At 37.3% G+C, this 72,089-nt stretch overlaps 4 protein-coding genes across 4 annotated transcripts in view; 2 read left to right on the forward strand and 2 right to left on the reverse strand.

Moving 5' to 3' along the window:
* The first annotated feature begins 379 nt into the window (after positions 1 to 379).
* Positions 380 to 22,065, forward strand: kifl (kinesin family-like). The gene is made up of 13 exons (XM_066711751.1): positions 380 to 502; positions 747 to 965; positions 1,194 to 1,357; positions 3,551 to 3,587; positions 3,862 to 3,961; positions 4,063 to 4,255; positions 5,646 to 5,826; positions 6,044 to 6,254; positions 12,426 to 12,586; positions 13,481 to 13,683; positions 13,953 to 14,031; positions 20,767 to 20,954; positions 22,002 to 22,065. Exons 1-13 carry the CDS (start codon positions 380 to 382, stop codon positions 22,063 to 22,065), a joined length of 1,923 nt encoding a protein of 640 aa, XP_066567848.1.
* A 1,466-nt stretch (positions 22,066 to 23,531) lies between these two features.
* Positions 23,532 to 32,646, reverse strand: cyp1d1 (cytochrome P450, family 1, subfamily D, polypeptide 1). Its single transcript, XM_066711157.1, has 7 exons — positions 32,566 to 32,646; positions 31,152 to 32,023; positions 30,327 to 30,450; positions 27,672 to 27,761; positions 27,112 to 27,235; positions 26,906 to 26,992; positions 23,532 to 25,631 (listed from the first exon to the last, which is right to left on the reverse strand). The coding sequence occupies exons 2-7, from the start codon at positions 31,989 to 31,991 to the stop codon at positions 25,349 to 25,351; spliced, it is 1,548 nt and encodes a 515-aa protein (XP_066567254.1). The 5' UTR covers positions 31,992 to 32,023; positions 32,566 to 32,646; the 3' UTR covers positions 23,532 to 25,348.
* Positions 32,647 to 44,179: 11,533 nt separating this feature from the next.
* LOC136754911 (aldehyde dehydrogenase 1A1-like) lies at positions 44,180 to 64,978 on the forward strand. Its single transcript, XM_066711158.1, has 14 exons — positions 44,180 to 44,601; positions 48,646 to 48,770; positions 51,433 to 51,537; positions 55,061 to 55,201; positions 55,649 to 55,778; positions 55,931 to 55,992; positions 57,800 to 57,928; positions 58,291 to 58,404; positions 60,102 to 60,204; positions 61,351 to 61,535; positions 61,895 to 62,059; positions 62,290 to 62,447; positions 63,683 to 63,757; positions 64,249 to 64,978. Exons 1-14 carry the CDS (start codon positions 44,544 to 44,546, stop codon positions 64,319 to 64,321), a joined length of 1,623 nt encoding a protein of 540 aa, XP_066567255.1. The 5' UTR covers positions 44,180 to 44,543; the 3' UTR covers positions 64,322 to 64,978.
* Positions 64,979 to 65,456: 478 nt separating this feature from the next.
* tmc2b (transmembrane channel-like 2b) overlaps positions 65,457 to 72,089 on the reverse strand; it is a 15,616-nt gene continuing 8,983 nt past the window's right edge. Inside the window, exons 16-20 of the mRNA XM_066711727.1 lie at positions 69,990 to 70,229; positions 69,405 to 69,530; positions 68,748 to 68,826; positions 68,346 to 68,468; positions 65,457 to 66,100 (exon numbers count right to left, since the gene is read on the reverse strand). Of these exons, the coding sequence (XP_066567824.1) occupies positions 65,867 to 66,100; positions 68,346 to 68,468; positions 68,748 to 68,826; positions 69,405 to 69,530; positions 69,990 to 70,229 (802 nt within the window). The 3' untranslated portion in view covers positions 65,457 to 65,866. The remainder of the gene's footprint in view (positions 66,101 to 68,345; positions 68,469 to 68,747; positions 68,827 to 69,404; positions 69,531 to 69,989; positions 70,230 to 72,089) is intronic.

The following is a 72,089-nucleotide window of genomic DNA, read 5'->3' on the forward strand; positions in this document are numbered from 1 at the left end:
TTGCATGGTGATTTTACAAGTCATCTTGCCTTTCTACACTTTTCTTTGAATTTACTTTTTACATAAAAAAGAGTATGCATGAATACTAATTTTAAAAGGTATTTTGAAGTAAAAACTGAAACATTTTTCAATTTTTAGTGACAACATTTTGACTATCCACAGAGAGATGTATTATTACCTAAAACATGTTTCTTTGAATGGTGGACAGACAAAGATGAAGTTGCTGATAAAGGAAAATTATTTGGGTCTGTAGGGTGCTCAGTGCAATATGCTCAGAAAACAAAAACAGTACAGCATTTTGAATTGCCATCATTTTAAATATGTTTTAGCTTTACAGGAACTTCAAATTGCTAGACTTGAACTAGGAAAAGTTCAGGAGATGTTAAAGCCCCCTGATATGAAAGGGAGGGAAATCAATGCTTCAGGGATTCTCACTGTGACTGATAACCCTGGCATGGAGACACAGCAGCAAAACCCAAATGTGGAAGACGGGAACAATCAGGTATATTTTCAATTTATTTTAATACTAAATTAATTTACTCCAGTTTGGCCTTTTTATTTTTGTTTTTGTTAATTTCCTTTTGTGCTAGAGTGATTTAGATTTCCCCTCCCAGCTGAACTCCTGTAATTTGCCATTTGTCCTGCTGATGCATTATATTTCTCAGTGTTAAAAGAAGTTAAAGATTTCCTTTGCAGAGATGACAGTGAGTGAACTCTGATGTGGTGCACACTTCCTGTCTGGCCAGCTGGTGGAGTCTGCGCTTGAGGCTCAGAGCTCCAATACCAATGACAGTCAGCTAGAGGGGGCCCAAGCCCGTCTGGAGGTCCTGAAAGAGAGTCTGTACAAGAGGGAGCGAGAGATCACCGAGCTGCTGCAGAGTGAGAAGGAGACGGAGGCAGAGAAGAAGGGAGGAGTCTGTTGGCAGACTTCATGTGCCACAGTACTCAAGGCTGTTATTGAACAGGTCAGAACACTCATGGCATTCTTGTAGTGCAGATTTCCGCAGTTCTGCGCACATCTGCACATTCTGCTCCCATTGGTAGAGTCATGCAGAACTGAAATGTGCCTTTAATCCTGAATCAGGATAATATTAGATTAATAGAAATGTTTGCACCAACTCAATGCATGACAAATTGAATGCCTAGATTAACATACTATAAGTTAAGCTAATACTATGTTTGTGTCACGGCAGGCCCATAGTACCTATTGCGAAGTTCCTGAAGCAAAGAATTTCATTGACAGTAAGGCGGAGGAGAACACCTTGGCTCTGTCCAGTGCCAAGGAAAGTCTGAATCGAGCACAAAGCAGTGTGGTCAATTGCGAAAATGAAAAGGGAACCATCACAGATCCAAAGAGGTGTGAATTCCCTAGATTTTATTCGCAAAGTAGCATGTTGTATTACTAGATAGCTCAATAATCATGTTAAAATACAACTTGACTGGCTTATATCTCATTCTCTGTGAACCATGACCCCTTCATCCTTGTACTATGTGTGTATACTATCATAAATATGAGTAACAGGGTGTCTAAAAGGCCACCAGCAAATTAATATTTTTTAAGCTTTACAGCACAGTAGATTGGAATTGGCCAAATAACTGTTTCCTTACACACATCTCAGACTCTGAAACAACATTTACAATGGTATAAAACACAATAAATCTTTATACTTTCAGGGGTAACCTAGATGATGAAATCGACAGAAAACTACAGATCACACAGGAAATGCTCCAGAAAGCAGAGATTATGCATGTTGCTTTGGGGTGGATAAGAAAAGGGCATACTGTCTCGTCCTATGGTAACTTATTTTATTTTATTGTAGTATTGACATTGACACCTCCAGCTGTATAATTCAATAAATTACTTGAATTACTCCATTACAATGGTCTGACCTTTGGCACAAAACCTGAGTTGAGGTCTTCTGAAAATGTAATTAGAGTGCAATAAATCACATTGGCAGTAATGCACTTAGCTAATTGCACTGAGAGGCATGCAGGTGTCTGTTTGGGTTAAGTACAGTTCCAATTATGTTCTCATATTGTCTTCATAGTTACCAATATATATTTTGGAATTACCCTTTATAAGTAACATTGCAGTGGAGAATATTGTCATTGTAACAAACTACAATGGATATCTGCAAGTCGACACATTTATATCTATTTAATTACATCAAAGCTTTCAAATATATCTCTATTTCAACAATGTATTGTTAAATATTTTCAGTGCTGTCACTGTATTTCACCCCCCAGAAGAAAATCCAAAAATAAATATGACACACCAGCACATCTATATATTACTATTAGATTAATATCACAAGCAGTAATTCGATTTAAAAAATATATATATTTACAAACCTGTTATCTGACATTAGTATTCTGCTTTTGAGCCACAACTGATTATCTAATTGCTAAAGGATACTGAAGGAAATGGCTTAATCCCCAGGAAACCAGTTGTAATCCTCCAGTATTGAACATATCAGATTCCTCAGTTAATTTGTGTGTTTTCCCATATAATTTGTCTCAGGATCAGATAATATGTGCAAAATACACCCGGATCGAGGAGTGCTGGATCCAGAGCTTACTGAAGAAAGCAGCCTGGTACGTAAAAACAACGGAAAAAGCTGCCCATCCAAATAATAAACAAAGAGAGATTTAATTAAAATACTAAAATACTAACAAAGTCAACCTCTATAACAAGGTATTTGCAACACATGGATACCTTTCTGTTAAATGAGGGTAATTGGGATTATAGTCATCCATGAACCTGACTAAGAGTTAGTTTCTTCGATGAAAAGTGGTGCTATCTGCATTTCAGGACCCATACCTTAGTCTTTGTAATGTTTTGATGAGCCTTTTCTCTGATTAATACATTTAGGGTCTTATTGAAAATATGGGAGAGACTGAATGCTTCCCCTTCAACAGAACAAAAAGCACTGGCCAGAAACTTTTGTTGCTACAGACTGAGGTGGGTATTCTTAAAATCTTACGTTACACTTGATGTTCATAGCTCTTTATTTTGATAACCATTTGACATCTAAATATTTGTTTCCACATCAGTTGACTGTATTGTTGAATGTTTCCAATCATTTGCCTTTAAAACGGTCTTCTAGTGCCGATAACAAGTTATGCAGATGTGGGAAAATGTATAAATGTATAAATGTATTAATGTAACTATGAAAATGTTGCAGAATATGGGGTTGAAATAAATTGGATATCTTGGCTTGGAAAGGTACATCTTACCTGATTCCAGATAGGGTACTTCCAAGTGCTGTCAATCAGTGTGGGAGTGTAATGCTTTTCCAGTCTCTCATGTAGACAGTCTAGCATTCTGGATTCATATTTTAAAGTTATTTTAGCGCCTATAACCTTGACAAATTCTGAAAGTTCATGATAACATGCTTTGACCAATCCTTACTGTTCTTCAACTATTGATGTGGAGGTTTGTTTATAAACTTAATGTGGTGACATCTTTCCCAGAGTTTTGAAAAGTGTATACATCCCCTGCATCCAATGAATGCCTATTAGTGTAGCTTGTTTGCACTTTTTGGCTTAGGGGCTTGGAGGTGTGCCTGATTCTCACAGAATCTGAAGTGAGTATTACCAAAAATAATAGCAACATAAATATAAATCTGGGGTGTTAGAAGATTTATGGTCGCCTGAATACTCTTTGTCCCTGAAAGCTTTCATCGACCTAATCATTTAGATTTCGATCCAGCAGTCCTCAGTTCACCTTTTCTGTCAGCTGGTTAGAAGGGATTTTTGTGATTGTTTGCTTATTCGTCTAAATGTAATTTTCTGGGTCCTGCTTCAACTGAAATCTAAGAAGCTTCAAATATATATTTTTTCTGCTCCCCTTTCTTCCAGTTAAAACAGCTTAAGGAGGAAAATAAAAAAATAACAGAAAATTACAACTCTGAACGAATACTGAGGAAGAAATACTACAATATAGTGGAGGATATGAAAGGTAAAACTGTAACCTATTGTAGTGTGACCTTTCTTTGAGTACAGCTCCTATAAAACAGATACAACATAAATGTTTTTGTATTATTCTGGGTGTCTTTATAGGAAAAATCAGGGTCTTCTGTCGTATAAGACCCTTGAGTAAATCTGAAATAGCCAATGGAAGCAGTTTTGTTGTGGACTGTCCAGATGAATATTCTATAGCTGTGCACAGCTCTCGTGGCTTAAAAGAGTTCCAGTTTGACAAGGTTTTCAACAGCACAAGTTCACAGGAGGACATTTTTGAGGACACAAGCAGGTAATGAAATTGGCCTTTAGTGACACTTAGCTATACAATTTTAAACACCTAGGAGTACTGGATTACATTGATTTATCAGCGTGCATTCAAAGTGTCTCTCAATCTAAATTAAAAGAGAGAGGTTGGATTTCCTTACAGTAACATCATCCCATTTAAACTGTGATTCTGAAAGGGGAAGATTTGTACTTGGTATGCATGGCCTCTTTTCCCAAACTCCTATTGAGAGTTAATAGAATAATATTCAGCTGAAATTTTGGGATAGAATAGAGAAATGTAATTAAAGTGTAATTTCCTGAACATCAACCTTCATCCCTCTGAAATTATACAATTTCTATTTGCACACAAAATACATAAATCAGTTGTGTTTTTCTTATCAGACCACACATTTACAGGATTTTTAAAAATGTGTTAGGTAGGGTATGTAAAGTATGTCTTCAACAATCACATAAACTTTGAACCAGGTAAAGATTTATGCCTGAAGCTGCAATACAGAGACTGCTTGTAATGTAATGAAAATAATAATTGACATATGCCTAAAATATCTAGATACTATGGGCAAGAATATGTACAACTGAGAATGGCCTACATGAACACTGATCAGAAATATGATATAGATTTGTTCTCTGTCTATCACAATGTAATTTATTATTAGAAGCCGCTTTTCTACTATATATAAATCAAACTGAGACAGGGTACAATTTTTGTATTGTGTGATCTGCACATGGGTCAATGTGATTCAGTCAAGTATCACAGGTGCAAAGCAGGAGAACTCAGCCAATTGCATTTATTTCACTTCTTCCATCTGCACAGCCAAGCAATCAGCTCACTTTGTCACTTCACCCAGGCGTATGAATCTGCTTATATTTCCATCTTGTTTAGACATGGATAACCTTCTGCACAGGTTAACTGAAACTATCAGTCTTTTAATCACAAAACATCCTATGTTTGTTTTCAGAACTTGTAACCTGTCTGGGCACTTTCAGCAGCACTTTTCCTTTCCACATCAAACACTTCAGCGTTCGCATGCAGAACATAACATTCAAGCAGATCCACTTTTGTTTTACACTGTCACGCAACATACACCTCCACACGCAAAGTAGTAGCATGCCATTCAGGATACAAATTGTTTGGCTTACAGTAAAGCACTATATAATTACATTTTCAGTCCGAGTTTATATGAATCACATAAACAAAACATAAAAGGAATTGAATAGCCTAATGAGAGACTGCAGTTTAGGCCTCAAAGCATGATAAATGCACATGCAGTATTCAATGTATGTTGAAAATAAGCATTTGTTTGCCAATTATGCATCTCTATTCATCATCATTATTGTCGATCTCCTAATTCCTTCACCCCTAATCTCATTTTTTTATTTTATTTTGTCTGTAGGCTAATTCAGTCAGCAGTAGACGGCTACAATGTTTGTATTTTTTCTTATGGACAAACGGGCTCAGGGAAGACATTCACGATGGTAGGTGACAAAGAGTTGAAAACCCCAGGTGTCATGCCAAGAGCTTTCAGCAGAATCTTTAACATCATCGAGGAGAATAGAACAAAGTTTGATTTCAAGGTAAGACTCGACTATCATGCATGATTCCTTACATACTTGCTAAGATGGTTCAGAATTGCCACTAATTTGCTATTGAATTTGCTGGTCAGTCAATGCATATTGCATAGCCTGTTTGGTGGAATTTTTAATTTAGCTTTAGCAAAATGACTTCACGAAAACAGGAATGCTATATCTTCTACAGCTGACTCAAGTCCTTACGTGCCATTCTGTTCTGCAGGTCTCGGCCTACATGCTGGAGCTGTATAATGAACGCCTACTTGATCTCTTTGTAAATCCAAATGAGGCTCTCAACAAAAAGATTGAAATTAAGAAGGACAAAAAGGGACTTGTGTTTGTCCAGGGGGCAGAGACAAAACAAGCAGCTAGTGCTGAAGAGCTTTTTGCACTCTTTGAACAGGGCTGCACAAACCGACATATTGCAGACACAAGTATGTGCTTAATGAAACTTCAGAAGATCCCTGTGAAATTGTTTGGATTAATTGCTTTAGTTACAGTTAGTACTGGTGTAAGTTGGGTACTTCATTACTGCATGTTTGATTAAGGGTTTTAGATAGGTAGGGGAAATCCGGCATTATAGAATATTTAACCCTCTGAATGGGCAGTGTAATGTTCTGGTGGTTTCTGTGAAAGGGGAGCAATATGCAGTTGTACCCACTGATGGATATAAGTATCAAGTAATATGGGGTTGATTTTTAACAACTTAAATGTGATCTCAATCAGGACTGCATGATCCTGAGGGTCTTTGCAAATCAGGCTTGTTTTAGTTTATTCTTAATGACAGCTTTATTATTTACTTATTCCTGCTCACAACAATAGACTTGCATGCAATTTTGGAGGTTTTCCTGTGATTTCCCCATACTTGTACTATCACTTTGTCTTATCATGGTTTTCCTTTTACTCTACCTCTGCATACTTTATCATGATTTCACTTTGCTTCCTTGCACTTATACTACAGTACACTTTAATCAGGACAATGCCTACGTCTAAGAAATAGCCCACCCCCAAACTTTGATCTCCAATTCCAATTTTCTCCTTCATTTCCATCAATTAACAATTAGGATCAAATAATGCCTGAAGGAGAATCTCACAGCTTTTTCAGGATCACATTTATTCCCCAGTGACCATTTACATAGAATGTTTGTCATTGCTTATTTCAAAGAAACCCAACCAATAATGTATTTTTTATATAGTAATTGTAAAAGAAACATTTTTCATTATTAATATGCTGTGCACACATGAATTGCAATGAAAAGAATACATCACATCAGAACAAATGTGTTTGCTAGAAAAGAGAAAGATTGCTAATTTGTTAGACTGTAAGTTAAATATTCACAGTTAATACATTGTTTTTAATATTGTGCCCAAAATAATTATTGATGGAAACACAGTTGTTTTTATCATGTGTATGCCATCTTACTGATCATAGTGATACCAACCGTTGTTTATTTATTTGTTTATATTTCCAATTAAATTATGTTATTGCTTGACTGTGTGAAATTCAGCAGTTATAGAAAGTGTTACAAAATGTACAACACTATTACAGATTATGGGGGAAATTATGAGGGGCTGTTCAATTAAAAAATAACAGAAAAAATAATGAATATACCAAAGTGGATACATCATATAACAAAGTGAATATATCATACAGCAGAAAACAAAAATCATATACCAAAGTAGATATATCATATGGCAGAAAAAAAATCTTATACCAAAGTGGATATATCATATAGCAGAAAAAATATGTCACGTTGCACAAAAAATATATACCAAAGTCCCGTGGTTTAGATGTTGGGTTGGACATGCGCAGTGTGCCCAGTTGGTTAGAAATGAGAGTGGATGCTTCACAGGGTCACAGGCATTAGAGCCGAATGAGGGAGACATCGATGAGAACGTTTACGAGCATGAGATGATCATTATCACTGAGTGTACATATACATTAATATATTACAATTATAACAGTTTTTAAATTATTGGTACTGTATTTATTTATGATTATTTATGAATAGCTCTTAGTTTTTTATGAAATTGTGTCGTGAATTGTTGATGCTGAGGAAAAGCTTGTGATGAAGTTAATAAAGTTTATTACAAATGGAGGCAGCATCACATTGACAGAACATCTCGGCTAATATTCAAAATCAAGGCAAGCCAATACGAATAGTGAAACCAATCTAGTTTCATGACTGTACAGTACTGCTCTTACATAGTTAGTTTGATCAAACTATCAATTAAGTGTCTTCCACACCATTGTGCATATACAGTATGTTTTGTTTTTTAATTATATTAACCATATCACTCAGCACCCAAAGATGTTTCCATTTATTTACTTCAATCTAGACTATAGCTGTGTATAGAGTACATATAGGTACACTGTATAAATATGTACACACATATTTTGTAGCTTTTTTCTAAATTAATACATTAATTGAAGATTCCAATAATGCAGTCATATACAATTAATCAGGACACCTGTAGGCTACTTAAGACATGTTTCAAATTAATCTTCATGTCTATTTGCGTGATGGTTACGCTGTGAGTTCAGTGTTGCAGGTCCGATTCCTGATGTGTGTGTTATTTCTTATGTACAGATTTTTTTAGTTAAATGTTCTGAATTATATATATATACACACATACAGTGGCATATACACTCACCTAAAGGATTATTAGGAACACCTGTTCAATTTCTCATTAATGCAATTATCTAACCAACCAATCACATGGCAGTTGCTTCAATGCATTTAGGGGTGTGGTCCTGGTCAAGACAATCTCCTGAACTCCAAACTGAATGTCTGAATGGGAAAGAAAGGTGATTTAAGCAATTTTGAGCGTGGCATGGTTGTTGGTGCCAGACGGGCCGGTCTGAGTATTTCACAATCTGCTCAGTTACTGGGATTTTCACGCACAACCATTTCTAGGGTTTACAAAGAATGGTGTGAAAAGGGAAAAACATCCAGTATGCGGCAGTCCTGTGGGCGAAAATGCCTTGTTGATGCTAGAGGTCAGAGGAGAATGGGCCGACTGATTCAAGCTGATAGAAGAGCAACTTTGACTGAAATAAGCACTCGTTACAACCGAGGTATGCAGCAAAGCATTTGTGAAGCCACAACACGTACAACCTTGAGGCGGATGGGCTACAACAGCAGAAGACCCCACCGGGTACCACTCATCTCCACTACAAATAGGAAAAAGAGGCTACAATTTGCACAAGCTCACCAAAATTGGACAGTTGAAGACTGGAAAAATGTTGCCTGGTCTGATGAGTCTCGATTTCTGTTGAGACATTCAGATGGTAGAGTCAGAATTTGGCGTAAACAGAATGAGAACATGGATCCATCATGCCTTGTTACCACTGTGCAGGCTGGTGGTGGTGGTGTAATGGTGTGGGGGATGTTTTCTTGGCACACTTTAGGCCCCTTAGTGCCAATTGGGCATCGTTTAAATGCCACGGCCTACCTGAGCATTGTTTCTGACCATGTCCATCCCTTTATGACCACCATGTACCCATCCTCTGATGGCTACTTCCAGCAGGATAATGCACCATGTCACAAAGGTCGAATCATTTCAAATTGGTTTCTTGAACATGACAATGAGTTCACTGTACTACAATGGCCCCCACAGTCACCAGATCTCAACCCAAATTCCTGTTGCATTTCTAAATATTCCCTTTGTTATTTATTGCCTGTTTACGACCTCCACGTGTACCTCAACCACCGATTCCCAGATTCTCCCTACCAGACTGTTCGCCTGATCATTGAACCCCTGCTTGCCTTATCGACCACGACTTCTGGATTTCCCTGGACATTACTGTTTGCCGACATTGACCCCAGCCTGTTCCTGACCACCTCTCACTCCACACCTGGGTTCCCCACCATGGCAGTCCTTTGATACAGAAGACTTAGCCTAACCATGGACCCAGCGGAGATGTCCAGTATCAGAACCTTCATGGCAGCTCGGGACACTCGGTTAGAAGATCATGACGTGAAGCTGCAACAGATTGCTGATGCCCTCAATCAACTGTTGCAGGGAACACCACTGAGCATTGTACCTGCACCTCCAGCAGCGGCTGCAGCTCCCCCTGTAGTGCCTGTAGTGATGTCACGGTCTGTTCACCTCACTATTCCAGAGAAATTTGATGGCACTCCTGACAGATGTGAGGGATTCCTACTGCAATGTTCCCTGTACTTCACCAACCAGCCCTTTGTCTTCCCAGATGACGCCGCAAGAATTGCTTTTGTCATCACCCTTTTGACCAGAAAAGCCTTGCAGTGGGCATCGGCGGTGTGGAAACGGCAAGGGACCATCACACGCTCCTTGGGGATCTTGCTGGCTCATTTCAAAGATATCTTCAACCATCCAGCTGAAGGAAGGGGTGCTGGTGAGCAGCTTCTGACCCTTCGATAGGGCACCGCCTCGGCAGTGGATTGTGCGCTCCAGTTCCAGACTCTGGCTGCAAGCAGTGGTTGGAACGAACTTGCCCTGCTTGTCGTGTTCAGACAGGGACTGCATGTAGATGTGCAATCGGAGCTGGCATGTCGGGATGAGGACCTGGGTTTAGAGGAGATCATCCAGCTGGCTGTTCGCTTAGACGACCTTCTCAGGGCACGAAGACGTCCCACGACAGACTTCCCATGTCAGCCTACCAAATCCTGTCAAACGCCACAATTCAGTCCTGACTGGGAACCAATGCCACTAGGACGCACGCGACTAACAACCGGAGAGAGATGGAGGAGAATACAACAGCACCTCTGTCTTTACTGTGGCCAAGAGGGGGACTTCCGTGATGTTTGTCCTGTTTACCCAGGCTCACCACCTACTTCCTCCTTGAGTACAGGACGTTGTCCTTTGTTTTCCCAGGCACAGAGTATCATTCGTGTTAAGCTCACATGAGGACCTGACCGTTTCCTGAACTGACAGTGATATCCTCACTTGGGGCTCACAATGCTTCTCCCGATGCCTGTCGCTGCCTATTAGAGCCACCCACATCGAAAGCCCTCTTCTGTCTACGCCTCCCACCTTTCCATCTGACTACCACGACCTGGTAGCGGTGTTCACCAAAGCCGAAGCATCCTGTCTGCCTCCACACCGGCCTGGAGACTGTGCTATTGAGCTGTTACCTGGAACGGCTCCTCCCAGAGGACGCATCTACCCTCTCTCTGTCCCTGAATCCCAGGCAATGGACAGCTATATACAGGAGGTCTTGGAACTGGGGATCATTCGGCCGTCTACGTCACCTGCTGCTGCCAGTTTCTTCTTTGTGTCAAAAAAAGATGGAGGATTGCATCCATGCATTGACTATCGAGGTTTGATTGACATCACTGTCAAATACAGATATTTGCTCTGGAACAGGTCCGTGGAGCTCGCTTTTTTAAGAAATTGAACCTGTGAAGTGCTTACAATTTGATCAGAGTACGGATGAGTGGAAGACTGCTTTCCTGACCAGCAGTGGACGTTACGAATATCTTGTCATGCCTTTCGGTTTGGCCAATGCCCCGTCAGTTTTCCAAGCATTTGTCAATGACGTCCTGCGAAAGTACCTGAACCTCTTTGTGATTTTGTACATTGATGATATTCTTATCTTCTCCCCTACCCTGTTCTCTCATGTCTCTCATGTTCACTAGGTTCTGCTCAGCCTCCTTGAAAACGGACTGTACATGAAGGCTGAAAAATGTGAGTTCCACCATGAGTGGATTGGCTTCTTGGGATATGTCATCGATGCCGAGGGAGTTCATATGGATCTCCACAAGGTGAAAGCGGTTATGGAGTGGCCTCAGCCCCGAACTGTTAAAGAGCTGCAAAGATTCCTGGGATTTGCCAACTTCTATCGTCGTTTCATAAGGAACTTCAGTCTGTTGCTGCTCCATTAACCTCTCTTCTCAAGGGTTCCGTCCACAGTCTCGCCTGGACCGCCGCTGTTTCTACTGCTTTTGCACAGCTCAAGACATTCCTGTTGCATTTCTAAGTATTCCCTGTGTTATTTATTGCCTCTTCATGACCTCCACGTGTATCTCGACCACCAATTCCTGGATTCTCCCTACCAGACTGTTCACCTGATTATTAACCCCCTGCTTGCCTTATCGACCATGACTTCTTGATTTCCCTGGACATCACTGTTTGACCCCAGCCTGTTCCTGACCACCTCTCACTCCACACCTGGGTTCCCCACCATGGCAGTCCTTCGATACACGTATGATATATACAATTTGGTATATGATTTTTTGTTTTTATGCTATATGATATATTAACTTTGCTATATGATATATCCACTTTGGTATGTTCATATTTTTTTCTGCTGTATGAGATATCCACTTTGGTGTATGATATATCCACTTTGGTATATGATTTATTTTTTCTGTTTTTTAATTGAATGGCCCTATTGTCATAGAAAATGCCTTAAATATGAAGCAAATTTACTTTTGCTGATAATAGTAAGGCTTTATTTTATTATCAGCTTGAAATTATACTAATGCTGTATAATTTTCCATCTGTGCTTATAACTCAAAACTCTCACATTAGTCAGATGCTGATACAATCTAGGCTTATCTTGACACCATCATTTTTTTTTGCCCTCTGTAATTTGACTATTACTCATCTGGTTTTGACAGAAATGAATTCTGAAAGTTCACGATCTCACCTGATGATTGGAGTGATCATTGAAAGCACAAATGTTACTAATGGGAGTGTCACTTATGGAAAACTCAGCCTGGTTGACTTGGCAGGAAGCGAAAGGGCTGCAAAGACTGGAGCCAAAGATGAGCAGCTCAAGGTGAATATATTTCTTTGCAGTCTATAAAGTGATAATTATTAATGTTGTGTCCTTATTAGCATATTCTGTCCATGGTTTCATGGGTTCTAGCTTTAAACACTCAATAGATTAATTGACCACATAACAAGGAAAAGCTACTTCAGTCATGAAAGTAGCAACTAGTGTGCTGAATGGACAATAAAATATTCTGTATGTGATCTCCATGTTCTAAATTAAAGTTTAGAGACAGTTTCTAAACTGCTAAATAGTTTTATTCCTTGAAAGGATTACTTGTAAATGTTGCATTATGTTAATATTGTATAGACTGGTACATTGCAATACATGCTTATAGTATAGCCACTTTATATATAGCCAGGAATCTGATAAAAGGATCTAGATTGATAGTACCTGTCCAATTTCATGGCACTTTTCATATAATCCGTTTCTGTTTTTTTGTAACATTATATCAATGCACTAACAGAAAGCTTTCCAAAAACAATAGTTAAAACAATGTGACTATACCATGTAGCCTTAAAGCTGTTTACATCAAACATATAGAATAAATGAAACCAGCGAAAAATAAAATACTGAAGAATTATGTGCCTCTCATATCTCATAAAAGGATATTATCATTTTTAGCCTGCAATAATCCCTAAACTGACATGATTCACATAGATTCTATTTTAGAAAAAGGAACCACAGGAAATGAGTCTAATCCGCTGCAGTAGCTGACTGATATAGAAACAATTAATGAGAAATCTTCTAAGTTTGCCTCTATGAGGGAATGTAATCCAAGCATTAAATCTAATGAGAAATTATTAATATAGCACTTACAACACTGATGGAGCAAAAGCCTCCCACTGTGCAGAATGGATGACCTTTTTTGTATTTCTGTTTTTTTCATGAGAATTATAGGAGGCCAATTCCATCAATAAGTCTTTGAGTGCCCTAAGTGATGTTATATTCGCCCTGTCAACTGAGCAAACCTACATCCCATACCGCAATAACAAGCTGACTCAGCTCATGCAAGATTCTCTGGGAGGCAATGCCAAAACACTTATGTTTGTGAATATCTCTCCCTCTGACTACAATGTTGAAGAAACCCTAATGTCATTGATGTAGGTATTCTAAGTGATACATTTACATTACCTTGATTAGTGTTTCAGAATATATTGTCGAGTAGCTTTTTATTTTTGTGTATAAGGAACAGGTTTTGCCAGGCACTCTCAATGAAACATTTAAGAATGAGCATTTATTAAAATAGAAAAATAATTCATTTACAGAATTGTGTATATTACATTTAAGATCTTTAAATTTATTTTCCATTCAGTTTAACCTTTAAAAATATCCAGTGCTGTTAGTGTAATATATTTTATGTTTGTTTCAGCTATGCCATGCGAGTGAAAGCAATTACGAATAATGCACAGAAAAATGTAGAATGCAAAGAGATTGCTCATCTTAAAGAGGTATGGTCCTGATTCAATTAAAAAAAAAAAAAGTTAAATCAGTTAATTTACTCTGAGTGAATGATGTGTTACTAATACTATGTAATTTTCTAGAGGATGCAGTTAGATGTCAGTAACAATCATTAATGATTCAGTTTTGAGGGATGTTCAAGGCTTTACAGAAAGAGAACTGCCAAACCAGAGAAACAAGTTTCATTGCTGGAAGGAAAACCTGCTCAGTAAAGATAGATTTGAACTGCCATTAAAAAAAAAGAAAAAAAAAGAATAGATAATAGTACAGATATTCCATGTTGCATACAGTTTAATACAGCTGTGTACATTTTGAAAACTGCTTCTTTCTGCAAGGTGAGAATATTTGGGAAGGCAACTAAATAATAATAAGTGGACTGTTGTGTTTGTGCCATAGATCATACTGAAGTTGAAATCCGGACAGCCAGTAGAAGAAGGAGTTTAAACCCCTTACCTATGGGAATACAAAGCTCAACTCTGGGGAACATGACAAAAGAATGTGTTAAGAGAGGAACATGTGTATGAGGGTGGTTCGAAACATGCTAATCCTGACAAGGAAATGACCATTGGAGACCACTGGTATTGCTGCAATTAATTGCAAAAAATGTAAACAGTGCTTTTTGTTTCTCAACATGGAATATTAGACTTATTTATTGATTTGTTGAATTGTTGAATAATAGAGCTGTCTATTTCCATATAACCTGAATACTTGATCAGTAATACTTTATACACATCTTTGCTAATGTGAATTACACAGAGAAACTGGTTGTCTTTAACCTGTTGGAAAGTATAATGGAATGCATCACCTGTACTTTAATATGAAAATGCTTTTTAAATCATAATTGTATTCATGAATTTGTATTTAAGAACATTGTGGCCTACATAATGTAGAACGTGTTGTCCTTTATTCAATACAAATATTATCAACAGATAGAGTTCCAGCAGGGTTCATGCATTTTGCTTATAGAAGAAAATTCCATATCTTGAGAGATTACTGAAATTGTGAGATTTAGTTAGATGTATCCTGCAAAGCAAATATATTAATAATATTCGTGTAATCTCACAATTCAGTACTGAATCACATATGATTATACTTGGGAAGAATTGGAGCTATTTGGTAAAGTGTACACCTGACTCACCTGTAGTTTGATACATTCCTAATAAATGATGGTGTGTATTTAGTTTTTTTATGCCAGTCATGAAACAAGTTAAAGTTTGCAGAACTATTGCAATAGTTGTAAGAAATGCAGTTTGGCTCAGAGGGTAATTGAAGTTAATGTTATACATTGATTTATTTTACTTTTAAAATATTCAGGGGTTTTCCTACCCGCTGTCTAATCTTTGATGTTATCTAAGAGATATCTGCCTCATCTATGGCAACTGGGACAGAAGCCTAACAGTTATTAAAGTTCAGATCCATGGGATCTGTTACACTACCTTACCGAGCATAATAACTCCTAATTATACGTTTGACTTTTAACTGGGTGCTTATACTTTTTACTTTTCAAATTTTTTTTTTTTTTACAGCTTTTACAATATGTCAGATGAGTCCCATTGGGGTGACTGGAGCCAACTTTTTACAGGCATTTACTATGTTAAATGGATATCCACCAAAAACTACTAAGTATACTTAAAAAGTATACTTGTATGCGAGAAGAAGAACTACAGAAATTCATCAGGGTGGTCATATAAAAGTCTTGTGTTGTTTCACTGGTACATAACCAGAAACTATAGAAAAATCACAGTATCTTTCCATTCATGCACATCAAACTGCCCCCTGATGGTTAGTGTGTGTATGGTGGCGGAGTTATATATTTCCAAAGTGATAATGATCCTAAACACACTGCGTGGCAAAACATTAATAATTTAAATAATTAGAAATGTTTGTGCATGTCTTGCCAGTCACCTATAAGTTTGACTGGTGAAAGAAAACACCTTTATGCTGATTATGTCTGATGTTAGTTTTGGTTTTTTTTTAGGATTAAACATTCAATTACAGCTTTCACCCCATATGTCCTTTTTTATTTTGTATTGATTTGTTTTTTATCTCTTCTTTTTTTCCCACATTGAAAGTGTGGAGTAGGTTGTTTAAATCAATGATCCTTTTAATCAAAATTGCACGTTGGATGAATATGGATACTGTAAATATATATAAGGTTAAAAAAGGAATAAATAAATTGTTTCTTAAAATTCTTACACATCTTTGTAACTTTTTAATGTATCTCTTTCTGTATGAACGTTTGCAGTGTTAATCTTATTTTACCGTGGATCACGGAAGCTTGTCTGTTGGCTGGGTGCCATCTCTTATTCTACTACACTAATTAAGCTCTAACCTTTGTTTCACACCCTTTAGAAATGTGGTGGATGGACAAGTGCCAGAGACTCAACGTTCTGAACTATGTGCAATGGGGAGGGCTCGGACCATTGCGTGCAAGATTGTAATGGCAGTGCAAAGAGCTGAGAGGCTACAGAGCGAGCCCTGTGCAATCAAAAGCTTGTAGTTAAAGAGCAATTAGGAAGTCACTTGGCCAATTCATGCTGCTATTGTGAGAAAACTGTTCAAAAGAAAAATGAAGCAGGAGCCAGGGAAACAGAAACGCAGTAGACTGCATTTCGGAGCTATGCAGGTCGTGTTGTTATGCAGTCAAAGCCAAATTCAGTATATCTTATTGCAATCTCTTCCCCTTATATATCTTAAAGATACATCATAAAAAAGCATGAATACAATTCCCTTAGCAAGAGCAGTATTCCAATCCTGCAGAAATGCAGAATGGTTTATTCTTCAGCAGCACAGGCCTAGAAGAAGCTAGAAAGAAGTGAAGGGATCCTAGGGCTGATCCTTGGGGAACATCTAAAGAGTGATAGTGAAGTGTATGCAGAGGGTTACAGTGGGACACCTGGCAGGAGGGAACAGAGGGATAGGAAGATAACCAGAAGACCTGAAATCACTTGTCAGAGAGAGACTGGAGGAGAATGGTGCAGGCAACTGAGTTAAGGAAATAAGGGAAGAGTAAAGTGAAGTGTCATTGGCACAGCAGGTTCTGTACTGAGTTCAATGATAATACTTATGAACACGAACAGCATCATCCTTGATTATTGACTGATAATCAGTCTCCATTGTCAAGGCATCTCCTTGACAAGTCTTGATAACAATTTCTCTACGTGTATTAACAGATTTATGAATTAGTTTATTCACTAACTTCTGCTTCTTATATCTTTGTATAAAGCAAACTTCATTTTACTGCAGGAGAACCAGTTTTTCCACTGAAACCGTGCAGTCGAGACTTTGAAATTGTGAGCACAGTGGAGGCTCTGCTTCACTGATTGCACACATTGGTAAAGAGAATAGAAGCTCATACTGTACTTGTCAAAATAGAGCAATCATTATGCTTCTCTAAATAATGCTCCTGCCTAAAATGTTTGCTTTCCTTATGAATAAAAGACTATTGATGGTGGGAAACCGACTTTTTGTTCCTTTGGTTTAATTTGTAAGGACATCATGTTCCAGCCACAGGAAGGTTTTCAAGTGTGCCATGCAGGCATTCTGTACGTATGCAACCTTTCTTTTTGTCACTTTTTAAACTGTAATTTGTGTTTCCTCGAGCAGCATGATTCAAAAAGACTTTGAAATATGCTGAGCTACATAATAGTCTCTAATCCTACTTGTGGAACTGAATCGTGGCCAACAGAAAACACTGCCAGGCAAAAGTTCTAATTCTTTTTAAATTCCCTCAGCTTTGCTCACCTATTTTCCTTTCAATTTATAAATTACAAATTGTACCCAAGATGTATTATGTTATCGTGAATGTAATATATCAGCTGGGTCAGGAATGTTTAGTTGTTTATTTTTTTCCTCAGCACTCTATTTCACTGATCTGGGAGAGCTGAAGACAAACACACCCAAACCCTGCTAGGCTGAATGCGGTCTATTAACAGACAAAGCACCTCTTTATAGTGCCTTGTTCCACAGCGGTTCAGACAATCCCAGGTGGCACTGTGCCCTAGAAGGCCAAGGATCTAGCAGCCAACTTCCCCTCACCTAGTTTCGGAGATGCTTAGACAAATATTTACCACTACTTGTGACTCTTGACCACATCCCAAAATACGTCTTACTCCCTGTTGAAAAGAGATATGAGCACCTGCCAGAATCTGAAAAATGTACTTAAACTACTTGTAACATTTCAGAATTACCTCTGTGCTTTCCATAATACAGTATTGCCTGCCAAATTCATCAGTACAAATCTAGGTTATCATTTTGACATTATAATTTGTCACTGCTTGTAAAACCAAATGGCCAATGGAAAATAATAGTAAGTGTATATGTGTATATATATATATATATATATATATATATATATATATATATATATATATATATATATATATATATACAATCACAGAATGGGTTTTACTTCAGCAGCACAGGCCTTGAGAGGAACTACAAGAAGCTGGAAAGAAGTGAAGGGATCCTAGGGCAGATCTTTGGGGAACACCTAAAAAGTGATAGTGAGGTGTATGCAGAGGGTTACAGTGGGACACTTGGCAGGAGGGAACAGAGGGATAGGAAGATAACCAGAAGACCTGAAATCACTTGTCAGAGAGAGACTGGAGGAGAATGGCACAGGCAACTGTGTTAAAGAAATTAGGGAAGAGTAAAGTGAAGTGTCATTGGCACAGCAGGTTCTGTACTGAGTTCAATGATAATACTTATGAACACGAACAGCATCACCCTTGCTTGATAACACTATGTGACACAATTTTTGTTCCTTCCTGGGTAGTAAGTGTTATTTCCTAATTGCTTATGCCTCATTGGAAAATATCACTGTCCTGGTCACAAAAGCAAAGTTTGTGGGGAATAATAATCATTTTCTATACTTTTGAGGCTTTTTAGGAACAACAAAAAAAAAAAGTTACACGGTTTAATCAGCCTCCATTGTCCAGGCATCTCCTTCATATTAAGTCTTGATAACAATTTCACTACATAACATAGATATGCTATTTTACCCAACACTGTGGTCATGTTTTATTTTAAACAAATAACTGAGATATTATGTGCAGTGAAACAGCCATACTGAAAAATAAGGTTTAGCAGCCAAAATCTGTCAGACAATTTCCTTCCAGTTTTGATTAGACCTCTTAGATAAAGTGATATTAAAAAAACATCACAGTCATTCCATTTTAGACATATTGGAGCAACAACCCAGAAAACAAATCAATTTCACTTTATATAGCTCAAAATGGGCTTTTGTTTGATATATTGCATTACTCAGAAGAAGTTAAAAATAGCAAGAGTTAGTCAGACCTACAATTATGGTTGTCTTTCTGTAGGCAAAGAACATTTTTTAAATTATCTAAGCAATTGAAAAGTGCAGTACTTCTTTCTTCCATTAGAAACATTGCTTTGGAAACTAAATACACTTGAAAATGAAAAAGAAAAAAGTAGCCAAGGTACACAAAAAAATATATACATTTCTGAAGAAAGCGATATAGCTGAATTTGTAAAGAAACAAATGTACATGCATATGTGTGTACACATGCACAAATTAATTAATGACATTAATTAATACATACCTCTTTATTTAATTTTTTTTAAAGGTAATGTATACAGTACTGTGCAAAGGTTTTAGGCAGGTGTGAATAAATGCTGTAAAGTAAGAATGCTTTCAAAAATAGACATGTTAATAGAGTATATTTATCAATCAACTAAATGCAAAGTGAGTGAACAGAAGAAAAATCTACATCAAATCCATATTTGGTGTGACCACCCTTTGCCTTCAAAACAGCATAAATTCTTCTAGGTACACTTGCACAAAGTCAGGGATTTTGTAAGCATATAGCCAGGTGTATGATTAAACAATTATTCCAAACAGGTGCTAATGAGCATCAATTCAATATGTAGGTTGAAACACAGTCATTAACTGAAACAGAAACACCTGTGTAGGAGGAATTAAACTGGGTGAGGAGCAGCCAAACTCAGCTAACAAGGCAAGGTTGCTGAAGACAGTTTACTGTCAAAAGTCAAACACCATGGTAAGACTGAGCACAGTAACAAGACACAAGGTAGTTATACTGCATGAGCAAGGTCTCTCCCAGGCAGACATTTCAAGGCAGACAGGAGTTTCCAGATGTGCTGTCCAAGCTCTTTTGAAGAAGCACAAAGAAACGGGCATCGTTGAGGACCGTAGACGCAGTGGTTGGCCAAGGAAATGTACTGCAGCAGATGAAAGACACATCATGCTTATTTCCCTTTGCAATCGGAAGTTGTCCAGCAGTGCCATCAGCTCAGAATCGGCAGAAAACAGTGGGACCCTGGTACACCCATCTGCTGTCTGGAGAAGTCTGGTCAGAAGTGGCCTTCATGGAAGACTTGCAGCTAAAAAGCCATACCTCTGACGTGGCAACAAGGCCAAGCATGAAAACACAGGAACTGGGGTGCAGAAAAATAGCAGCAGGTGCTCTGGAATGATGAGTCATAATTTGAAATATTTGTCTGTAGCAGAAGGCAGTTTGTTCACTGAAGGGCTGAAGAGCGGTACAGAGTGTCTGCAGGCAACAGTGAAGCATGGTGGAGGTTCCTTGCAAGTTTGGGGCTGCATTTGTGCAAATGCAGTTGGGGATTTGGTCAGAATGAATGGTCTCCTCAATGCTGAGAAGTACAGGCAGATACTTATCCATCATGCAATACCATCAGGGAGGCATCTATTTGGCCCCAAATTTATTCTGCAGCATGACAACGACCCCAAACATACAGCAAAAGTCATTAAGAACTATCTTCAGTGTAAAGAAGAACAAGGATTCCTGGAAGTGTTGGTATGGCCCCCACAGAGCCCTGATCTCAACATCATCGAGTCTGTCTGGGATCACATGAAGAGACAGAAGCAACTGAGGCTGCCTAAATCCACAGAAGAACTGTGGTTAGTTCTCCAAGATGTTTGGGCCAACCTACCTGCCGAGTTCCTTCAAAAACTGTGTGCAAGTGTACCTAGAAGAATTGATGCTGTTTTGAAGGCAAAGGGTGGTCACACCAAATATTGATTTGATGTAGATTTTTCTTCTGTTCACTCACTTTGCATTTAATTAATTGATAAATATAATCTATTAACATGTCTATTTTTGAAAGCATTCTTACTTTACATAATTTTTTCACGCCTGCCTAAATCTTTTGCACAATACTGTATATTTTCTAAATGGGGGGTGAAAAAAACTTTACAAAATAAAAATTAAAAGGTGAAAGATTACATGTTGTGTTCCAAGTTACAAAATACAGGTTTGAGTTCTTACCACAAGATGTACATTATTGTGCAACAAGCTGCACTATGACATGCTAAGACAGCACAAGCAGGTACTTGGGAAATCTATAACACAAACTTGAACTGAGCAGAACTAAGTCTCATTTTCTCTCCCATTTGTGGCTAGATTTCTAATATAGCAATTTGCAGAGTAATGTATATGGGTTTCGTGAGGACAGACAAGAGGAATACCTTTAATGGCTTATTCATAAGAACCTCCATCATTACAATTTGTGCAATCTGACCCATTGCTTTAATTGATCGCCTTTTTATTAGATCAGTCTTATTTGGCCATTAGTCTGAAAACTGATAAAATAATTACAGAGATACATCTCTTCAGAAAATGAGCCAGACATGTTTTTTTAGACCTCTGAATTGACATAAAATGATAAAGAGACAGACATAATACAGGAATACTTAGTTTCTTATTAAATATGTATTCGTAATAATTTGTATTTATTTACATTTATTTGTATATTTATATTGCCTCGTAATTTGTATATTTCTATGATGAAAATATTTGTTATTAAAAAATAAAACAAGCAGGGAAAACTTTTTGAGAATTGGTTCCTAGTTTTCTCCTATGGAAACATTCCTAGACATCAATGTCTGTAAGTTTATCTATCCTTTCCTTTCTGTATTATGGTTTGATCATCCAATGTTCATTCTCAGTATTTTCTTCCTGATGTGGAATGTGCAACTTGATCTCTACACGGCGACCCTCAGCTCAGGGTGAAAGCAGATTAAAAACAGATGGGTCCTCACACTGCCTTCACAAGTCACAGCCTCTTCTTGACTAGCGAACATGAGCTGCATGTGTTCTCACATCACTGGGCCCTGGAGAGCAGAGCTACCTGCCATAACGGTGGTCTGCTCATTAGGAAGTGTGTGAGTGAAAAGGCATACTCATCTCCATCCCTAACCCCAGTAGATTACAATTTCATGCTGCCTTTCAATGTACTACTCAAGATGGGAATTGCATAAGTTTCATTTGAACACAATAAACTTGCTTATTATAATATGATGACACAAAATGATAAACTGAGGTGTAGCGTGGTTTATTATTAATAGTATTATTAACATTATTATTACTAGTAGTAGTATCTGACAGAGTTGTTTCAGATTCTCAATTACTTATATTTATAAGCAATGGTCATGCTGTAATGCTTTCTTTACAGGAAAGCCCCTTTAACATGCCAGTGTGCTGTGCTATGTCTATGTGGAAGGCATGAGTGGAAAAGCAAATGTTTGCAAGTCATGCAGAATGTGCAGTTGTGCTGAATTTTTTGATGTATTAATCTGGGGCAAATACTGTAATGATGAATTTAAAACAGCATGATTCATCCCAATCTACCCTAGAGATGGGATTATGGTAAGGTGGTCAACAGCCAAACCTCCAATGCTAATGCTTCACACCTATTGCTTAGAAAGGTTTCTACAGTATTGTAGTATTATCATAAGCTATGCTCCATTTTGATGAAGTTGCTACTGTGTGGAAGTGAAAAGCTGTTCCTTTGCTGTTCCTTTGATTAACTAATTTAGACATCTGCCTAATGTAATGAATTTTGTTCACGGAGTTTAGTTCTGGTCTCCTCATTATCTTTTTTTACCAAATCCCTCTTCTAGGCTAACATATATTTTGTAAAAAAAAAAGGGAAAATGTCTTGTAAATAGAAAGACTACAGCTAATTACAGTGCCTAGAGGTACAACTGAAATGAGACATATCTGTCTAAAATTCCAGCATAACAGCTTAAGCAGATGAATTAATAGGTTTAGATGTGCTTGAAGCAATTCCTAAATTGTACAGATAAAAATATGGATAAATGCAGTGTGTGGGTGTGTATGTTAACATTTAACTAAAGAAGTAGCTTGATGTTCTACAATTTGATAGCTCAAGTTATCTTAAACAGTTAGGAAACGTTTTTTTAATGTTTCAGTACGATTAGGCGTAATTTTAGATTTGACGTTTTATCGCTTCTATGTGCTGTAACCTTCTTTATAAAGTTTAATTTGTGGAAATTTCCTATAACAGATCATGAATTTCTTTAAATTATGTAAAAGTAGGGGTTCTGATAAATGGGTGAATTGTTTTTATATTTTCCAGTTTGGGAGGATTTATTTTAATTATTTTACCAGGTAAAATTATTTAATGAGAAACTCAGGTCTGTAATCTTATAATAATAATAAAAAAAGAGGATGCATTCAGGTAGAATTCAGGTTTTATTTTGAAACAAAAATGCTTAAACACCAACAAGGTATTTATTATTTACAGCTGGATCCTATAGCAATCTGACAATGTCTGTTGTGTACACCTTATACAACTTGTAAAACACTCTACTGATTTTGCCATAAGGTTTAATGGGTTTTTGATTAGTTAACAACAAAAACTAAACTGAATCAACAGTAGCTTGCTTGTATCTGATTCCCAGACACATCAGTCCTTTTTAAACAATCTCTATGTATTAGGTGTGATTATAAAGTAACATCTATACATTCTTCTAATACATGAAAATATGTTAACGTTCACAAAGTTTATTTACACATACATATAATTTTTTTCCAATACAAAATTGAATACACAACCCTAACAGTTATAGGAATGTCCAATGAAACTGTAATTCATTTAGGAATATTTTAGTTTATAGTTTATTGGGTAACATTTTATATGAATATATTAATTGATATATGAATAATACAGGATTTAAACATCAATACCTCATGAACATCATCTGAGTTCTGATGTTGAGCATATGAACCTTAACCCTAACCCTAAAACCTAACCCTAACCGTGTCATACATGTGATTAACATAAGAACTCAGATTAAGTGCATGACATATTCATGTGTGGTATTCATATATTAATTAATGAGGAATCACAGCATAAAGTGTGACCATTAATGCTTACACACAGTACCACTCTATTAATACATTTTAATACTAATAAAATAAAATAAACATAATAATAATTTATATAAATCTGGGAGGATGTTGTTGTTTAGCCTCCTAAGAGAAGAGACTAACTGTGATTTCATCTTGTCTCCAATGTAAGCCAGGAAGCAATGAGAAAGCTTTATTATTCTCATACTATATCTAAACAATTAGCTAAATTAACTATCAGAGTACTGGGTAAAACCACTGATATAATTCTGACCAGATTCTGATCAAATATCACGTGGTTGGTTTTCTTGAAGTGTTTAGTCATACAGATTATATGCATGTAACAATAGTTTTTTAAGATATTAGTTTTTATTGCAAAGACAATGAACACGCTAAATGTCACAAGATGCAAGAGATGGCATTTAGTACTTTAAATAAACCCCTTTACCTTTATATAGAGTTACTTGTATATTCTGAGCAGGCAGAGCACAACGAATGTCGATAGAAAGACTGGAAGTATTTGCAAATGACTGTGAGTGTACCATGACTCATTATGTTTATGTCGTTAATAAATATGAAGTACTAATAAAATCATGCTGCATAACATACAATCTTCCACACACTTTGCTCTCCACTTGCAATTCTTCATGAATTATCAATTTTGTGAATCATCAGCAGTTGCTCAGTTTTTTAGCACATTAGCCATGTCACACATGACACACTTCTTAAAAAAATAATTTATTTTATGGGTTTTTAGTTTTTTTAATTCTGTAGTAGCTAAGGATGGTCATTCATTTGGGGGATTCTAATGATTTTTGATTCCAAAATAGATATTATTAATAATAATAATAATAATAATAATAATAATAATAATAATAATAATAATAATAATAATAATAATAATAATAATACATAAATAAATAAACAGTTAGGGGATAAAGCTATATCTGTTTCATTTCACTCATTCATTTCAATGTTCATTACTCTTAATCTTTCTTTTAATTATTCTATCAATTTCATTGGAGATGTGTGATTGATAGCTTGTGAATTGTGATGGAAACAAAAAGCTTGCAAGCATTTTCGGTATTCTTTAGTAGACTGTTAACTGTGGCATTGCAGGTCGAATTTCCTATATGTGTGGTTAAAATCGCTGAGATAGACTGATCTTATATGGCTTGGGCTTCATTGTTAGCCCGAAATCTGCAGTTAGATTTAGTTTTTGACCACATACATTTTTAAACTGGAACCGATGAAGCAAAGTTGTTAAGAAAATAAACATCTCCAGCCGGGCAAAGCTATCTCCCAGGCACCTCCTCTTACCCATTCCAAATATTAATACTTTTTCTGTCAAGTCCTTGCTTATTTGTCCCGACTCATCTAAAAATCGTTCAGGCTGAAACACATCTGGATCTTTCCACAACGCACTGAAACAAAGAATTTAAAACGCAACTGGTTATAAAGTGAGGGCAAAATTTACTGATGAATGATTACCTTAATGACTAACCCTTTTTAAATTATTGGTAGAATACTATGTAAGAAAAATAAATCAAGCAAATGGAAAACAGGTAACTCAGAAACAGCTTGGATTTCCTGAAATAATTTTGCTACCCTTGCAGCTTTTACATTGAAAGAAAACAACATTATTTTTAAAAGCATATAAGTACATAAGTACATAAGTCCTTTGTGTTCATTATCATCCAGAAATAAGTTAGGGGGATCCACCAATCGAGGAAAGGAATATTACTGCAAAAAAAATAAGTTTATCTTTAAGACAAAATAGGTGCACGCAGATAGTGATGGCACGATACCGCAGAGAGTTCAGGAAAACAAATAAGTATGTTGACATAGTTGGGCTCGAGGTGAAATATATAAATTCAGTAATGGAATGTGGTGTCATTCCTATTGCCTCTGGCAGGCACAAACATTTTTTTTCTATTTTAAGTGCACTTCAATCTCCCTAGAGGAGCACTTGGATATGATAATTTCTGGCTTGCTTTTACAAATAAGTTACAGAGGAGAAAACAACAATGAATCTTGACATCTGGGTTTAATCATGATTAATGGAGTAATAACATGAATGCCACAATGTGTATGGCCAAGATGTGTTTAGCCTGACATTTGTGCTATCAGATAAGAGGTAAAACATAAACAAGCACACACAGACATGCATTAATGCATTGTAAACCTTTAATGTTAATTGAAGTTAATCAATGTATTGTATTAATTACAGTTCTGCTTTTCCCAAATGACTTTTCTAGCTTTTTTCAGCCACAGCTAATTTGCTAATTTATAATTTGTATGGGGATTATAGAGTTATCTATAAGTTTCTTCCAAAATCAGAAATGGTTTATTGAACATGTATAAATTGTAATGTCTACGCACTAGTAATTTACCTTGTTGTTGTTTGCATCTACCTTCAAAACTTTCCTTAACATTTTCATTTTAAAAATCAGATGGATAATACCTATATAATAGGGCTAAATTTGCGCTCTGATCTGGGGAGACATACTAGTTGGGCATCTTGGGGGAACCTTAACTTGTATTGTTTTATATTGAAAACATGTCAGATCAGCCAATGGTTCAAAATATTGCTACAAAACTACTTAGGTAATGTACCACTTATGTTTCCTTCTGTTGCATTTGTTAATAATATTAAGCCATATTCATTACCAAGTTATTATGATTTACTTGTACTTACATATCATGATTGACTTGATATTGATTGATGAAAATACAGGTGTCTTTGGGAAGGAAATATCCATTCAGGGTGGTGTTCTCTGTGGTACTGGATGGAAAAAGGTCATTAAAATGTTGAAAAGGTTTAATGATATTTTAGAACATAATATGTAACCCTATAGGATAAGACAAATGTTCATCTGTGCTATAGTTTTAATAATTACTTACCAGTGAGGTATAGTGAATGGGACGTATGATGTATGTCGGAATATTTCATATATAAATGCCTCAGTGTAAGGCATGTTTGGCTTGTCTTCAAATCTCGGAAGTCTGCTGGAGCCAATTGTATCATCTAGAGCCGACAAAATAAAAATAGAAAGGTTATGTGTTTTTATATATAAATATTTATACATATATGTGTGTATTTCATACCAGACTTAAGTGAGGAATAATATTAGCATAATGTACTATTTGAAAGTTTGTGAAATGTTTTGTGAAATGTGTACATTTTGTGGAAATAATAATAATAATAATAAATACAACAGAAACAAAAGTAATTTTGATGAATGGGCCATTTCTGAGAATGAAAAGTCAGCTAATTTGTCAAAAGAGGTTTCAGAGAAGCCTCTACAATCTAAATGTAGTTGTTTAAAACATAAAATATATTTTAAAATACATTCCACTGGTCTGAACATTTTAATGAACATTCCAATGTAAGCTGTAAAGTGATACAGTTAACAAATTATTATGAATCTTGCAGATTTCATATATATCCCACAATACATTACCAATTTCCTGATGAATTTTTCCCTGGATGTCTGTAAACTGTATCAGATACAGTAAGCTCCATTGTAAACCTGCTATAATTGTATCAAAACCTGAAATAAAAACCATACATTGAGTCAAATCTGTATAGAAATGTTTCACCAATCACTGGCTCATGTTCCCATTAGCTTGTTGACATGACATCAATGTTAGTATTGTCTTCATAGTCTAATTCAACACATAGCTAAAAATAAATCAAACTGTGCCAAATGTTGTCTTCATATTCAATGAAAAACCACGGCCTCATGACTTGCCTGAACAAATCTCTCCTGCAACACATTTTAAATACTTCCTTAAGATTCCTCTGCTGGTAGACAATGCATTGCTAGCCACATAAATATAGTGATTAGTATTTCCATCTGTTTTCTTTTAGAAGCTTGCACAAGATGTATATATACATGTGGGTTGCATTCGTAGTTGGCAAGCTTTAAATTAGGAGGAGAAATAATACCACATTCGTTGTACAATTAATGTAAAAGTAATTATGTCTATTCAGGCAAAGTTTGTGTAACACCTAGTTTAATTTCCATATGTAGGGAATAATATATGTTAAAGTAAGTTACATCTACACTAGTGCATCATGAAATGAATCATCACAAACCTAGAATGAATAGAGAAAAAAAGTAAAATACATTTACTGGCTTAATTATATAATATTCTTCAGATGTCTATACATCAATCTAATATGTTCAAATTAGCTTCGCACTGTTCCAAATGTGTAAATGGCTCACATAAGCAATGTGATTTTAAAACTAAGAATTCAACCCTGTTACACATCTTATTGTGTAAAACCTGTAAACATCTTAAAAATAAAGACACAACTGGTGTGATAGAGGAAACATGGATATATCTGTTGAATACGTAATACATAACAAAATATTGCAAATGTCAACAACTATATATTCATAAATATGTCTATTTACTCTCTAAGAGAGTTGTCAGCTATTCACGTTACTTAAGCTCAATCTTTGTTTAAATAATAATAATAATAATAATAATAATAATAATAATAATAATAATAATAATAATAAAACATTTACATTTGCACTACATTCTCTTTTACACTGAACAAACATTTTACCAAAAGTGTCAAATTGTGCATATTGTAAATTAAATGTGCCTATTTAACTTGGAACTACTCCAAACAAAACATCTGGATTATGTCATCTGATTTATTAAAAAGTATCATAAGGCTTTTCAGTAAAATAAGAAAAAATAATTAGCTGCCAAACTAAATACTCAGATAACTTTAGATTCATTGCATACTGAACTGCTGTACTAACAATAGTAATATTTGTAATGAGTTAACAGAGCATGTTTCCTGGAAGTGTTTCTCAAAACTATTTCTTTCAAAATAATGCATAGCAAGTTCGAATGTTAGGAAAAGCCTTTCACAAACAATACCTAAGGATTAAACTAAAATCAGACAATACCACTATGCCTAATAATAATTACTGTGGGGTGATCTTTTTTATTTATGTATAGGCCAAAGGTAAATTACCATATAAAACTATGTTATAGAATATATATATATAACATATATCTATATAACTTATGTGGGCTAACTGGCACCTGGCAAGTTATTGGAGTTGTTATTGCACTGCAAGCCAAGGAAGCAGTGGCCAAATTCAGCCCACTGAACCCTGGCACCAGTTGGCCAAATGGCACTGCCTTGTGAGGAAACATAGTCATGGTTGGCTATGATACAGTCTAGATCTGAATCAACACTGTCTGGACTCAATCTGTGCCCCTAGCAGAGGTTTATACCAGTTGAGTAACAGTCTTGTTAAAGGGTATTCAGTTAATTGCTTACTTCTAAGGCATTCAAATTTCTTTCCAAATGCTACTTTCTTTTAGAAGTCACTTATTTTTGGATACATAATAATGACAATAAATTAATTTCTTAAAACTGTTCTAATGTGTCAATCAGTGCAAAGCCAAGTAAAGACACATTCAGAATTAACACGGCAAGCACAAAACTGGTGTATATTACATATAATGGGTCAAAAGTCCTCAGTAATTGCTTACAGATTGAAAAATTGTAAGAGGGGGGCTTCTGTGGTTGTAATCCTTAGTGTAAACATAATACAGTCAAATGCCAAAAAGCTGCTAAGCCAATCACTACTCATATTTAAAGAATGCAAAACATGTTTAGCTGCATGTGGTTATATCATTACAGTATGTAATAAATTAGGACTTGTAACATTTTCACAGGTGTTTCATAAGAAAATAAAAATATTATCAAAATGTTTATTCACTGTGAAACTCTAATTCTATTTGGTACTTTGTTTCCTAAATTGTAAGATGTCTTGGTTAAAATAACTCCTAATGCCGCAAATGTAATCTACTAATGGCCTGTGTGTATTACAGAGCAATAAAGAAGCATTCCTATTTCAAAGAGGTAGAAAAAAATACTCAAAATGGACAGATCAGATGGAACAGAACTTGTTTGAGTGCCAGATAGAAAATAATTGTCTCTGAGTTATATGGTTGCAGTGACTGCATATAAAGTATTGTAATTATACTGTAATATGATCTTAAATCTTAAAAAAAAATAAGCTGGTGGAAGTTACATGTTCAGTGTTTCCACATTCAAAAGAACTGGCATGATTACTTACCTGCCCCAAATATGTCGATGACACTTTGAATTATCTGGCTGTCGGATAGCATACATTTGTTCCTGTCTTCATGTCTGTCTTCACACAGAGCAATCAGAGCATCTGTAATGTCTCTGATGCAGTTCTAAAGACACAGACAGCAAGATAAACTGTTATTTGAACAAACATTAAATTTAACTAACCTTTAGCCAGTGATTTTGCTAAGTAGTGTGAATCTCCAGCAGATCGAATTTGACTTTATAAGTATTGTACCAACCTGACAATGATGCCCGACCACCTGAACTCAGAAGCATATCATAAGATATGCGTAAGCATCAATTGAAATGATAATAAATAGCTCCTTAGCAGTTTCTTTAAGATTCATTGATGCTTACATATATCCATGTTTTGGCCTCAATAGGACTGGGACATTTATTGAGCTTTTACTCATCAAATACATTTCTCATTACATATGTTCCTTGCTAGTGTTGCTGCTACACTACCAGTCACTGTACATATTGACAAGTTACAGTTGCACTCTCCTGTCATGCTCATCCCAGTATATTTCAGGGTTACTTTCAGCAATTTGTTACCAAATCCGTCACTTTAAACTGGTTATAATTTCTGCATGATACATCAACTTTCCCCAAAAAACTAACTTCTCCCTGCCTAAACCAGTTGTAGTCAGGTCTCTTATTTTACAAACTTACATTGGCAATTCACCATACATATAGAATGTGTATTACTCACTATTATATAATGCAATATTTTTTATGCAAAATGATGGCTTTCATTTTGTAACATGCTGTTTAAGCTGAATGGGAATGTCTTGTTCAAAACTCTTACCTTGTCAAATGTGTTTAAATGTTCTTCTATGTTTCTGGCAAAAAAAAAATTCATTCTGCGTATGAATTGGACTAATGTCCGAAGTGTCGGAATTGGTAGGTAGCGAAAAACTGGAAAAAAATCTGCCAGATTTCCAGCAGCAAAATTTCTGAGGACTTCATTATTGATATGGACAATATTGAGGAATTCTTTATCTTTATAATCATATCTCTTGCCAAAGCACAATGCACAAACTACATTAGCAACTGAACTGACGATGGGGATAGTAGGGTCAAAGCCTTTTTCGTTACAGGGATGTTCCATCATCATGCTAATCATCTCCGAGGCTTCAGAACAGATGTGCTCCTCCAAGAGACACGAGCAGGTGGAGTTTTTTGCCTCTGCCTGAGAAAAGGTTCTAAGTGCGTTCTTGCATATCTTCTTGTGGAGAATCCAACTCTCCCCGTACTTCTCACTGAAAGTCATGCTAGTCCCATTTGATATGACCGAAAACGTGAACAACTCTGGCCTGCCAGCAAAACTTTCTCCCTGTCTGACCAACGCTTTCTTAATGGTATCATAACCACTCAATACCACCACAAGCAAAGAGCCCATTTTCAGCTGGAAAACATCTCCATACATGTCCCTCAACTTTGTGAGAGATATATGAGGTTGTTCCCCCATCTGAAACATGTTACCTATGACTGGCCAAGGTGTTGGTCCAGGTGGATGACTCTGGTCTTTTCTCACTCTTTTCCTGCTTCTTAGGGCAACCATGACCACAATGAATGCACAGAGGGCAACTGTTATATTAGAGAGGTTTATGAAAGGACTTTCTAACAAAAACATTTTGACAGCCATCTTCACACTCCAGAATCAGTTCAACCTTCAGCCTAATGGGAAAAATAAACATGTGACCAACACATATAATGTTTATTATTGTAAATGTTTTAATAGTAGTATTGCTTATTCAAAATGTGTATTAATAAAATAATGGTATAGGCTATATGTGTGGATCAGTAATATAATTCGAAAAAGTAAAAAAAAAAATGCACTTTTTAATTTAATTCATACTTAATTGTTTAATATATGTCTTTATTTCTGAACAAGTACTTATTGGAATTACAACTTCAAACCATTTTTATTAAATAAGAAATATCCACATTGACATTTTGGCATATGTTTGGCTAATTCACATTTTAAAAATGCACACATTAAATGGTATTCAGGTTGGTCAACAGACATAACATTTACATTAAATAATAATAATAATAATAATAATAATAATAATAATAATAATAATAATAATAATAATAATAATTTCCATGAAACATTCTGACAAACGTGTCAGACAAAAAACATTGAAATTGTAATTAATTATGTTATAGCAACTATTTAAAATATCAACAATAATAATTTATTTCAAAATATTTACCTTAACAGACTCAGACGCAACACGTCCCTGAACAAATCGCATAAAACTCAAGGCACTTTAAAATGCCCCATGCACGCCCCAGCATGGGTCCCTGCGTGACGTCACACAAATGAACAGTCAGGCACAGAGAGGGGGGGGAGTTGCTAAAGATTTGGGGGCGCGATCGAGTAGCGCAGATTTCCACAGATTTGCAGAATTCCACCGATCCCATTGGTGGAGCAACGCAGATCTGCGCAGAACTGCGGAAATGTGGGCATAGTCCGGTAGATAAAGCGAGAGGGGAGTTGCTGAAAGATCCGAGTATTTAGGCAGCCTGCTCGTGAGAACTGCTCGTGTGTTCATTTGTTACATGCACGTTGTCGTTTCAAAAGTAACAAGTATGTCAAATGTCCAGATATATGTGTCAACACTATGATTAATTCGTGTCCCAAGAGAATGCATGCTTTTTCTTTTTTGCATTAACCTTTTCCTCTCACCATACCCATGTTATATACTAGAGTAGACAGCTGCGTCTATGCACAAAAAGTTGAATATCTTGGTGTAGGAAGCTCGTAAATCGACAGGACTTGGTTTATTTTCGAAAGATAATGTTTTTTGTGTGTTTTAAATAAAAAGACACCAGAGATGTCGAGCAGCTCCGTCAGCAACATGTTTAGCTAAACAAGTAGATACGATGTTATTTACAGAGCCTGACTGCAGTTGTATTCTGAGGAGTTGTATTCTTAAGTACATTATTACATTTTATTATAATATTTGTCGTGGGATATCGACACGCTTTACATGTTATATATATAAGGCTTTACTATTGTGAGTGTAAAGAGTTAAAAGCCCCTCTCTTTCATTGCTGTGGTATGTGGAAAACAGAGAAAGTACAAGACCACACTAGAACTATATTTGCTGGCGCCAGTGTGAGGTCTTTTGGGACAACATTTGGGCTTCAGGAAAAGGAGGAAAAAAAATGAAACGAGTTGAGCAGGGAAGATGTCGTCATTCGGGAAGGTGATTTGATCAAATATTTTAAAAGTTCATAATAAATAAATTAAAACATAAATACAAAATAATGACCTCTTCTTAGTTATAGATTATAGAACAAACTGAAAATGAATGTCTTAATAGAAGACAGAATTCACAAATCAATGCACATATCTTTAATTTAAAATATAATTTCAGGATGTATAACTTATGTAGACACTACATGTAATTTATGTCTTCTTGTAAAGTTGAAAACTTTGAAGTGCCTGATTAATAATTATGCAGCACTAAGCCCCTTTAAATGTGATATAATGAGAGGTTGTGATGTGCCTGTAGAAAATGTTAGCATTCGTGTCCTTTTGCATTCCTTGTAACGATAGGTTGCAAATGCACCCCCGGTTATCTGAAGAAGTAAGCACTGCCCAAGGGTGAGGGGTTTCTGCGCATTTCCGTAGGAACCTGATCCAAAACGTCACTCTATCAAAGCTGCCATTGGCCCCTGTGCATGTCACTCAGAACAGGTCCCTTCCCTGCGTGACCTTGCAACCCTTGGGCAGTGCTTCCTTTATCAGATAACCGGGGTTGCATTCGCAACCTATTGTTATCTTTCAAGTTGGAACCACTGCTCAAGGGGGAGGGGTTACAGTATGACAAAACCATCGAGTGGGATGAGGGCGGCCGACTCGCTGCAGGACTGATAAGGTGAGGAAAAACACACATCAGAAACACGTATGATTGATTAATTTATTAATGGAGAAAATTACTCAACGATGAAGGAAAAACTCACCACTTGCTTTGAGTTATTGTTGCCCATTTCCTAGCATAAGATGTGTACTTGTCCAAAGATGTCAACTTGTCAATCGGTTGACTACATTGAGTGTCAGGTCAATCGGACAGTTCGTAAACTAAGCTTATGTTGAGGAGAACACTGTGACGTCACACTGTGATGTTGGATATCGTAAGTAGGGGGTGGGCGTGGTTAACAGCGTTAACAGTTCAAACATATTTATTTATTATTTATTAATTTGTTTGTTTGTTTGTTAAGAGATACTATATGTTCCTACTGCTTTAGACGTTTTTGCGTTTCTCTGAAGTGTGCTTGCACACAGAGGGCAGGTTCAACATTTTAATGCGAGAGCCTTTATGTTTCATAATTGATGTTAGCTTTCAATTCCCAGCAAAAAAAAGCAAATAAGCTAAAATAGTTTTTTGCTTCGAACTATGTAAACTATGTATATTTTGTATCATCACAGTTAAACAGACGAAGTGGTGAAATCAAACACCTTTTTATTGATCAGCAACAACAATAGAAGAGGGGAGGGGACTGCAGAATGACAGTTTTACCTTGACAATTTCTAAAGATTTAACAGCCAATCCCAAAATATATTTCTTACAAATATAAAAAAAAAATCACAAATTGTATTATAAAACAAATGTACAACCATGATCTTGCATTGCCCAGAATATAATGTTACTTTTAGTAGCAACAAAGCACACTTGCTCTTTGCAGAACTTGCATCACTGTGTTTCTGCACAGGAATGTAGACCTAAGCACTGCCTTGTCAACACGGCAACAGCCAATGCTTCTATGATGTTAAAATATTAAATATTTGAAATTGTGGTAACACTTTACAATTAGTCTCCCTAGTTACAGTGTATTTACATAGTAGGTACTCAGTAACTACATCTGCAGTGTAACAGTGTAATTATGCATTGTACTTAATGTATAATGTACTTAATGTGTACACAATTATAACACAATTTAAGTTTTTTTTCCTAAATGCACATGTGATGACATATAAAACTGCACTCCCCCTCAGTGTTTTTCAATAAATTAATATTTCTGAAGTGACCAAGAATTTATCTCATATTTAATCAAATCTGTTCATCACATGACTAGAAGAAGGGACTCTGCTAATTATGGTCATGCATTACATCTTCACTTATTCCTGTAAGTATACAAGCTGTAACTAGGCAGAACAAGGCCATTGGAAAGGTAATGTAGAGATTCTGTTTTACCATTCTATGTATAAAATAAGGTTCCCTAGCTACAGTCTCCCTCTTTTATTTCGGTCATTCCTTATTATGTATAGCAGACTGCAACCAACTGCCATTAAACCAATTTAAAAACAAAAACAAAACATGTTTATTGTACCAATACCCATGCACAATACTAAAAATGATGAAACTCCATTAAGAGCTGTTCCTCCTTTAATTAGAAAGCAGCCAAGGACATTTAAATATCCCTTCCCAGGCATTCCTATGAATTTAATAATTTGCATTCAAATCTTTTTTTCTTCCTTAATGACAACACATAGCAAGGCTTCGGGGAAATGCAAAATGCTGCTAGTGATGTCCAAGGACTTTACACACTGTTTACAAGACGTACGGCCATGAAGAATAACAAACACAACACTGTTCTCTCCCCCAAGGAATCTTTTCCCAGCAGAACATTAACCTTAAAACTAAGATATTATATCCTTCCATACAGTATCAAGATGTTTGCAGCACATATTCTTGCTTGTTTCAGTGCATTCGCTCAACACATTTTCCTCAGGTAACCTTGTGAAATAAATCTTTAGTGTGGCTTTGAACATTCAATAATTCTCTTAATGGGCTTTGGCCAGGCCTGAGGAAAGGTAAGAAATCAGCCTTAATGCTCTCATTTGGTCAGTAACACCTCATGCTCAGTGCATACGATTCCTGCAAGATCTTGGAGACCCATGTGGTGGCACCACAGGGAGTACCTGGCAGGATGCAGTTAATTAATTAATTAATTTGATGATGTGTCGTGTCATTAAAGGGCCTTTGCACTGATGAAGTCCTGTCCACCTCCTGACCAATGCATTCTCATCCATTAACATTGATGACATTTTGCTGAATTTGTTTTGTAAAGGTTTATGTTTTACTGGCGATCTTTCATACCAAATCACAGTGTGTAAAATCTAAAAAATTTTGTTTGTTTGTCAGCTTTTGTTTTTTTGCATTATAATCAGTGGTGTAGTCTACTCAATTTACATAAGGTAAACAATTAATATGAAGAACAAAGTGCAGCATAGCTTTAAACTAATCCATTTCAGACCTTACAGGGCATTTATTAAAATTCTTTAAGAGTGTTTGCTGTTTTCGTGTCATGTTGCATATGCACAGATGCACACAATGACGACTGGCTAGAAGGCTATGCTAGGCAATGTTGGTAGCTGCACATCTGGAACGTGGAACCTGAGCTGAAAATGTTTTGTCACCTCCCGTTCAGCCTGCTTAGTTATTAAAGGCAACACCTGCTTGTCTAATTTCTTGAACATAGAAAAAATCAAGTCCCTAACTAGAAATATAAGTGTATATAATATTGTAAATTGATTGTTTATTTGTTGTGAATTTAAAAAAGGAATGTTACGTATCATTTTATAGTGGGCATACGGGAAATCCTCGTGGACATACGGCGCTTGTGTATCACGTAGACTACACCACTGCACAAAACGTAGAGATAATACACACAACTTCTTTATTCTAACACAAAACTGATCACTGTGAACATTTATGAAAATCAATGCTAGAAAAATGAAAATATATTCGCTTACACATAGAAACAGCTCTGCGTTTAAGAAAAGGACTCTAACAGCAAACTTTGTGGTTTCAGTTTACACACATTTATTTACACACTTTGTGACCTTGTCCCCATCTCGTGCTGGAGGTTTGACACAGGTTCCCACCGCTGGTGTGCTTTTTCCTACAGTGGAGTGTGTCTGCTTGTGAAGGGGTTTGGTGTTCTCCACCAGTGGGGGCGGCACAAGCAGTCTTGGCTGTGGATCCTAATGGGGCCCGATGGCTGTGTTTTGTGTCACGGGTTTGTTTCAGGTGAGATAGCAGTCCCATCTGCACACGCCAGCCCTGCTCTCCTCAGACCCCGAAATGAAACACCAAGCAAAGGGTCCCCGAGGCCCCACGGGCTCTGGGGAGCTTCTCCTTCTGTCTGCAGTGTCTGTAGACCACGCCTCTCAACGGATCCTCTGAGTGGACTCCGGCAGCTCTCCGTTCAGCTTCTTCCAAAGCTCTCTGCCTTTGCTGGGCTGTAGTCTGGATGCCAAGGTTTTCCTTCAGAGACAGTTTAGCTCTGCTTTTTGAGATGTGTCTCCAGTGGGAGGTTCTGGAATGTTTGGGAGGGGCAGATAGGGGGTCTCCAGCCTTGACTGGCCCCACCGCCCCGCCCCAATGTCCTGCCCCCTGGTTTGTTCTCCTCTTCGCTGGTGTACGCGTCCCTCTCAGATGCCTCCCAGGTCACACCACCCCGCCAGGGAGGTCCTTTTTTAATTGGGTCTCCTCACCTACCTGGGGTCACTGACAGCATTCACTTCTTCCTCACCCGTCAGCTTGGGGGTCGATGAAGTGCTAGCCGCTTCCTCCTTGATGTCCCCGACAGCTGGCCTCTTATCTGGATCTACAGCACAAATATATCCTAGCAATGTGGCCCAGTTTCACACGCAGACATGGGCCACGGGGCATTCCCCTTTAAGAAAGAAAGAATATCCCTTTAACTGCTCCTTGACTTTAAGACAAGATGGCTTCAGCAGCTAAAGACATCTAATTGAACGGCCCTGTTAGGTAAAAGGTTTCACTGACTCAATTAATCTCAGTTACAATTCTGGGATTTTATACAAGATTCCGGCTTCACAGAGACTTCCAGGCAAGTCAGATATTAAAACTAACAATTCGGCAAACACATTAAAAAAAACAGATTATATTAATTATTATTAACAGACTTCAGTTGATCCACATGACTTAATAGCAGCATAAAAAGGTTGGAGCCTGAAAACTCACTTGGGACAAAAGACACTGGAGAAGATGGCGGCTAGGATCCGGGGGAAGAAGTGTCGGACACCCTCGTCCCCCAGGAGGAGTTAGTGGCCATGGCTGGTGCCTCGGCAGCCCCTGAAACACAGAACGAAACACGTGTCACTGTTTCTGTCCTCCTGCAGCGCAGCCCCCAACACTGCTTCTGTCTTCTGGGTTGGGTTCAACGCTCCAGTGTTGCAGGAGAATGACAGGAACAACCATTTCTACATCTGTGAAAACAATATAACAATAAAACAATATAATGTGGGCTCATCTCATCAGAACGTACCAGCTCTGTCACAGGCTCCTCCCCTCCTGCTGCTCCGGTCTGTGTTGGACGGTCCTGTGTGCAGAAAGGGCAGAGCCTCAGTACAGACGCCACAGACAGACAGAGCTCCACTGATGAGGTCATCGTCTGTCAGGGTGCACACTGAAGGAGTAGGAGGGGAGGTCGTGAAGATGCTGCAGCGCCACAAGCAGACACACCTGTCTGGGGCTGTAGGGGTTGGCATAGCACAGCAGGTTCCGGGCCACCGCACCGGCCACGCTCAGCTGCAAGGCCAGGCTCTCCTCCAGCGTACCCAGAGGCAGGTCCAGGGGCAGAGAAGGCTGCAGCTCCTACAGCGGAGGGAAAACGATGTTTTACATGGGGTCAGCGCAAGAGTAGGGCTGTGGCCCCTCCCTCAGTTTACGGTGGGTCCCATTCCTCTCTGGCAATCTCTCTACCAAACCCAACACCTGCTCCCATAGCTCTCTCTCCATCGCCGCCCACCTGCGGAGCTCCCACGGGTCCCCTGCACACAGGTGCCACAGTGCACAGCTCAGGACGACCAGGATGACCTCGTAAGGGTCAGAGCTAGGCCTGATACCATGTCCAGCACGACAGACTGCTCAGAACCACAAGTAGGAGAGCAACCTCGGCTCATCCGTGATGGGAACCACACTGGTACCTGGAGCCATGCTGGAAGCCGCGTTGGGAACTGGGAGCTGCACTGGCATCTGGTCCCTGCCAGCTGCAATGAAGTTGTCAGCCTGTAAAGTCAATGAACATACATTAGAATTAGGAGCAAGAGCCCGTGGGGGGGGCGAACTCGACGTCCATGCACTTGGAAAAATTGCATGGGGCTAGCGACAGGCCGAACGGAAGAACAGCAAACACGAACACTCGCCCCTCATAGGCGAAGTGGAGGAACTTCCTGTGTACATGCACAATAGGGATGTGAAAGTAAGTGACTTTCAGATCCACCGTAATGAACCAGTCGCCGGGCTTGATGGCCTGGGACATGGTGCGCAGGTCGAGCGTGCTGAATCGCAACACCCTGAGGTGGTGGTTCAGGCATCTCCAATCCAAGATGGCGTGGAAACTCGATCATTTTCAATCGAGTTCCTACGGAAGTGCGCAGAAACCCCTCCCCCTTGGGCAGTGCTTCTGATTTGAAAGATATCTTCCTGAATATGAAACAACAAATGTGTGGTAAATAAAGTGTAATGCAGAGGTTTTACATGAAAATGTGAATTGTACACATACATGAATCTCAGAATCTCTTGTTTTAATCATACTGCTGGAAATATGAAGTCCTGAGACCATTCAGTGTCCATTCTGTCCATCAGCACTAGAACTGGCCAAGTGCATTCACCTGATCACCTGAAAATCATTTCCATGCAACAACAACTATGGCAACCAATTACAGATAGACATATATAGACCAATAAATCTCATAGCTCAGAGCTTCTGGTGTTGGGTGTAGACTACCCTACATTGTTAACATGTATCAGCACTGAGCTGTGCAACTGCAGCTTGAGCATGGACCACAATCCTTTAGATACTGGCAAGAGGTGGTCTGATGGATCTATTGCAGAGCAGATGTGTAGAGGAGAAACCTCTGATGGTAGCTGTAATGGTGTGGGGACTTCATCCTGTTAATTTTTGGAGTGGGCTTGTCAATTGTAATGTCATAATAGCACACTATGTTGATCATATTGTGAGACTTGAATCCATCCCCCCATCATTATTGTACAGTAGCAACATGAACATGAACGTGGTCTATTACTCTTTGAACACACGTATGTCCCCACATTTGCCACCTACATTTTTGTGCTTCAATCTTGTTCCCAATGCAGTTTATATAGCATGGTCAAAATAAAACCACAGAAGTAAATTAAAAACTCTTACAAATTATTACCAATATATACAAATTACATATTATATATATAGTATGTTATAAAAAATAGTTATATAATTGAGTAATGCATCTGTCCCAATGAATTGCAAAGATATGGGATTTCAGATATGTTTGTATGTTACGATTTACAAGAATCGAATATGGGAAACTAGTGAATCCCTTGATGAACCTTTGCAAGTGTTATTCATTACACATTTGTTGGTAGTGAATGTGCTGCAGGGTTAAAATTGTCATCTTAATTAGTTGAATATCTTTAGGGTTATGCTCTCCAGAAATGTGTATTTTGCAATGTAACGATCTGCCCAGGAATCAGATTTGGGATGAAAATATTTTGCTTTTGTCCCACAGGGTGGCACCCTTGTTACAGCCCATGAACTCTTTAAATGACTACAGTACACAAGAGGAAGCATTCAATGTCACTATATGCAATCTCTTATACCCATATTAATTTCAACCAGCTTTGTGCTACAAACGAAAAGTTTTCTCAGCAGGTTTTAATTTTCATTACATGATACGCACTATATGCATAATATACTCCATATGCATTATACATACTCCATAATATATATATATTTTCCAAAATAAAGTTTCCAAAAATGTTTTAAAAGAAACTAAACTTTGAGATCTCATTTATCAAGAACATTTTGTATTTCACATGAATATTTAAATGCCAATGTTATTTTTGGCATATCATCTATTTTTTAATCATCCCCCAAACGTAAAACAATATGGTTTTGTTTTTTGTTTTTTTAACCATTACCTGTTGCTATATGAAATAATAGAGAACTATGAAGTGGAAATGAAACATGAAATTAGGGGTTGTAGAACCTGTGAATTTCAACCAGAGCACAGCTGTCACTCATCTCATCCTTTCCTTTAAAGTACAGTTAGTCTCCCACTCCTTTTTTATTAGGTCTGCATTGTGTATCAAAACATTATTCTGATTTGGACACATTCAGTTTTTTTGTCTTGTTTTTTTTTTTTGTTTGAGAAGCTTCAATATTTTTTCGCCAAACTGTTGGTTGCACTCTGGTTTATGTGGTTCAATACACCTTAAAATGTCAACATTCAAGCAGCACACTGATTTGTAACTTTGAAAATGCTAAGAAACATCATCTATTAGTTTTCAGTGCTTTGATGTTGTATTAGCAGGAAAGATAATGGAGGGGAGAAAAACATTTCACATTCAATGTCATCCTAGTCCTTACAGATTTAGCTGCCATAACAAAGGCACTCACAAATTATATTCATTTACTCTCCAGAATATAGTTGCAAAGCAATAAAGACATAAACCTTTACAGTGACAATTGAAAACCCTCGCTTTTTTCATTCATATATAAATTGGGATTTTATCCCTAAATTGTGGGGAAATCCATAGAAAATGCATTGCCACAAAACATTAAATGGAAGCAAAGCCATTTTAGGCATTGCTTCAAAATTGGGCCCCTAATGTTCTTGATAGCTATGCATGTGTTGGAAAATAGACACAATGGATACTGGTCCCTGTTATGCTTAATGAGATAATGTACTGCAAAATGTTAAAATTGTTACACTTGCTTTTGTCAGCTTAACATCCCTGACAGAGTCTAAAAGAAAGTGACAAGTGCAAGTGGAACATATTCAGAACTCTTCTGAGGCAGCAAGATATATTTGAGTTATTAGGCAGTTTTAGTTTGAAGTATTGAAACACGTCATCTGGAATAGTGTTGGAGTAGAAACTCCAATAAAGATAAGGAAGATGTGAAAAAAGCCAACAATTTGCACTAGAATATAAGAATGAAATTGCAGAGAATGCATTGCAGAAGAGTTTTATGAATGCATAAAGAGGAGAACTTGATAATAATTACATATGAAGAAAATGTTGGTCTTCATATAGAAGTTATAACATGAAGGCTTGGGAATGTTTTGCTATTGCTCTGTGGAAGATATAGTAATATCATTATATACCCTCAGTTACATGACTTGTGGGTGTGTTTTTCAACATGATAATGACCCTAAATACACAGCCAGACAAAGCCTCAATGATGTATATCAGGAGGTAGTTTTTGAAAGGCCTAACCTATGATCATGAGAAATTATTGTGAATTACTGTACAACATTTTAAACACCTAAAGGAAAAACTAAATTCAAATTATCTAAACACAAAACTAAAATGTGACTAGATCGTCTGAAGTGGAATTTCATCACCTAGCATGGCTATTGTTTGGAAAGAAACAAATGGTCTTTTTTATTGTCTTTACTGTAACCAAAGAATATTCAACATCTAGTATGCACTTCCAATTAAATCATCTCAATGTGTACATTTGTTTACCAGACTATAAGGCTGTTTAACAATCATCTTGGATTTATTTTATTTGTGTGTGTGTGTGTGTGTGTGTGTGTGTGTGTGTTTTTTCTTACATTTTAACAGTCTTACAGTAAACTGAGAGCCAGCTGATCCATTTTGTTTCTCTTGTTCCTTCCAGAGAAATGTCTGTTCTGTTCAGATTCAATCAGGCAACACTTGCAGCTGTCAGGACATAACGCCTCCTTTGACCTGCTTCAGTCCATCGCTTCATTTCATCTCCATGAGGACTGGCGACAGAGATCGCTTCCCAAATGCCATTAGTGATGCCATAACACTTAAAACTAAAATTGCAGAAAATCATAAGCGTTGCAGATACATTATAACATTTTTCCATTGAGATGTTTTTTCTCCACCATGCTGATGCTAACCTGCTCTGAAAACAGTCATCTGTGGATTTTGTCTTTGAATTATCTTTTTTAATTCCTACATGAATGATGGCTTTGTTAAAGTTCATGCTATATCCCATACTAATATCCAGAAATTATTTGGTGGTATTTTTTTTTTCTCTTTGTACCTTCACTCTCATTTCTGCTTGCATATCTAAATGTAAAATACATTAGCATCAACACAATAATGTAATAAGGGAAATCGTATTAAGGGGTTAATGACTAAGAGACAACCATAACAAATGTGTTCCTTTATTTTAGACATCTTAATAAGACCATGGATTTGTAATACAAATTCTCCACTGTACAGAATGTTTTCCTTTGATGATATTTTAAGATTTTAAAGCTAATACATGCAAGCAGGGGAATGGACATAGAAGACAGATTAGTTATTTTGTTTTCTGCAGGACAGACTTGAATCTGTGGATTCTACCAGTGTATAATTTTCATCGTGCACCACAAACACACCGCTGCTCATCCAACTGGAAGATAAAAAAGGCAGCTTGAAAATAAAAACAAACATGCTACCTACAATAAATTAGTATTTTAATCCACAACAAAGGAATACATGATTTAAACGGGCAAAACCTCCCAACAAATATTCTGTTCCTTTGTCTCAGATCACAGATTTCTAAAACATCAAGCAGTGGTGCATTTCATTACTTTAACTGGGGTTAATTATGAAGGTTATGTTGCCCAAGTCCATGAATACATTTGATAAGGCTCCGCAATGTTTCAACCCAAAATAGGAAAGAACCAGACACAACTATGTGATCTTATTGTTTTAGGGAGACAGCAAGCCAGTGGGGCTCCCTTATCAAAGCTAACATCTTCCCAATTATTAGTTTGACTGTCTTGAAAGTGGCGTGCAAATTCTGATGTAGTGTAGAAACCTTCCCTTTTAAATTTCCCTTTTGGCAAAAATAAGTGGATTGGATTGATGTGGAGGTGATGGAAGAAGAGAAGTGGCCCACACGTCAAAATGACAATACATATTACATGGTCAGAGGAATAAATGGTACGTGCAATAGCTGCGGGTATTTTCATTAGCTATGTACAATAAGCTTCCTTTTCAAGTGAATCATGTGAATTGGTTCCAATTCAATGCAGATTAAGTGTTTGCTTGAAGCTTCTGCATCTATGAGTAACACCACTTGATAACGTTGGCTTGAAGTAAGAAGTGGACTCTTTACCAAGTGTATATATAGGGATTTTACATGGGTGTATGTTTTTAGTTTCTACACAGACTTTAGAGCAATGTCAGCTATTGAAGTTGAAAACAACAGAGCCGGGGAAACATCTTCTGCTTGCAAAGGTAGGAGTTTTATTTATGTTCAGTGCAATCTCTTGGACTAAAATCAGTCTGTCTGCAACTGTTTTATACTTTTGGAACAATCTTAGAAAGGCCAGAGAAATGTAATGTTGTTTATACAATTTAATTCACTTAGTAGAATGTGTTTTTGTGTCATTTTACGACTTAAAAGTTCTTAATTGAAGGACTGGTATGGGGCAATCAGAAATGAAAAAATATCACTTGACCACTATGTTTCACTTGAAACTGTAATTTAAATGATTTCTATATAATTAACTATATACGTTTTTATGTGATTCAGTGTAATTGAATTGTTGCTTGTAGTGCATGAACACATTTTGACTGAGTTGTATTACATTCCTCATTATACAATCAAGTACATATACGCTTTCCCTAAAATAACAAAATGACCACTTGTAACTTTTTTTCTGGTTTAGCTAAATATAAAGATATATATTGTATTGAACATTTCCTTATTTTATACAACAAATGTGTTTAACAAGTTATACATATATGTATACATTATACATATAATTTAATATATAATATTATAAATGTGTCTGTCAGTGAATTCATAGAATTCCAGTGGGAAACTATTGAAATGCTTCATGTGAAATGCATTCCATTAAATAACCCAGCATAAAACTTAATCAAGTTAATCATTTTCTTGAAAAGTTAATAATTATTTTAAATGTTTTATTAACAACACAATTATTTTTACAGAGATGTGAGGGAAATTACAGCTTGAAAACATGCTATAACTCATTGTTTTTACATTTTGTTCCTTTCTTCTGTCACATGATTTTTTCAGTGTTTTAGTGACATTTGTCTTTTAAACTGGAGTTTTAGTTTCCTATTGTTCTGTTACACATTTACAGCGCTGGCTTGAAGGTCCTACAAAACTGAGAATGTCCAAGATTATTTTCAGTTTTAGTAAGACATTTATTTGTAACAGTCCAATTGGCTAAGTTTGTCTCTTATATTTAAAATACAGCATGCTTAGATGATGATGATGATGATTATTATACAAGGTGGAATAAAAGGTTTAATTTAATGCAATATTTGACAATTAAATTAAGGAGCAGAATATAAGTAACCAACCTTTTCTTAAATCACATGAATGTATTAAATGCAGAAATCATACAATTAAGCTTCAAAATGAATATTGTTTATAATAAAATAAATGGATCAAAACTTAAATTGATTAATTAATTAAAGGGGGTTGAATATCATTTAAAGGTTGGTATAACATACTGTTCTAATGTAAAATAATAGTAAGAGAGCAAACAATTTAAAACCTAAACAACAGAATACAGTTTTGAGCTATCAACATAATATTGCCTAGAACTAAACAAGTTGTCACCTTATATGACTTAGAGAGAGGCTAAGTGAAGCCAGCCATTAATAATGCTACTGAATAAACAGGCATCTACTAAGTTTGCAAGCTAACAATACATTAAAACAGACAATAGATACTATACCACTGAACATGCCTAAAAAATAATTATTGCATTTTATGTATTTATAGTATAATAGTGTTTCATGTATTTCTTTAATTGTTAGTATTTCAAGTACTTAAAAATATTGAATGTCCAAAATTAAGTATATTTACAGTATTTTCACTCCAGCATTACCTGGGCTAAATAAGCAGTATACAGTGAAATCACATCAAAATATGTGTAATGAATTTTAAAAAGAATTGAAATAATATTCAAAAATATATGATGTTCCATGAAACCTTAGTGCTTAGTGTTTCACTCAGCTGGTGCTCTTGCAGTTTGGATATTATTTTGTAGCTGGCGTCTAATTTGTATAATTCCCACCTGTACTTTAATGCAAGTAACTTCCTTTTGCTCTTCCAATAATAATTCAGTAGGATTCTGAACTCAGAACTCAGAGGATTCTGATGGCCAATCCAATACTTTGATTCATGTCCTCTTTAGAAATTCTGGTGCAGAATTGACTGTGTGCTTCTGATCATTGTTATACTGAAACATGAATATGAGTCAACAGTCACTCAGTCTCCTCGTAGCCTGCCTTGATACTTTGGTGCATTTTAGTTTTCTTCAGTCTTCAGTCCCAAAAAGTCCATATCATGATCAGAAATCAGTTTGACAATTGGTCGGGTGACCATTTAATTCTAGGTCTCTCTTTTCCTCCCCATATGACCTTTAGTTACAAAGTTGAAATCATGTGCATTTTACCCTTATGAAAAATAAGTAAAGTAAAGTACAGATTAGGTGAATTTCTGTATATTGTAGTATACTTACAGTGTACTTAATTGTACTATTTTTTCATAAGGGTACACTCCACTTTCTGCAGAATATTAACTTGTCTGTGTGCATTTTGGCATACTTTGAGAATACTTACTGAGAATAGTGTCTTTTTCTGAGACTTGAAACGATTGGTTCTTGGTTCTCAGTGATAAGGTATCAAGTAAGCTTCTTATTGACCCATCTCATCTGAAGGATCTACTGCCATTCCACACAGAGAGTCAGCCACTTCCTTGTTGATAATGTGTTGTAGTCAATGCCTCTGAAGATATCTACCAAACATTGTATGAGCAACAATGCTGGAAAAGGTAAGGTCTAAGCTGACACCCAAATAAATGTTTTCAGTAATATGCAGGTTGCCCCATTTTGATCATGAATAACCATTGCAGGAGGCTGATAAAGTTCTCCTATGTGAAGCCACAGTTCAGCATGGCCATGTGCGAAACCCAATATGAACCCTGATACATATATCTAAAATGGATGGTAATATGGTAACACGATTAACGCCAGTCTAACCTTGCTTTAGATGTGTTGAACTTTTGGATTTCTCATACCATGTCCTGACAGCAAGTGACGCATTTGAAATGATCAGTACTGCATAAATAATGGATGTTTTTTCTGTTTGTTTGAATAGCGATCTTCAACATCTGAGTACCAGCTGTGATATTCAGTTGTATATCTTTGGGGTCTTCTTCTCTGGAGTATTTCAGTGTTTTTCCATCATTTGTCCTCACTTAGATATGACATAATTCATTGACATTTCATCCCACAACATGTCGTATACCATTGTATACACAAATACTGTAACTTCAAAGCGGTCTTGGTCTTAAAGCATTTCAGTGCTAGTTGTTGAACTTTACTTTCAACATTGATATCAGGAAATTATTTACATACTGAATTAAAACAATGTAGGAAACGTAGTGGGGACATATTTTTTTTGTACTTAACTGTTATCTATCTCTGTTGACATGCTTACAAACTGAACAGAAAAAGCAACTCCCATCGTTATCTTGAATTGTTTTACTGTAAACCTTGCAGATTAATTCTGAACAGCTTTTGCAGTATCCAGATATAAGTAATGCCACAATATTGTGGGTTATCAATTTGATTATCCACTACTGTGTTGACTGTGGATCAAAACATCTACATCCATTACATCCATTGCATGATTTGAATATGTATTTATTTTAAGCTGATACCAATATGCATACTTTCTGGATAATTAACTTAATTTCCATTTTTCCAATCATACATTTTAACTTATACCTGCAGGTAATTGCATATAGAAACTCCACAGCTGGCACGATACTAATCAGTTCCCTTATGGTTTTGCACTTTCTGATAACCTCTATATTCATCTAAGCACTGTGTATGGAAAGTCTGGAAAGTCTGGAAAGACTCAGCACAAACACAGGTGTTTAATTAGGAGACACCAGAAATCTTCTCGTCTTCTCATGCTTTTGTTTGCTTTCAGTCTTTTCAAACAATAACATATAACAGGTGCATTAATGATGCACTTAAGGAAAAATGCTGCTCAGTTGAATACAGAAAAATAATTAAATGTAAACAGGGAGACTTGTAAGATATTTCCTCAATGGTCATGAATCACGAAGATGTCTGATAGAAGGGTGCAAAGTTCTGGTGAGTCTGGTGTTGTCCAATCAGCTATGCCTATGCAAATACACCTTTGCGGCTGGTCCACTTACCCTTAGTTACAGCCATGTGCAGCTCTAGCTGAACTTAGTCTAACTCGTTCAGCTTCACCTGTTTTCAGGAAATAAACACAACATGACCACTGCCCCTGTAGACGGTCGGAACCATGACCTCAACCCCTCTACAGCTCCTCAGGACTCAGGGCTTCCTATTCCAATCAGTGATCTGGAAATCAAGTACAATAAGGTCAGTATCAAACATTGAGAAGATAGTGTGGGTCAGATGTCTATTTGTATTGAAAATAAAACCAGAACACAAATGTTTTTTTCCTCTAAATTGGTCTAAAATACAGTTTTTTCTTTGAAGACAGAGGACGATATGATATAAAAGTGCTTGGAAAGTCATGACCATCACTCCTGACTTATTAGCAGATTTGACAGGGGTAACTGGAGTACTTATTCAGTGCTTTATGACTTTGTATAAATCACAGCCAAGTATTTATGGCTTTGTATAAATCACAGGTGCAATCTGCTTCTGCCATGAATGTATTTAGTTTTCATTTATTAGTTGTTCTTTATTTTGTTTACTTACATATTATATTTTAACAGCAGTAAAGTTAGACATTAATAGAAAAGACCACTGTTATATGTATATATATTTTTCCAATACCTAATGTAAAGGTATTTTCAAAATACCTAGTGTATTTTACAATTGAAAATCAAAAACTCAGAGAACAATCAAAATAAAGCTTAATTTGGAGAAAGATAAACATCACCTGAGCTGGTAAAATGGAGGGAAGTAGACACCACGTTACATCAATGCTCCTGTTTAGTTCAACAAAATAAACTATATTGTATAAATTAGATATAGTATGATATATATATATGTACATTTTAATATTAAGATTTACAATTGTTTAGGTATTCATGTTCTTTGTTAACAATTATAAATTATATATATATAAAGAATATTGAGGTTCCAAGTAGGAGAGTTATGTCTTGTATAATTTCCTTAATTTAGTTCTTATGTCATATTTCAAAACCTTCAGTATTCTCATCATCAAATGTTTTTTCCATTACATGTTCCTTGGACTGTTTGACTAGTACTAATAGTAATAGAAGCAGTAGTAGTTTCTGGTGAAGTTGTTGTTAGGGAGTTTTTTGGACTTATGAAACCTTGGACCTTCTGGACCTTAGCAAGTCCTAGCAGTTCTAGTCCAAGCAGTCTGTTAACTATGGGCTGGAAGGCTATCAATATAGTTGCTGCTAATTGGCAATGCAACATAGGTAGTTGCACTAGTTTTATTAGTAATTATATCCTTAAACATACATTATATCCTAAAACCATTATCATAATTTAGAAAGTTATTCAAAGCCGTACTGGTAATATATACATTTATCAGAGATAAACAACTATTATGCACTTCCTATATTGTCTGCGCTATATACAGAGTTAGCCTGAAACAATCTGTGAATTTGAATAGGAAAGTTCAATTAGGTTAAATATCCTGCTGTGACATTTAAGTTGATCTTATCTTTTATGCATTTAGTGAAAGTAATTGTGACTTCCGGACAATATGATTATATGCAAGATATTACAAGCAATTAACAAGCAGTTCTTGTGGGCATAATTTCAATATTTGAAAGACGAAAGCAGAGAACCGAGAACTCTTTCTGAGGCCACAGTAGCTATACAGCAATAAATTAGCTAGCGGAAGTCATTTTTATTAGATTCAAGTTTCTGAGCAAAAAGCATTCTAAAGGTCAGAAATCCCTCTCAAATCAATACTCCCTTGCCAAAAACTGGGCTTTAAGGTGAGAAGTAGGAATGATCATTTCAGAAAAAGCAATATCATTATTTTACTTGTAAATCACATTGTTTAAACTATTTAAGTTTTAATGCAATAAACAAACAAACAAACAAACTAAAAACAGTATACATCCAAATTAAGAACTGTACAAAACATATATACATAAGAACATACTTGATCTAGGGGTGAAAAATTACCTACCTATGGTGCACCATAGCAAAGCTTTGACATGCCCGTACATTTTGAATCGAGAGGTTCCACAGAAGACCCCTTCAACATGGGCAACATGGGCAATTGACAATTTCTATCCCGCACAATATTTGTATTGTACAAATGGTACAAGCAATATTGATGCATGTATAATGCATTTGCTTTAATTGAATAAATAAATAAGAAAATGACATGTTTTTGCCTTTCCATTCATCTTGATTTTGTGGATTTCTTCACAATACAGTACTGTGAGTGAATAATCAAGCTACTAGGATCAGAGACACATGCTAATCATACTGTATCAGTGAAGGGGGCTGGCATTTGGTGCCAGAATTCAAACACCAATCTCTCACAGCCCAGCAATGCTAAAAGCTACGTAAAAAGGCTCCCAAGTGGCGTGGTAGTCAAAGTCTCCACCTGGAGATCTTGCCAAATAATTTCAAGCATTATGAGTAAGCAGGCCTTGGCTAGGAGTTCCCAAATGGGGGAACCTGCACCTGCAGGTTCTGGTGTTAGCTCTTCTGTCTACGTCAAATCCTCCGATGGATGTGTTAGATAGGCATTTGGCATCCTGGGCTTGAAGTGCAAAAAATAGCGGATGTCTTTGGGTCTCATCTCATCTGAAGAAGATGGTTGAAGTGATGAGCTGAGTTCAATAATCAGCAAATCCTAATTGGGCTAAAAAAGGTGACATAATTGGATAATATAAAATAAAATATATAAAAGGCATAAAAGCAGATGTAAATTAATGGAAGTGAGGATGGTAAAAAAAAACATGAAGAAATAAGCACTCCAGCAAATCTGAAATCTGAAGTAATTTTGTGAAGCATTGATTCTTATTTTCACAAATTGTGTTCCTTATATTTTTATTTTGTTTTTATTTTACAGATATTTATTAATAACGACTGGCATGAGTCAGCCTGTGGCCGAAAAATCCCTGTGTACAACCCTGCCACTGGAGAGCAAATCTGTGAGGTGGAGGAAGGAGATAAAGTAAGGGCCAAGCGCACATTGAACAAATACTTCTAATTATAATCCTATTGCAATAGGATTTTAATCCTTTAAGCAGAAATGAAGCAGTATGTCGGCAACATAATGCAACAGGAGATTAATTTTGTATTTTAAGGAAAAAATAATCTCTGGTGTAGATCTGTAGGAACCCTCTACAATATTGAATAGCCAGAACATAACATAAGGTGTACACCTGGTAGCATTCATACTTAAGCGTCCTTTACCAATTGAATCCAAGTAATACAAGAGATCAAGGCTTTATGTGATCATTTCTATAAATCCTTCAATAATGATAAGTTACAGTGAAGGAAAAAAGTATTTGATCCCCTGCTGATTTTGTATGTTTGTCCACTGACAAAGAAATGATCAGTCTATAATTTTAATGGTAGGTGTATTTTAACAGTGAGAGACAGAATAACAACAAAAAAATCCAGAGAAACGCATTTCAAAAAAGTTATACATTGATTTGCATGTTAATGAGGGAAATAAGTATTTGACCCCTTCGACTTAGTACTTGGTGGCAAAACCATTGTTGGCAATCACAGAGGTCAGACGTTTCTTGTAGTTGGCCACCAGGTTTGCACACATCTCAGGAGGGATTTTGTCCCACTCCTCTTTGCAGATCCTCTCCAAGTCATTAAGGTTACAAGGCTGACGTTTGGCAACTCGAACCTTCAGCTCCCTCCACAGATTTTCTATGGGATTAAGGTCTGGAGACTGGCTAGGCCACTCCAGGACCTTAATGTGCTTCTTCTTGAGCCACTCCTTTGTTGCCTTGGCTGTGTGTTTTGGGTCATTGTCATGCTGGAATACCCATCCACAACCCATTTTCAATGCCCTGGCTGAGGGAAGGAGGTTCTCACCAAAGATTTGACGGTACATGGCCCCGTCCATCGTCCCTTTGATGCGGTGCAGTTGTCCTGTCCCCTTAGCAGAATAACACCCCCAAAGCATAATGTTTCCACCTCCATGTTTGACGGTGGGGATGGTGTTCTTGGGGTCATTCCTCCTCCTCCAAACACGGCGAGTTGAGTTGATGCCAAAGAGCTCGAATTTGGTCTCATCTGACCACAACACTTTCACCCAGTTCTCCTCTGAATCATTCAGATGTTCGTTGGCAAACTTCAGATGGGCCTGTACATGTGCTTTCTTAAGCAGGGGGACCTTGCGGGTGCTGCAGAATTTCAGTCCTTCACTGCGTAGTGTGTTACCAATTGTTTTCTTGGTGACTATGGTCCCAGCTGCCTTGAGATCATTAACAAGATCCTCCCGTGTAGTTCTGGGCTGATTCCTCACCGTTCTCATGATCATTGAAACTCCACGAGGTGAGATCTTGCATGGAGCCCCAGACTGAGGGAGACTGACAGTTATTTTGTGTTTCTTCCATTTGCGAATAATCACACCAACTGTTGTCACCTTCTCACCAAGCTGCTTGGCGATGGTCTTGTAGCCCATTCCAGCCTTGTGTAGGTCTACAATCTTGTCCCTGACATCCTTGGACAGCTCTTTGGTCTTGGCCATGGTGGGGAGTTTGGAATCTGATTGATTGATTGCTTCTGTGGACAGGTGTCTTTTATACAGGTAACGAGCTGAGATTAGGAGCACTCCCTTTAAGAGAGTGCTCCTAATCTCAGCTCGTTACCTGTATAAAAGACACCTGGGAGCCAGAATCTTGCTGATTGATAGGGGATCAAATACTTATTTCCCTCATTAACATGCAAATCAATTTATAACTTTTTTGAAATGTGTTTTTCTGGATTTTTTTTTTTGTTATTCTGTCTCTCACTGTTAAAATACACCTACCATTAAAATTATAGACTGATCATTTCTTTGTCAGTGGGCAAACGTACAAAATCAGCAGGGGATCAAATACTTTTTTCCCTCACTGTATATGTTTGAGCTGAAATGCAAAATATCTCCAATTGGTTCAAGGTGATACATGACGGTTTAATTTCTAATAACTATACTTTATAAAAAGCACATTCAGTTGATATAGTTGTTGTTATCACAAGCAGCTTAGTGAATGATTATTTGTGGTAAGATAAGACTATGACCTGGATACTCACAGACATGGGAGATTTAAAATGAATTACCAACAAGTTAGCTTGAGGAGAAGTTTAATCAATCAAAGTCAAATAACTGCATTACCTTAATCAGACCCGCATTAACTCAGGGGTCTGTTACGCAGGTGTTCATTCTTGTATTTCAGCTATCCCCTGACATGTATGATTTTGCTTCACACAGGTTACTGTGGATCAAAGAGTTGATTAGATACAATTGTAGTGACTTCTGGTTTGTCTATATTTTAGTTTTTCATTTTTGCCGGCACAAGAATCTTTCTGAGTCTAACAGTTTACTCATTGCTGCTTCTGTATGAAAGAACTTACAATATACCGCTAAGTTAATTTTCTTTGGCACAGACATATGGCCCCTAAGGTCATTTTAATTAGGATAATAAGATTAATTTTAGATGAATCATTTAGAAACACTTATTTAAACTGAATAGTGTTATCACTATTTTGCAAGGTGTTGTGCTTGATAAAGTATGTTTCTAATTAGGGAAACATCTGCTTCTTTGTGTCTAGAATAACTTCCAGATTATTACATGACTGTACAATAATGATTGTGTATGCCTTTTCAGAAAATAAAAATAAAACTGACTCTTCATTCTTACCTCTGAACACATTGTATTTTACTTTACGCTTCAAAGTATGAAAAATAAAATATATTCTACAGCTAAAGGCTAAAAAAGTGTGTGTGTATTTGTAAGTATGTGTATCTACACACACATGTATAGCAAAAAAATCCTATTGCAGAGCTAAATGGCTGTAATGTATTGATATTGATATTAAATTCATAAAAGACTTTTGAAAAGTTAGCAAATTGTCTGATGAGGACTGTCTAGTCAAAACATTTTTTGCAGTGTCTTTAAATAATAAAAAGTAAGTTGAGTGTTTATCTGAGTATGTGGGTTTCTAAACTTCTTGTATTTTGTCACACATTATACTTGATATTTATAATATAGAGTGATATATATATAAGAAACATAAAATACATATGAAAATGTACAACCGAGAGGAGGACATTCGACCCATCTTGCTCGTTTGCTGTCCATTAATAACTAAGTGATCCAATGATCACGTCCAGTCTATTTTTGAATGTTCCCAAATTGTCGGCTTCAACCACATGGGAGGTTTATATATTGATATAAGCCAAAAAACATAATATAAGGAAACCTTAACATATGCAGTATTAAACAAACAAACATACACCCTAAATCACTGAAGCAAAGACCATTAAGAAAGGTATCACATACATTATTACACTGAATTTCATGGTGTTTCTTTTTAGACTGTTCAGGAACATGTGATGATAATGGAAGTGGCTCTGTGCGGATGTACTATAACCCTTTCATTTGTATACATTCTTCTTATCCCAGATACAGCTCAACAATTATTTGAGCACGTAGACTTGTGTAAACTGTTTGGCTGTGCCTTGTTTACAGGAAGATGTTGACAATGCTGTGAAAGCTGCTAAAGAGGCATTTCAGCTGGGATCACCGTGGAGGTGTATGGATGCTTCAGAACGAGGGCGGCTGTTAAACAAACTGGCTGACTTAGTTGAACGAGACCGTCTAATATTGGCTGTAAGAAATACTTTATTATAGCCATTATAAACACATGTATACCATACTTCAAGTAAGGACAATCTTGACTTAGACCAAATCAAAAATTTGGTCAAACCAGCAGATCACAAATTTCAAACTTGTACCCAACTTGATAATTTGATTATCAGAAACATGATTAGGGACAATATTGTAATTTGCAGTTTGTGGGTAGGTCAAAGTTTTGATTTGGTCTAGGCCTTAGTTCTTAAAATTCCCACCACATTTTTTGTTTTGTATTTTAGACAGAAATGCATTGATGGGTTATGCAAAATGGTACCTCAAAAGAGGGATATGAAGGCATTCCTTAAAAGAAATTCAAATACTCATTTGTACTAGGGTATCAACTGTTGTTAAAAAATCATTTAAAATAAGTTTGCAGATTAATGCTGATTCATTGTTGCTGATTGTGTCTTAATTTGTCAATAGACTATGGAAGCCATTGACTCTGGAAAAGTTTTCCTGATCTCTTACTTTGTCGATTTGATGGCTGCAATTAAAACATTGCGCTATTATGGAGGGTGGGCTGACAAAATCCAAGGCCGTACAATTCCTGTTGGTGAGTACAGTCAGTATTCAGAAAATATGTTGAGATCAATTCAGTAATTCATTCCACAAGTAGACTTTAAATACAAATATAAAACATTATGCATCCATAAACGTATGCCCTGAGGTAATGTTTGTCATGTGTTGTGCCTCTTCTTCTTCTAGATGGAGAGTATTTCACATTTACTAGACATGAACCAGTTGGAGTCTGTGGTCAAATCATACCAGTAAGTAACAGTAAGTTAAAGTGAAGATTACAATATTTATTTGTTGGAATTAAGAAAGGGGTCTATTCAAAACCAATTTAAACATTGGCAAGATATAATACTATGTAGAAATGAGAGAAAACACATATTGTAGGCTGAAAGTTACACATATACATATTTTCTAATGTTAATAACAAGCTGAGTAACAACTCAAAACTATATTGTATAAGCTAATGGATGAAGTTACAGATGATGTATTGCATTTTCCCTATTAAAACCACTTTACCAAAGTAGGAAGGCAAAATGAATCAACTATAGATCAATTATGGTCCCCTTTACTGAGCTACAGAGATTAGGGGGAGAACTGTGTTGTGAAGCATCCACGCAGCTCTGCCGTAACATTATTAGTTTTTATTTCTTAGCAGACGCCCTTATCCAGGGCAACTTACAAAATATATGCGCAATACAAAGTGCAAAAGTACAGTGCAGTTCAAGGCATAAAACATTACAAATTCGAATTTACATAAAACAGTGCAATTCAAAGCATAATACATTTTACAAATTCCAGTTCACACAAGTGTATACAATAAATGGTGTCTTACATCCTGGATTATAAAAGCTGATGAGTGCAGACAAGATGTTAGGTCACAGTCAAGGGCCATAGGAAAGGAAGCATAGGGGAAATCAAAATAACAATACGAGTACGAGTATGAGTACTAGTAATGCAAGGCAAGTAGTATGATAAAACATTGTATAAGTGCTATCTTACTGGAGAGTAAATGGCTAAATTACAAGTACTGTCTGAAAAGGTGTGTTTTGAGTAAACGCCGGAAGGAGATCAAGGACTGTTTTGACTTCAGTGGGAAGGTCATTCCACCACTTAGGGGCCAGGGATGAGAAGGAGCGTCTCTGGAGGAAGGGGAGTGGAGAGGAGGCAGAGTTAGTCTTTTGGCACTGGAAGACCACAGTGGTCTGGAGGGGATATATGGGGAGACGAGGGTCTGAAAGTAACTTGGTGCAGTGTGGTCGAGACAGCGGTAGGTGAGGGTCAATTACTTGAACTGAATGAGTGCCGGTATCGGGAGCCAATGGAAGGAGCAGAGCAGTGGAGTAGCGTGTACGAATCGTGGCAGAGAGATTATCAGACGAGCCGCAGATTTCTGGATGAGCTGGAGCGGGCGGGTAGTAGTTGCAGGCAGGCCGGCCAGGAGGGAGTTGCAGTAGTCCAGGCAGGAGAGGACCAGTGACTGGACGAGCAGCTGAGTCGAGTAGTTGGTGAGGAAGGGTCGGATTTGGTGTATGTTGCTCAGGAAGAATCGTCAGGTGCATGTCAGCATGGTGATGTGCTGAGTGTAGGAGAACGCAGGATCGAGGGTGACTCCTAGGTTCTTAGCGGAAGAAGAGGGAGAGTGTCATAGATTCCAAGGGGATTGAGATGGAGAGGTCAGCAGAAGGTGAGGAAGAGGGGGAAAGGGGAGATCAGATTTGGAGAGGCTGAGCTTGAGGTGGTGCGAGTGCATCCAGGTGGTGATAGCAGACAAACAGGAAGAGATGCAAGAGGGGATGAGAGGGTCAGAAGAGGGAAAAGACAGGAAGATCTGGGCATCATCTGCGTAGAAGTGGTAGGAGAAACCATCTGATGGGATAAGGGGGCCCAGGGAGTGAGTGTAGAGAGAGAACAGGAGGGGACCCAGGACAGAGCCTTGGGGTACGCCTGTGAGGAGAGGTTGGGGGGTGGATGAGGAACCTCGCCATGTCACTTGATGGGTCAGGTATATATCTGATTTGATATAAGCCTAGCCGTACAGACTGTACTCTCTTCTTGCAGTGGAACTTCCCTTTGGTGATGTTTGTGTGGAAGATCGCTCCTGCTCTGTGCTGTGGTAACACAGTGGTTCTCAAGCCTGCCGAGCAAACTCCACTCACCGCCCTCTACATGGGAGCATTAATTAAAGAGGTGAGGGGAAAGGAATAAAGAAATAAAATATCATCTAGACTGGCATCAAATGTCTATGTTTACTAATAAAATGATATGGATTAGTCAAATTATCTGTCAGTGGAATTCATGATGATGGAATGAAGGTGAATGCAACTCTCATGACTAAAAACAGAAATGCTAGTAATACTGGTAACAGTATTCTCACCATTGAACAATACCAATTATTGATTGAAATTGATTAACACATTTTTTTGTTCTAACGATTTTCCAGTTGCTGTGTCTTAATTTATTACCTTATCAGTCCAATGCTTACTCTGAAATGTAGACAATCAAAATGAAATGGGATTGTCCTCACTTGTGTTAACTGTGTTTGAATGCAGGCTGGTTTCCCTCAAGGTGTAGTAAACATTATACCAGGCTTCGGACCTACAGCAGGAGCAGTAATAGCAAACCACATGGAAATAGACAAAGTGGCATTTACTGGATCAACTGAGGTACAGAATTAAACTTGATCTCCTTTTTTAACTTTCTCAAGCACTTCCAAAGTTCTATTGCTAATTGAATTGACAAACAGTGAAAGTATTAATTTTAGCTCAATACTATTCAGCTTCTCGTAATATACACTCACCTAAAGGATTATTAGGAACACCATACTAATACTGTGTTTGACCCCCTTTCGCCTTCAGAACTGCCTTAATTCTACGTGGCATTGATTCAACAAGGTGCTGAAAGCATTCTTTAGAAATGTTGGCCCATATTGATAGGATAGCATCTTGCAGTTGATGGAGATTTGTGGGATGCACATCCAGGGCACGAAGCTCCCGTTCCACCACATCCCAAAGATGCTCTATTGGGTTGAGATCTGGTGACTGTGGGGGCCAGTTTAGTACAGTGAACTCATTGTCATGTTCAAGAAACCAATTTGAAATGATTCGACCTTTGTGACATGGTGCATTATCCTGCTGGAAGTAGCCATCAGAGGATGGGTACATGGTGGTCATAAAGGGATGGACATGGTCAGAAACAATGCTCAGGTAGGCCGTGGCATTTAAACGATGCCCAATTGGCACTAAGGTGCCTAAAATGTGCCAAGAAAACATCCCCCACACCATTATACCGCCACCACCAGCCTGCACAGTGGTAACAAGGCATGATGGATCCATGTTCTCATTCTGTTTACACCAAATTCTGACTCTACCATCTGAATGTCTCAACAGAAATCGAGACTCATCAGACCAGGCAACATTTTTCCAGTCTTCAACTGTCCAATTTTGGTGAGCTTGTGCAAATTGTAGCCTCTTTTTCCTATTTGTAGTGGAGATGAGTGGTACCCGGTGGGGTCTTCTGCTGTTGTAGCCCATCCGCCTCAAGGTTGTACGTGTTGTGGCTTCACAAATGCTTTGCTGAATACCTCGGTTGTAACGAATGGTTATTTCAGTCAAATTTGCTCTTCTATCAGCTTGAATCAGTCGGCCCATTCTCCTCTGACCTCTAGCATCAACAAGGCATTTTTGCCCACAGGACTGCCGCATACTGGATGTTTTTCCCTTTTCACACCATTCTTTGTAAACCCTAGAAATGGTTGTGCGTGAAAATCCCAGTAACTGAGCAGATTGTGAAATACTCAGACCGGCCCGTCTGGCACCAACAACCATGCCACGCTCAAAATTGCTTAAATCACCTTTCTTTCCCATTCAGACATTCAGTTTGGAGTTCAGGAGATTGTCTTGACCAGGACCACACCCCTAAATGCATTGAAGCAACTGCCATGTGATTGGTTGGTTAGATAATTGCATTAATGAGAAATTGAACAGGTGTTCCTAATAATCCTTTAGGTGAGTGTATGTGAGATGTTCCAGTAACTTCAACAAAGAAGCATCCCAGTGTTTGTTTGTTAGCAGCACTGGGAAAGTATCTCTGCCTGTGGCAATTTTCTGATCCTGTTGATTTGATTTCGAAAAGTGGTGATTTATTGATCCTCATGTAAATGTTGACATATTTTTCTTTGTATGTGCCAAATACCAATGTGCATATTTGGCACAGCCCTTCAAAAGCAAGTACAATATTTAACTCTGTAACTACTAGAGGCAAGATACAATTATAGTAATGTTATATTCATAAACAAGTTTCCATAAGCATTATTATAATTATTATTATACTTTACATGTTGTTTATTATATCTACTTTGTAGGTTGGAAAATTAATTAAAAAAGCTGCTGGTAACAGTAACCTTAAACGAGTGACATTGGAACTGGGAGGCAAGAATCCAAACATTGTTTTTGCAGATTCTGACTGTAAGTTATTATTATTAACATTAGTATTATTATTATTATTATTATTTATCTTTATGTTGTCAATAAATCCATACTTTCACTTTGGTTGAGGGAATACACTACCGGTCACCTCCATTTTTCCAGTTTTCATTGAAATTTACGCAGTTTAATTTCTCAATGGACTCTGAAATCTCGGCTTTCTAATGATGTGAAGCATTCTCTGATGTGAAAAATGTGTTTTGTATTCTGAAATGGGGGGGTTGGGGGATACTCGGTCTGAGTAGTAATACAACATTTCAGAAAATATTGACAATTAATAATTATGACATATTCTGGAACCAGACAGTCTACTGATCAAAACAAGACCATTCACGTTTTGGAAGAAGCAACACACACCCGTGGAGAGCTCAAAATGTCAAGATGGAAAACTGTTTACAGTGTACTAATACACAATGATTTTACATAATTGGATCTGTGTTTGATAGTTTGATATATACTGGTTGTTCTGAACAAAACAAGCCTATTTACAAAGAAGTCCAATAGAAACTGAGTGATCTGTGACCGCCTGAATGAGAACCCCACCCCCGTAGCAGACTGCCCGTTTACCCCCAGGGCTCTGAATGATGGCGGGTGACATGGAAACTGTAAATCGGATGTGTTTGAAAATGAAATGCGCTGGTAGCCAAGAGAATAAGCTTTCAGACAATGTGCACATTGTAGGAATACAGTGTAACTTCTATGCATAGGAGCTGCGCGTAACACTGCCAAATAATGCTTAGAGGGTGTAGTAACAGTATATAACTCTGAAATGTACATTATTTTTCAACTTTTTTTTAACCTCTGGCAGTTTATCGCTTACCTTTGTACCATTTCAGGCTATTCACTGGACTTGAACTGCTTAAATTTCAATACAAACTGGAAAAATTGGGGTGTTCTAAAACTTTTGACCAGTAGTGTATCTGCCTTGCTTTAGTACAGGAAGAAATATTGATAATGCAAGAAGCTTTTGCTCAAAATTGATTTTGTGTTTAGGTCACACTGGAGTTACTAGTACAGTGTTGTTTTATTGTGGGGAGGTGAATTTGATTAAGTGTGTAATAAATATAAAAGAAGCTTTGTTAGAATTGCTTTGGGCTGAACTTGTGTGTGTTTTTTCTGTTTATGCAGTGGAGCATGCAGTCGAACAGGCCCACCACGGTCTGTTCTTCAATCAGGGCCAGTGCTGCCTAGCAGGATCCAGGGTTTTTGTAGAGGAGCCAATTTACGAGGAATTTGTACGTAAGAGTGTGGAGAGGGCCAAGAAGCGTATACTGGGAAACCCTTTAATCCCTGGAGTGGATCAGGGGCCTCAGGTACTGTGTTTCATTTGGGTCATAGCACACGCATAAATAAATCTTCCATCTCCTCGTGTCTTGACTCTGCCATTAAACCAAACTTGGCTCCATCTGTCCATTTGAAATTCAAAGTGGTGTTGATTGCAGCTTTATGTTTGTGTACTCAGTGGAAATCTCTACTGAGGATTGAGGTAGGTTTGGAATTTGCAGACAAATCAAAGTTTTGTTTAAATCCAGGCTTAAATATATATTTAGCACAGATGTGAGAATAGATGCAAAGATAATGGGAAATCATTACAGTGGAGGAAATCCTTTTTTTAAAGAAAGGGGGACAAAACTGTGAAATGAGCTGAACTGTCACACGGTGCTGTTTCCAGATTGACAAAAAGCAGTTCGACAGAATCCTGGAGCTGATTGAAAGTGGGAAGAAGGAGGGGGCCACGCTAGAATGTGGGGGATCCTCCTGGGGAGAGCGGGGCTTCTTCATTCAGCCAACGGTTTTCTCCAATGTAACCGATGACATGCGCATTGCCAAAGAAGAGGTAAATACATTTTCATCTTCACTTTAAACTTTATTCTGCCTCATTATGAGGTTTCAGAGACATAACTGAGTAGTATTTTATTTGATAAATAATCACCTTGTATTGTTCCCATCTTGTTCCCAAGTATTTGGGATTTCCAAATGCACAATCAGTTTAGCTTACCACAACAATATTCTGTCTTAGAGCCATGGCTTTTGGTCTCACTGCGTCTGTATTGTTTACTTCTACAGATATTTGGGCCCGTTCAGCAAATCATGAAGTTTAAAACCATAGATGAAGTTATTAAGAGAGCCAATGACACCCATTATGGTCTGGTTGCAGGAGTTTTTACCCAGAATCTGAACAAAGCACTCACCATTGCATCAGCCCTTCAAGCTGGAACTGTGTGGTAAGAAAAAACTGTGCATTCTGTGAAGAACCTGAATTACAGCCAGCAGGAAAATTGCAACATAGACCACTGAGTTACACCATAATCTTGGATCCAGCCTGAGGTTTGGTGCAACCCAAGTGAAACCGCTAAAGTGGTCTGTTGTACACCCTACCCCAGTGTATCGTATACATGAACCAATTAACCAGTCAGCAAGATCCAAATGGTGGTTTTTGGTTTGGTCCTTTTGCTTTGGTATACAATTCTAAGTGTAACAGCTTTTTCATCCATCCCAAGAAATATCTTAAAACGGAAAACAAAATGTATTGCACAAGAGAAAAAGAAACCTGACCGTTCAATATCTAATACCCTTTAATCTTTCAAGTTCACACATGATAGAAAATCATGCAGTGATGTCAGAACTTGCTGAAGATCTGATGGCCTACTGCTGTGCTGTTGGCATAGTTTAATGTAATAAGGGAAGAAAATAGGGGATCCTTTAGTTATGCACCATGGAAAATTGATTTTTTATGTATTAGCAGTGTTGGCAAAAACTCCTTGTTTCGCTGAGCCCATCATCCCACAGGGATCTCCAATAACTCAGGAGCTTCGGCTTCTTAATGTCATATTTAATACACATCACAATACTGAGACTGCCCTCCTGACACTTCGTAATTACATATCTCACAAGTACTTGACAACATCTGTACTGTCATATTAGTGCAGCCCGATTCCTCTGTGGCGGTTGACACAGCCGATTCCCAACGTCTGTTGTCTTCTTTGAAGTGAAGTTTCTTATAACTAGCAGAGCGTTAAGTTAAATCCAGAAAATCGGGTCCAATTTAGCTATTGAATGCGGTACACTGGGAAAGCATATTAGTATATGTGTGGTGTAACACAGGTGTCAATCTCAAGATCACATACAGCTTGTTTAACTCATTTCAGTGGTGTGTTTTTGATTATGCAAAAGTATGTAAAAGAGTATTCGTGTTCTAAAATTGGCATCCACAAAGAATTAGGAATATTGGTGGTTGACTGCACAGCACTTTTACACAGTCAGTGTTAGTGTGTCAGCTCAAAGGGTGTCACAGGGAACGGAATAGAACAATACAATACATCATCCTATTTGGTCAGCGTGATTCGCTTTAAACTGAAGCTCTGTTATTACGGATCAACATTAAATCATAGATATTAATAATGTGCTCCACTTCTCAGTCGTTGTTTAACATTTGTCTGTGTTGTTTTTTGCTTTGTAGGGTTAATTGCTACAATGCAATGAGTTCTCAGAGTCCTTTTGGAGGCTTTAAAATGTCTGGAAATGGAAGAGAAATGTGAGTATTTGATATCAGGGAAGCTTACATTATTATACTGTGTGTTGTCCTTTGCTAGTTATTAAAATACTAAGTACATACTAAATACTATGAAATACAATGTATCCTGTTTAAAAGTGACATGTGCATTTTGTGATATCCAAATTAGGCCTGCTGTGGCAAATCCCATTTTTGTTTTAGTTTTTTTTCTTGTTATTTTTCTTAGTTATTGCCCATTAACTATTTGTTATTGAACCAGCATCTACAAGAAACTAAATACGAACACTCTTGAATAAATGTTATTTTTTAATTAAAGTATCAGTAAAGAACAGATGGTTGGAAACAGCACATGTACTGTTAAATAATGCAATGCTCTAAATAATTTAATATGATGCTTTCTTGGTTACAAATCATGTCATACTTTATGGTAAAAATTGGAAGTGCATTTACTGCTTAAAAGGCAATCTGTTGAAACATTTAGTGATTTATTTGTTCTGTGTTTCTACCTATAGGGGAGAATATGGTCTGCATGAGTATACTGAGATAAAGACTGTTACAATCAAAATTTCCCACAAGAACTCCTAAATAAGAGATTGCAGTAATCCAAGAAGAAGACCAAGCATGCAGACATACAGTATCGCACCAGTGGCTTATTTGGTTATTATTGTAGCTTAAACATTAAATGTGATTGTTATTACTATTACTATTACTATTACTGTTATTATTACTATTACTATTATCATTAATGATGATAATAACAATACTAAAAACATTATTATTGTTGTTGTTATTATCATCATCAATAATAATACTAATAATTGGAATGTAAAGACTAGAAAAGCAACAGAAGCATGCTGTTTTCTGTCCTTTCAAGGGATTCAGTCCAAACCTGTTCAGTCTAGATACATTTCTCAGACAGATATGGATTTTGTTAGGATACCCTGACTCCCTGAGGACTCCTTATTGTAATAATTTCACAGTTAATAGTTCTTGCCTAAATCATTTGTGTTTGTTATTGTACAATCCCTCGAAACATCAATAAAACACTTTCATTTAAACAACTAGCAGTGTGTATTATAACCAAAGAGAACAACAAACAAGCTAATGTGACAATAAATTATTTTTGTGTCCATAAAGACATGTTGGTCACCCTTTTCAAAATATCTGAATGTATGCAAAATATAGGCATAATTTTCATTGTATTTGTAATGTGCAAACAAAATAAACTATCCCTTTCATTTGCATTTTGATGTCACAAAATTAATTCCCACATGAACATTTATTATTTATTTCTTAGCAGACACCCTTAGATATTTAGAAAACGGACAGAGAGATGATTTAAAAAATATGCTTCAAAGTAGAGTACTTTTTGAACTATCATACACTTTTCCCTCTGAAGTCATGATGGAAAATTAAAATTGAATTGTCAGTTTCTAATGTCAAGTGTGTTAAATGTTTCATTTATTGCCTGACGCTGTATTAAAAATGACACAATTCAAATTTTATTAACTTACTACAGCAGCTTGTTTCCATTTGGGTATAGGGAAGGTTGAAAGGTTTGGTATTGGCAATCATTGTTTTTGTGTTCAAGATGGAGAACATAGTAGAGTGATTAGAAACCTGACAACTGTGATAAGAAGTATGGGATGTTGGATACTGTATGTAAAACTATACAGCAATTAGGATTTATTACAAAAAACCAAAGCAAGGAGAAGTGATATAATGCAGAAAGCAACAGAGTATATAAAAATAAATAATTACTGGACATTAAGTAATGCTTTTATGCGTTAACAAGCACTGAAGGAAATATAGATGCTTTATACATTAATTTGTCATGTGATTATCTAATGTAACTGAAAACAGTGAAGAAGGTGCTTGGAAAAAAACTGCATAGGTAATACATAATCTAAGGAGCAACAATATTCAATAAATCAGTGACAAATACAGGGGAGGGTTGGTGGGCGAGGACTGGAATTTGTTCTTTTTCTTGTTCTTGATATTTACAGTGCCCTGCTTTTCAGTTCACATATGAGAAGAAGCAGCACCAGGAACAAGTCTGTTGCTTCTAAAAATGCAATAAAACTCCGGTGAAGAGTCCTAATGTCCAAGGGAATATTAGAGGTGCAAGTATTACCGTCGCGGTTGGCCTCTGCCCATCCTTGTTGGTGGCTGACCTCTGCCTCGTGGTCCAGGGACAGCGAGCCGTGGGTTACCAGGAAGGGGCCCGGGTCCCCGGGGACCAGGTGGTCTCGTCACTGCTATGCGGGGGTTGGGTGCGGCCAGTGATACATCTCTCTCTAGGTTTACACCATTTCCACCGGCCGATGCTGATCCGGGCTTCCCAGACACTTTTGGAGACTTACCCTGCTCTTTGTTGCCAGCTATGGAAAGGCAGGTCAGGTTAAGCATCACTATTTATATGTTTTAATATGCTAACGCAGGGATAAGCAACTCCAGTCTTTGGTTTTCCATGTACCTTTCAATTAGTAAGTGATTAACACCTGGAAATGACAGGTGGATTGACTCATTGTCCAACTAATTATTCAATTGAGTAATTAAGGGCAGGAGTGGAATGGAAAACAGAAGACACTGTGGCCCGCTAGAGACTTGGAGTTGCCTGTCCCTGTGCTACTGCAAAAGACCTGTGAAAAAACATACAATTAAAAGCTCTGAGTCTGAATAAATCCCAGAGACATTAATTTATAAATCATTAATATATATAGTTTATATATCGGATGCACTTGCACATACAGTGAGGGAAAAAAGTATTTGATCCCCTGCTGATTTTGTACGTTTGCCCACTGACAAAGAAATGATCATTCTATAATTTTAATGGTAGGTGTATTTTAACAGAGAGAGACAGAATAACAAAAAAAAAATCCAGAAAAACACATTTAAAAAAACTTATAAATTGATTTGCATGTTAATGAGGGAAATAAGTATTTGATCCCCTATCCATCAGCAAGATTTCTGGCTCCCAGGTGTCTTTTATACAGGTAACGAGCTGAGATTAGGAGCACTCTCTTAAAGGGAGTGCTCCTAATCTCAGCTCATTACCTGTATAAAAGACACCTGTCCACAGAAGCAATCAATCAATCAGATTCCAAACTCTCCACCATGGCCAAGACCAAAGAGCTGTCCAAGGATGTCAAGGACAAGATTGTAGACCTACACAAGGCTGGAATGGACTACAAGACCATCGCCAAGCAGCTTGGTGAGAAGGTGACAACAGTTGGTACGATTATTCGCAAATGGAATCAACACAAAATAACTGTCAGTCTCCCTCGGTCTGGGGCTCCATGCAAGATCTCACCTCGTGGAGTTTCAATGATCATGAGAACGGTGAGGAATCAGCCCAGAACTACACAGGAGGATCTTGTTAATGATCTCAAGGCAGCTGGGACCATAGTCACCAAGAAAACAATTGGTAACACACTACGCAGTGAAGGACTGAAATTCTGCAGCACCCGCAAGGTCCCCCTGCTTAAGAAAGCACATGTACAGGCCCGTCTGAAGTTTGCCAATGAACATCTGAATGATTCAGAGGAGAACTGGGTGAAAGTGTTGTGGTCAGATGAGACCAAAATCGAGCTCTTTGGCATCAACTCAACTCGCCGTGTTTGGAGGAGGAGGAATGACCCCAAGAACACCATCCCCACCGTCAAACATGGAGGTGGAAACATTATGCTTTGGGGGTGTTTTTCTGCTAAGGGGACAGGACAACTGCACCGCATCAAAGGGACGATGGACTGGGCCATGTACCGTCAAATATTGGGTGAGAACCTCCTTCCCTCAGCCAGGGCATTGAAAATGGGTTGTGGATGGGTATTCCAGCATGACAATGACCCAAAACACACAGCCAAGGCAACAAAGGAGTGGCTCAAGAAGAAGCACATTAAGGTCCTGGAGAGGCCTAGCCAGTCTCCAGACCTTAATCCCATAGAAAATCTGTGGAGGGAGCTGAAGGTTCGAGTTGCAAGACGTCAGCCTCGAAACCTTAATGACTTGGAGAGGATCTGCAAAGAGGAGTGGGACAAAATCCCTCCTGAGATGTGTGCAAACCTGGTGGCCAACTACAAGAAACATTTGACCTCTGTGATTGCCAACAAGGGTTTTGCCACCAAGTACTAAGTCGAAGGGGTCAAATAGTTATTTCCCTCATTAACATGCAAATCAATTTATAACTTTTTTGTTGTTATTCTGTCTCTCACTGTTAAAATACACCTACCATTACAATTATAGAATGATCATTTCTTTGTCAGTGGACAAACGTACAAAATCAGCAGGGGATCAAATACTTTTTTATGGGTATTTTTTGTAGAGGTGTGCAGTAATTTACTTCATGTTTTGAAATAGCTTTGTTTTCAAGCTGATATATACAAATGCTGAACCCAGAACTATTAGAATTATGCATGTTTGTTTGCAATTAATTACAATAGATGCTTAGAAATTCATTCATGGAGGTTACACACAAAAACCTGCAGCTTGTTCTTATGTTGTAAATATAGAAATCAGTAAAGGCCTGTTAAAATTTTGAATGACCTTTCTGTAAATTTTTCATAAGACAAATCATTTATAATGCATCTTAACAGCCATATCACTCACCCACTGGGCTTTTATCAGGTGCAGTATTTACAACCAAAGACTTGTTAGGTAGAAGGTCTTCCAAGTCTTTCATAACTGAATTAGTGCTGTCTTTGTTGTTCCTTCTGTTCTTCTCTTCATCTCGTTGCTATAGAAAACAAAAAAGCCAATGCCTGAATAAATAGCCACTAATAATATATAAACTGATGTGTTTTCTTCACTATTTGGATATTCTTCAGTAGCATACTGTAAATACTGTGCATCCCTTTCTTTCTTTGGTTTCAATGGACTGATAATGTATATAGACACTAAATTAAAAGTATAACTTAAAGAATCCTAAAAATACAATCTAAATAAAGCTCAGTCTCAAAGGAAACACTCTCCCCCATACAAAGGAAGAATAATACAATTTTCTTGTCATACGTACCATTTGCATCTTCTTTTTAAGTTCCATGTTTGAATTTTGATAAGCTTTCGACACTGAATTTAAATAATAAATAGCCAACCTGAGGATGACAATACAGAGATTATGTCCATGCTATATTTCCCAAAAGAAATCGGCAATAAATTGGATTATGTTTATATCAGTAATGTATAATGAGATGATTGCCATATTCCTGCCAACTGGATCTTCCTCATTGTTTAGGCTATAGTTGTAGTATTGCTGTAAAAATAATGCAGTGTGTCTGTTTATAGGTATTTTGTTAGAGTTTGGGTTTCATATTTACAGTCTACAAGACATCTAATAAAGTTGGCTGTGATTTTTCCAACTAATATAGAATGGGTTGCAGAGGGGGCAATGTTTCTAGTACATTGTTGCCTATATTTTGGGGTCTTGTTACTTTCCTTAATTAATTCAATTTAACAGTCTTATTTACTATAATATGTGACTATATGTATGCTTAGTAGTGAAAGTGTTTGAAAAAACATGGCAGTCACTTCGGTGTAACTTGGTGTAAGATCTTGTGCTCACTCAAAACACTCCAGTAATAAAATGTAGCGAAAGTTAGAAATGTCTGATAAACAATTATTTCTCAATCTGCTGTTTTGATATATAAGAAACAACTGTAATTGTTGTACTTACACCATCAGCAAAACAGCAGGGATTATCAGTCCAGGGTTGGCCGCATAGCTGAACAGTTTACCCATGAATGCAGGGAAGTCTAAATCAATTGTTTCCATGATAACGTCAAACATCTTTTGCTTCCCACTGTTTGTAAACATGGAAATAAACAGACACTCTGTTCAAAGTATCCCGGGATCAATTATACTAAATAAGGGTACTAATAGAAATAGAAAATAAATTCAGTGCTAACATTCCTAAAGTCATGCTTTTTTTGTATAAAAAAGCATGTATTAGAATGCTCAAAGCCTTGAAAAAAAAAAGTAGAATACAATTTTTAAGTCTGTGTGTGTTTATAAATGTTATGAACAAGCATGCAGGAGAGTTTTCATACATTTGGGACTTTAGGAGTACTGCTTCCAGAAACAAATAAGGCAACAAAGCTATACTGGTACCAATTAGCTGTTACATTTTTATGTAAAGTTGGAAAAAACAAAGATATTCATGGTTTTAAATACTCATTTTCTATGTCTTAGCTGTTACCATAAGGTCACCCATGTCATGATCTATTTTCAATGTTTAACCAGTACTGTTGCTGCTCCTTACCTGAAAGGTCCACAGTCAAACGAAGGGGGCAGTGTCATTATTGTGTAAACCACTGGTAGTATACTGAGGAACAAGATGAGCAGCAAAAGCCCCATATAAAAGTTGTTGGACTTGGATGCCTTGAAGACACGTTCATGGGGGACATTGCTGCTCATAACAGCCCAGCACTGGTAGTACATGGAAGTTAACAGACGCAGCACATTAATTCCCACTAGTCCTGGAGCATAGAAGGCCCCCATCCTAAAATAGAAATAAAAACAGAATTAAAACAGAAAGTTTTAGGGTTAGGGTTAGGGTTATTGACTGCAAGTGATTGACAGTCTTCAGGGGATGAGCTGCTCTTTGTCACAGTTTGCAAACTGATTTTTCCTCTCCTGTGCATTCAGAAGACAAGTACTTTTAATGTACAAAATTCCAACGGAGCGTCGAAGCTACAGCGCGTTCATTTCAAAAAGCAAGTCCTGCTGGGCATTTACAAGCCAAAATATGCAAGTGTTCACTTTAAAAAAAAAGAGAGAAACCACATATTTGTTGAAATAACAAAAGAGTATGTCAATAAAAATGTTATATTTAAAACAGGGCTATACACTCACCTAAAGGATTATTAGGAACACCATACTAATAATGTGTTTGACCCCCTTTCGCCTTCAGAACTGCCTTAATTCTACGTGGCATTGATTCAACAAGGTGCTGAAAGCATTCTTTAGAAATGTTGGCCCATATTGATAGGGTAGCATCTTGCAGTTGATGGAGATTTGTGGGATGCACATCCAGGGCACGAAGCTCCCGTTCCACCACATCCCAAAGATGCTCTATTGGGTTGAGATCTGGTGACTGTGGGGGCCAGTTTAGTACAGTGAACTCATTGTCATGTTCAAGAAACCAATTTGAAATGATTCGACCTTTGTGACATGGTGCATTATCCTGCTGGAAGTAGCCATCAGAGGATGGGTACATGGTGGTCATAAAGGGATGGACATGGTCAGAAACAATGCTCAGGTAGGCCGTGGCATTTAAACGATGCCAGTTGGCACTAAGGGGCCTAAAGTGTGCCAAGAAAACATCCCCCACACCATTGCACCACCACCACCAGCCTGCACAGTGGTAACAAGGCATGATGGATCCATGTTCTCATTCTGTTTACGCCAAATTCTGACTCTACCATCTGAATGTCTCAACAGAAATCGAGACTCATCAGACCAGGCAACATTTTTCCAGTCTTCAACTGTCCAATTTTGGTGAGCTTGTGCAAATTGTAGCCTCTTTTTCCTATTTGTAGTGGAGATGAGTGGTACCCGGTGGGGTCTTCTGCTGTTGTAGCCCATCCGCCTCAAGGTTGTACGTGTTGTGGCTTCACAAATGCTTTGCTGCATACCTCGGTTGTAACGAGTGGTTATTTCAGTTAAAGTTGCTCTTCTATCAGCTTGAATCAGTCGGCCCATTCTCCTCTGACCTCTAGCATCAACAAGGCATTTTCGCCCACAGGACTGCCGCATACTGGATGTTTTTCCCTTTTCACACCATTCTTTGTAAACCCTAGAAATGGTTGTGCGTGAAAATCCCAGTAACTGAGCAGATTGTGAAATACTCAGACCGGCCCGTCTGGCACCAACAACCATGCCACGCTCAAAATTGCTTAAATCACCTTTCTTTCCCATTCAGACATTCAGTTTGGAGTTCAGGAGATTGTCTTGACCAGGACCACACCCCTAAATGCATTGAAGCAACTGCCATGTGATTGGTTGGTTAGATAATTGCATTAATGAGAAATTGAACAGGTGTTCCTAATAATCCTTTAGGTGAGTGTATATAAACCTAATATGCTGAGGGTGACTAAACTTATAGTCTTATTACATAATATGATTATGAAAGTGAAATAAAAGTTCCTTCTGCATTGGCTGCCTGTTAATGTTGCGGATCGTAGGTTTTGTTGCTTGGATATAAATTAATGGTTTGGCCCCAGAATATCTCTAAACCTACTTCCTAGCTACTCAATTTGAATAATTAACAATGTATGGACTCTGGACTCCTACATACACCTAAAACAAAGACTTCGCTCCCTGGGTGATAGGGCATTCTGCTTTTTCATGTTAAGGTTAT

Source organism: Amia ocellicauda, chromosome 8, assembly GCF_036373705.1.
Source record: "Amia ocellicauda isolate fAmiCal2 chromosome 8, fAmiCal2.hap1, whole genome shotgun sequence".
NCBI classification, from domain to species: Eukaryota; Metazoa; Chordata; class Actinopteri; order Amiiformes; family Amiidae; genus Amia; species Amia ocellicauda.

Coding starts and splice junctions, on each gene's coding strand:
- kifl (XM_066711751.1), top strand. CDS start 380: ATGTTAAAGCCCCCTGATATGAAAGGGAGGGAAATCAATGCTTCAGGG. Junction 1,358..3,550: donor ACCATCACAGATCCAAAGAG/GTGTGAATTCCC, acceptor TTTTTGGCTTAG/GGGCTTGGAGGTGTGCCTGA. Junction 14,032..20,766: donor AGATTGCTCATCTTAAAGAG/GTATGGTCCTGA, acceptor TTTATTCTGCAG/CATGACAACGACCCCAAACA.
- cyp1d1 (XM_066711157.1), bottom strand. CDS start 31,991: ATGGCTGTCAAAATGTTTTTGTTAGAAAGTCCTTTCATAAACCTCTCT. Junction 30,451..31,151: donor ATTTAAACACATTTGACAAG/GTAAGAGTTTTG, acceptor CTGTGTCTTTAG/AACTGCATCAGAGACATTAC. Junction 26,993..27,111: donor CCATTCACTATACCTCACTG/GTAAGTAATTAT, acceptor TTTTCCATCCAG/TACCACAGAGAACACCACCC.
- LOC136754911 (XM_066711158.1), top strand. CDS start 44,544: ATGTCAGCTATTGAAGTTGAAAACAACAGAGCCGGGGAAACATCTTCT. Junction 55,202..55,648: donor GAGACCGTCTAATATTGGCT/GTAAGAAATACT, acceptor ATTTGTCAATAG/ACTATGGAAGCCATTGACTC. Junction 55,993..57,799: donor TCTGTGGTCAAATCATACCA/GTAAGTAACAGT, acceptor CTCTTCTTGCAG/TGGAACTTCCCTTTGGTGAT.